At 33.2% G+C, this 61,050-nt stretch overlaps 3 protein-coding genes across 4 annotated transcripts in view; all 3 read right to left on the minus strand.

Annotated features, from left to right (window-relative positions):
- The window catches only part of LOC128989059 (uncharacterized), a 19,219-nt gene extending 4,678 nt beyond the window's left edge, over positions 1 to 14,541 (minus strand). For both annotated transcript variants that reach the window (XM_054410924.1, XM_054410918.1), the window contains exons 1-4: positions 14,407 to 14,541; positions 11,213 to 11,392; positions 1,666 to 1,851; positions 1,146 to 1,292 (exon numbers count right to left, since the gene is read on the minus strand). In XM_054410924.1, coding sequence (XP_054266899.1) covers positions 1,146 to 1,292; positions 1,666 to 1,851; positions 11,213 to 11,392; positions 14,407 to 14,497 — 604 coding nt within the window. In that variant the 5' untranslated portion in view covers positions 14,498 to 14,541. The remainder of the gene's footprint in view (positions 1 to 1,145; positions 1,293 to 1,665; positions 1,852 to 11,212; positions 11,393 to 14,406) is intronic.
- A 13,250-nt stretch (positions 14,542 to 27,791) lies between these two features.
- On the minus strand, positions 27,792 to 42,595 carry LOC128983127 (low-density lipoprotein receptor-related protein 1B-like). The gene is made up of 6 exons (XM_054402298.1): positions 42,480 to 42,595; positions 38,865 to 39,097; positions 34,676 to 34,835; positions 30,974 to 31,153; positions 28,305 to 28,491; positions 27,792 to 27,901 (listed from the first exon to the last, which is right to left on the minus strand). The coding sequence occupies exons 1-5, from the start codon at positions 42,562 to 42,564 to the stop codon at positions 28,307 to 28,309; spliced, it is 843 nt and encodes a 280-aa protein (XP_054258273.1). The 5' UTR covers positions 42,565 to 42,595; the 3' UTR covers positions 27,792 to 27,901; positions 28,305 to 28,306.
- A 14,027-nt stretch (positions 42,596 to 56,622) lies between these two features.
- Positions 56,623 to 58,033, minus strand: LOC128982818 (cuticle protein 5-like). Its single transcript, XM_054401838.1, has 2 exons — positions 58,016 to 58,033; positions 56,623 to 57,352 (listed from the first exon to the last, which is right to left on the minus strand). The coding sequence occupies exons 1-2, from the start codon at positions 58,025 to 58,027 to the stop codon at positions 56,786 to 56,788; spliced, it is 579 nt and encodes a 192-aa protein (XP_054257813.1). The 5' UTR covers positions 58,028 to 58,033; the 3' UTR covers positions 56,623 to 56,785.
- Positions 58,034 to 61,050: the final 3,017 nt, after the last annotated feature.

Consider the following 61,050-nt stretch of genomic DNA (forward strand, 5'->3'; position numbering starts at 1 on the left):
GATGCCTTTCTAGCACGGTAACTTCTTTACGGTTGATTTGATGCTAACCTTTTAAAGGAAGTTTTTTTTTATTAATAACAAGGCAAGGAACAAAAAAGGCTCTTACGAAAATTATGATATCTCTTAGCGGCCATTTGGAGGAAAGACGTCTACACCAGCTCGGCCACACTTTCAGACGAAACACCCAGTAGTACACGATTCTATAGCTTACCTATCCGTCACCACCAGTCATATAATTGCTTCATTAAAAATCCCACGATCTTTCCTATTGGCCTATTTACAAAATGCCCCTACTCTATACAGTAACTGCACTTCATCCTTTTTTACCGTAGGCTCACAAGATTAATCAATCCCTGTTTGTTTTCCTTTACTGATAGAAATCTTCTTTTCTTCCAGGAAACTCTGTTTCGGGAGAACAACTGACAACTGGGTGCAAGTTTCCCCCTCTTCTCAAGTGTGTAAAACCTTTAATGTTCGGCTCATTTCATAAAAAAGTAAAATGAGTTATTTACCCTGTAACATTTTTTTACTCAACAGATGTTTACTGATTTTCCACCCCGTACATCACTGTTCATGTGGATTAATTATCTTAAATAAATCATGAATAATATCTAAATAATACAGTTTCACAGGTTTGTACCGAATTCGGTCTAAATTGGAGGGTCAGAATAAATGTTAAGGGGATAATAGTAAGGTTTAATTTTTTTTCAAATTTCTGGACGCCATATTGGAAAAAAAACATTTTCCGAGACTCCGATTTTATTAGACCGTTAGTATATTATTTAACATAGCCTACTTATTGGAAATGAAAACCAACAAAAACCTTTTAGAGCAATTTTTTAAGGTTAATTGGTTTTATTTCATATATTGACTAGACTATATCGATAATAAATTTAAAAATATAGAAAAGATAAGTTGATTAATTATATTGGCTCTAATAAGAGGATTAACATTCAATGAAAATTATTTGATTAAGTTACTACACCTAACTTGAGTCTCTGCTAGCAGCTGGAAACTAGAGATGCTGGTAAATAACTCATTATTCTAATATGGGGCGCTGCCAGGTGGTACATATTACTTAAACGTGTAGAACGTTTTTATAAGCTATTAACACCGATTGAGAAAACATTGTAAAATTTACCCACCTTTACAAGAACACACCGGGTAATGGTTCTTGACGTGACATTCTGTGTTATTGCCACACACTCCGTCTTCACAAGGATCTACACACTTCTGCAGACGACATGAGCGGTCCTCTGGACAATGAGAGTTAGTCTGACATTCCGGAATCCCTGTGACACAAAAACATTGCAGCTATTGAGACCATCCAACACGTTCTGGTGGACTGAAATACCAGCATCTGTATATGACGGCTTAAGAGATACGCAGTTTTAACGGTTTTGCAGAACGTGGCTAAAGTTCACCATACTCACGCACATCTCGTCATTCTGCTGATTGTGTCTCTGAATAAACAACATAGTCTACTTTTATGCTTTTTGAAAAATGTTGTGAAAGTTTGCATATTAAGTTATTATTTCAACGTCCATTAGCTCACAAAAAATGTCGAAACACACTCTCCTTACAATCTAGTATATCCAGTCTACTATATCTTAGATCCATCACAATTGTTAAAGTTCAATTTTGGCAGTTCAAAAATTGTCTTACTTTCAGGAAGGCAGCCTTTGTCTAGTTTGTAGAAGAATCCATTGAGGCAAGCACACACTGGTTGATGGTTGACCACTCTACACACGGTATTGAGGCCACAATAGTCCAGACAAGGGTCTACACACTTGTGACCAATACAGGCCTTATCTGTTGTACAAATGGAGTCGTCTGTGCATTCTGCATTTACTATAAATATAAACAAATTTCAAACACAGTATGTAGTATAAAGTGTAATGTAAGATTGTTGTATGTAGCAAAAGATGTTGCCAGAGCGATTAAAAGACAACAGCTACGACAGAACAAAAAGTGTTGGTTATTCGTATTATATCTAAAAACTTTTTATCGTCCAAGAAACTTTTTTTAGTAGTATTTTTATGGAGTCGGTCACAATTCTGGGAAAAAATCCAGTTTCCGTCATACAGCCCTTAAAAGTGCTCATGTTATCGTCAATACCTTTTCGTAGTTGTAGTTAACAAAAACAGCTGATACAGGTTATATTATTATATCGTCATCTTATGATTTGACACGTAAACAAAAATAACTGTATTGGTTAGTTTTAACTAATGGTTTTAATGAATAGTGTTATATTTAGTTTGATTTAATTTTAAAGTTAGATAAAATACGAAAGTTAACCAATGAACAGAAAACACTACAAAGGAATGTTGATACAAATTGTAAATTACATGATAATATGGTAATGTAACGAGTAACTGCACTGTGAATAATCACTTTCAAACGTTCACTTAATCACACTGAACTGTAACCAAAACTACATAATAATGCAGTAAAATACGATGTAAGGTAAATAAATTCAACTATTACAAACATTTTTTTTCAGGTATTGCAAGGAAACTCTTTATTTATGAACCAAACTTAGTTAACAGATGTTTAAATAAAATGTTATTCATTGTGACCCTTGGTTGGAATATGTAATTGATAAAATTGAAGAATTACCTTATCCAACCACAGTTGCTGGTATGACAACTAGTTTCGTTCCTTAGAACATCGTCAGGTCATTGTATGCAACCACATCATCAATGTAGTAATACATTGTGGTATGTCAAAAGATTCTTTAAAACACTGTCAGAATCACAATAGTAAAAACTAGTCATGTTGATCAAATTATTAAAATTGAATAAAAAGTGATAAAACTGGTTAAAACTGTAATATAAAGGCTGGCCAGCACTGTTTTATCACTGTCACTGACTAAATAAAACTGACTGAATCATGAGGTGTCTTCATCTTCATCTCTCCAGTTCCACCTGTATTTCAGTTTGTTTTGTTCTTATTTGATACTTCTTTGATTTGTAGCTTGTCAATATATATATAAATATTTGACTGGAAAGAAGTCTGATCATTTAAAATGTTGAATGGGTCGAGTTTTTTAGCTTTGTAGATGGTGAATTCTTCTTTAACATCTAGCTTAAAACTTTTTGGTTATACTTCAACTATTTCCATGTTCTTATCAATAGATGTGTAGTTGTGTGATTCTGATATTAAATGTTCGGCATAACTGGATAGCTGATGTTGTGATCTTTTAGGTATATGTTCTTTAAATCTTTGTTTGAAAGATCTTCCAGTTTGGCCGATGTAGTACTTTGGACAGTCGTCACAGTTAATTCTATAAATGCCTGATTTTTCATAGTTGATTGCCTCGTTTTCTTCTAATTCTAAAGTGAACTTTAGGTTGCTATGGATGCTATTGAGCTGAGATAATATTGACTGAGTCTGTCTTCTATTACCATCTACAATGGCGAAAATGTCATCAACATATCGGTGGTAAGTTGATATTTTAGCAAGTGTTCGATTGTCGGTTGTGAGTATATGTGCATTTTCAATGTGATTGAGGAAAATGTCAGCTATGAGGCCTGATAATGGATTGCCCATTGCTAGTCCTTCTTTCTGAATATAAAATTTGTTCTCAAATTCGAAATAGTTCTGGTGAAGAACCAACTTTAAAAGATCCGTGATTTCATCAATCTCTTTAATGTTTAATTTATTTTGGTGTTTCAAATTATTATGAATGATTGTTATGGTCTCGTCAATTGGTATGTTGGTGTACAAATTTTGTATGTCGAAAGAGACCATTATTTGAGTGTCTCTGATGTTCATGTCCTTGATTTTGTTGATGAGGTCTGATGTGTTCTTCAAACTTCTATTGTTTACCAATTTTATTTCTTTAGAGATCTTATCATGTAAAATCTTAGATAAGTTGTAAGCTGGGGCATTGATGAAGTTGATTAAAGGTCTGATTGGTTCATTTAGTTTGTGGATCTTTGGTAAACCTCTTAGTTTTGGAGCTGTTGGTTTTATTGTATTGGTTTGAATTTTTTGTTCCTTGTTTAGGAAAGAAGACTTGTTAATAGCATTTCGGATGGTTTTGTTATATTTGTCAGTTGGGTCACTGGGGATTTCAATTATGTTGTTTTCATCAAAGAAATGTAAAACTTTATCTTTATATATGTCCGTGTTCATGATTATTGTAGTGTTACCTTTGTCGGCTTTAAGTAACATTACATTGTTGTCATTCAATTTCTTTTTGAGAGTCCGAGCGACATTTATTTCAATATTGGACTGTTTATTTTGTTTTGTGGCTACATGGTTTTGCCATTAATTTGAATCTGCTAATTACTGTCTCAACTATACTTTGAATGTTAAAATTATCATATGATCAGCTGACTTTTTGTAAACTTTATATTTGATTTTATTGTAGTTCTTTCTTAATACAAAAGTGTTTCAATGTATAATCACTTCTTTTAATAAACTTATTTTGTGTTAGTATATTTATATAAGGCACAAGCCTTATTTGGTGACCCCTTACTGTACTTTTTATTATCATTAATTCAATTGGACCATAATGAATAATCAAGAATCTAACTCCTAGTACACCAGAGGCTTCACAAATCTCACCAATTCAAGTGAAAATTCCACCATTTTGGACAAAAAATGTTTCACTCAATGGTTTCATCAAATTGAATGTCAGTTTTCTCTTCATGGAATTTCAAAGGAAAGGACTAAATACAATTATGTAATGAGCTCACTGGACAATGAAGTTGCAAGTCACCTTTCAGATTTTATTACCAAACCTTTGTCTCAAACTCCCTACTCTGACTTAAAAGAAAGGCTCTGCTCAGAATACGAAATTTCAGAAAATGCCAAACTAAAACAACTGACAACAGAAGTTTTTCTCGGAGATAAGAAGCCGACAACTCTTCTTCGTGAAATGAGAACCTTAGCAGGCACACAGGTAACTGACAGTTTTTTGAAAGTTATTTTTCTACAACGTCTACCTAGTCACATTCGTACTGCCCTTGCTGCTTCTCAAACCAATTCTCTTGATGACTTAGCTAAATTAGGTGACCAAATAGCTGAACTATCAGCTGTCGACAACTACGTTTGTGCTCAAGGAGATGTTGCGCAATCTAGTGATCGGATTGCCAACTTAGAAAAACAAGTCAGCGAACTAACTCAGTCTATTGATGGACTTCTTAAGTTAAGTAAACGCAACTTCCCAGTCAAACATAAGAACAATTACTATCCTAAAGAGAGAAATGATCAAGGTGAAATTTGCTGGTATCATAACAAATTTGGTGAAAATGCTAAAAAATGTGTTCAACCTTGTTTGTTCACACCAAAAAAGAATGCACAACAGGAAAACTTCCTGCCCCGTCACTAAATGCGGCTCAGGATGACAGGGGCTTTCAATCTCGCCGCTTATTTGTAACTAACTTACCCTGTGGTCGTAAGTTTCTGGTGGATTCTGGAGCAGACATATCTGTTTTGCCTCTCACAAACAAAGACAAATGTGCTGTAAGTAATAGACAATTATATGCTGCCAATGGTTCTGTTATCAAAACGTACGGTAAACAAGACATAAAACTTGATCTAGGCTTGAAAAGAAAGTTTGTCTGGTCTTTCATAGTTGCAGACGTAACCCAACCCATAATTGGCGCAGACTTTTTATCACATTATGGTTTACTTGTTGATATCAAAAATAAAAGACTAATCGATAACAGGACTCAATTATCTGTTATTGGAATTCAAATACTTTCAAATCAACAATCTGTATTGGTTCTTGATCCAAAAGGTAAATACTCAAAACTTATCAACCAATATCCTAATTTACTGAAAGAAAATCCTAATTTTCAAGTTTCACAGGACACAGTTTTTCACTCAATTCAGACAACAGGTCAGCCTGTGAACTTTAGAGCTAGACGTTTATCTCCAGAAAAACTTGCGGTAGCTAAAAATGAGTTTCACAAGATGGTTGAGTTAGGCATTTGCAGACCTTCAAAAAGCTGTTGGTCCAGTCCACTTCATTTAGTTCCTAAAACTGATGGTACATGGAGACCTTGTGGGGATTACCGTGCCCTAAATGCAAAAACAGTTCCTGATAGATATCCTATACCTTATTTACATGATTTTAACAGCCAGTTAAATGGAAAAACTATATTTTCCAAAATTGATCTTGTTCGGGCTTTTCATCACATTCCAGTAGCTCCTGATGACATTCCAAAAACTGCTGTCATAACGCCTTTTGGATTATTTGAATTTCTAAAAATGCCATTTGGATTAAGGAATGCTGCACAAACTTTCCAGAGATATATTAATTCTCTTTTGCATGATCTAGAGTTTACCTTTTGTTACTTAGATGATATTCTAGTAGCATCCTCCTCAGAAGATGAACATATTAATCACTTGCAATCTGTTTTTGATAGACTTAATAAGCATCACATTAATATTAATACGTCAAAGAGCGTATTTGGCGTGACTGAGATCTCTTTTCTTGGTTACACAGTTTCGAAACAAGGAATTTCTCCTCTTCCTGATAAAGTTGAAGCTATTGTTAGTTGCAAACTTCCTGAAACCATTCTTGAGCTTCGTAGATTCCTTTGACTTATAAACTTTTACAGAAGTTCACTTCCTAACGCAGCTGCTATTCAGCAACAACTATTTGATTTGTGTAAGGGTACACATAAATCTGATAAACGAAAAATAATTTGGACTTCAGAATCTAAGAAAGCTTTTGAGGATGCAAAGGGCCAGCTAGTCAATGCTACACTTCTAGCACACCCATCTCCTGATGCTCCTTTAGCACTCATGGTCGATGCATCAAACTTCGCTATAGGTTCGTCTCTCCACCAGATATGTAATGGAAACTTTGAACCTCTTGGGTTTTTCTCTAAATCCCTTACAACAACTCAAAAAAGATACAGTACCTATGACAGGGAACTCCTGGCTGCATACCTATCTGTGAAGCACTTCCGTTATCTCCTTGAAGGGCGAAGTTTTGTTATATATACAGATCACAAACCTCTATCTTTTGCTTTCAATAAACCCTCTGATACATCTAGTCCAAGGCAATTGCGTCATCTAGACTTCATTGGACAGTTCACTACCGACATAAGGTATCTTCCAGGAAAACAAAACATTCCTGCTGATTTCATGTCAAGAATAAGTGCTATTGACCTACCTTCATCTATATCATTTGAACAAATTTCTGAAACTCAATCTCAAGATGCTGAACTTAAAAACCTTAAGTACTCAAACACAACTTCTTTGATATTCAAAAATATTTTACTTCCTAATGGCTCAGAGCTGTGTTGTGACACAAGTACTGGAAGGCTACGACCATTTATTCCTCAGCAGTTCAGAAAGCAGTTATTTAACTCCATTCACAACCTGGCACATCCTGGAATCAAAGGATCTCTGGACCTTATTAAACAACGTTTTGTTTGGCCTTCCATGAATAAAGATGTCAGACTTTGGGCCAAAGCATGTGTAGCTTGCCAGAAATCAAAGGTTTGGAAACATACTACTTCTGAGATTGGAGCTTACAACAACATTAATGGACGTTTTTCTCACATTAATGTGGACATAGTTGGACCCTTGCCACCTTCTCAAGGATTTACGTACTTGCTAACTATCATAGACCGCTTTACACGATGGGTCGAGGCAACGCCTATCAAGGATATTACTGCTGGAACAGTTGCAGAAGCACTTCTTTCTACCTGGATTGCTAGATTTGGAGTTCCTCAAAACATTACTACAGATAGAGGAAGACAATTCGACTGCAATTTATTTCAGGAATTAACAAAACATCTCGGTATCCATCACATTAAAACTACAGCGTATCACCCTGAAGCTAATGGAAAGATCGAGAGATGGCACCGACATCTGAAATCTGCATTAACAGCTCAACTCACATCTAACTGGACACAGACGTTACCAATGGTTCTACTGGGACTAAGATCTTATATTATTCCAGAACACAATGTTACTGCTGCAGAAATGACACTAGGTCAGTCCATCAGACTGCCATGCGATCTTTTTCAAACCACAGAAGATACCTCAACAAATGTTCCTGATTTAGTGTACAATCTGAAAAAAAAAATGAATGATCTCAAACCAATAGAAGCCAAATACCATTCTTCTAAGAAGGTCTTTGTTCATCCAGAATTAAGAACAGCCAACCATGTTTTTGTTCGTCATGATTCATCCCGAAGACCGTTGCAAGCTGTCTATGATGGCCCTTACCAAGTGGTTTCGCGATCTGACAAGTGGTTTACTATTCTTACTCCACGAGGACCTACGTCGATTTCTATTGACCGACTCAAACCGGCATTCCTCCTTCAAGATTCTATGAACGATACGACCATTAACGTAAGAAAAAATGACATGCAATCTAGAGAAATTCAAGTAGACAAGACCAAAGACAGAAATGAAGATTTTGACCTTAAAAAACACTGATTTTTACAAGATCAGGTCGTAGTGTTCGTCCCCCGCATCGTTACGTTCCTCGTTGACACTGGGAGGGGAGTATGTGGCTACATGGTTTTGCCATTAATTTGAATCTGCTAATTACTGTCTCAACTATACTTTGAATGTTAAAATTATCATATGATCAGCTGACTTTTTGTAAACTTTATATTTGATTTTATTGTAGTTCTTTCTTAATACAAAAGTGTTTCAATGTATAATCACTTCTTTTAATTAACTTATTTTGTGTTAGTATATTTATATAAGGCACAAGCCTTAGTTTATTTAAATCCAGATGTCGTTTGATTTTGTCATGAGCTAAGAATCTTGTTTCATTTTGTTTTGCTTTGGGTAGACATCTTAATGCAACCTCTGTGTCAATAAGTAAAGGTGTGCAGTCCGTGTGGTAGGTTATGTTTCAGGCCTTTATCTAAGAGTTCTATTTCATTTTGTGTAAGTACAATATCAGTTTTCTTTACTGTTCTTGCATGGAATTGGTGACTTTCATTTATGTGATTGAAATTGGGTTGATTCTCAATAAGTTTTTCTAATTTCTTGTCTATAGTTTGTGATTTTTGAATAGCTCTTGGTTGTAGCCACTCTTCAGTGTTCTTGATAAAGGAATCAAATTCTATTGGATGTAATATGCTGGCAAGTTTTAGGTGAAGTTGTAACAACGTGCTGTTGTGCTTCAGTTTTGTTTCATACAGCTCATCTATACTATTTTGCAGCCAAGTTCTTTCTGCTGTCTTTTTTGCTTTGAGAGCTGCATGGCTTTTGCTGCTGACTTTGACATGAATGTATTTGGGAGTAATATTGTGACTGAGACATGTTTTATTGAATTTAATTCCCTCTATGGAGTTGATAAGCTGTAGTTTTGTTTTGCGATACTTGTGTGTCACTGAAGCAATATTTGCTGAAGATATGTTATTCATTGTGACCCTTGGTTGGAATATATAATTGATAAAATTGAAGAATTACCTTATCCAACCACAGTTGCTGGTATGACAACTAGTTTCGTTCCTTAGAACATCGTCAGGTCATTGTATGCAACCACATCATCAATGTAGTAATACATTGTGGTATGTCAAAAGATTCTTCAAAACACTGTCAGAATCACAATAGTAAAAACTAGTCATGTTGATCAAATTATTAAAATTGAATAAAAAGTGATAAAACTGGTTAAAACTATAAAGGCTGGCCAGCACTGTCTTATCACTGTCACTGACTAAATAAAACTGACTGAATCATGAGGTGTCTTCATCATCATCTCTCCAGTGCCACCTATATTTCAGTTTGTTTTGTTCTTCTTATTTGATACTTCTTTGATTTAAATAAAAATATAAAATTCCGGCTTTGCTCTGGATGAATAAGTCCTGCAGTCTGTGGTTAAACTTAAAAACTAATTCAAACTACGTCCATATGTTTAGTTATAAACAAAGGGGCTTGAGTTTGATGGTTCGATCTAATGTCAACAGATAGCGCCGCTGTTCCCAAACTTTAGCCCTTAACTGTACTTAGGTAATGCCATTTCTTAATATTCTGAGACGTATTTGCACATCTGCGTGCAAATACCTTTTATTTGACACCTCAAATATTAAATTACGTCATGCCGTTATCGAGTTATGACTATGAAAAGAAAACTGCTTGCGTATTAATATATAGAATAGATAACATAATATAATTTACCTAACCCGCCATGTTAAACTTCCCTATCCCAAGCGTGATGTATACAACTTCTTTACTTCTCGATTTTTTAAAGTTGAAAAAAACTCACTCGGTGAGGTAATGAAACCCATTTAAATAACATTGAGTGATTAACTTAAAAATATACCTCTATGGAGCCAACGACGTTCAACGCTAGAAATCAGCTGTGCGCTTGAATTTTATTGTTATGTTTTGAAGAATTTTCCTAACCTAGCTTTTGTTTGTAAATGAACATTACTGTTAGAAGATGACTGAAATGGATAATGAAAAATATTGTTCGTAACCTCCTGTATATTGTCGAGTCAGGTAAAATATTGTACGTTACACGTTACGCAAGAGCGTGTTTACATCACTTAGGTAAATTATGCAACTCGCTTCCGCTCGTTGCACAACATTCACCTGCGTGATGTAAAAACGCTCTTACTACACTTGTAAGGTAAATAGCTATTACACTTTGGAAGCAGGTGAAAAAAAACTCGTTCATACCAATAAGTTTCAGCAAAAGCGCACACTCATAAGCATAAGCTTAACCGTGTCACATGCCTATATTTTTATTTGCTAAATGCCTTAAACGATGACCATAAATTTGACTGTATCACTTTGATAATAAAATAGATAGTCCAATTAACTCTGAAAGAAATAAGAAACTTTCAATACTGTATAGATTACGGTTCTTAAGTTATTGAAATGTTTGTGATTTTCCCTATAAACACCCATAAGTTACTCCCACCAATTTCCCTGTAATATAATTTAATAATTTTCCTCGTAAAAGTAGTAGGATGTTCTATAAGGTTTTCTCACTCTGTCAATTTCTTTTGCACGACTAAACTACCCAATTTTCAGGAGTAAGTATTCAGGAGTTTGTTTTTTACTATGTCTACGGTGACACTTTAATAAGGTAACATAAATAAAATAATTTACTGTTAGTAGTTTTGAAAAACGGACAAATAAAATAAGCTTTTGAAATAAATATCTTTTAACTGTTTTTTTTCAAGAATTTAGTACTTTAAATTTCTCCTCCATTCTTATGTTTTCGAAAATATCCTTCAAAGAGAATAACCTTGTAAGTAGGCCTACATACGTGGTTTGCATTCCGTAAACGGGTCTCCTTTGTAGCCAGTTTTACAGGAACACATAGGAGCTCCTTCGTGTACCACACATATTGTGTTCAACCCACACACGGTGTCACAAGGATCTGTGCATTTCTTAGCTCTGCATATCTTCCCTGAAATACACTCATCGTTCGTGAGACACTCCTTCCCTGAAACATAGATGTAGAAGATGATTTATTGCATAAAACATTCAATACATACAGGGTGATTGGTACTCAGTGTGACAAAAAATTTTTGGTGTAAGTACAAAGTAAATGCAGTGTGATTATGCATATAAAATGTTCCAAGTCTAAAAATTAGCTTACCAAAGAATTATTTTATGTTTTTCAAAAATAACTAGGTTTTTAAACTTAATACAGCGGTTTCTCAATTACCTGTAAATGGATTTGAGTGGATAATGTCATTTTGGTGTTCTACATTAAATTTTGAATAAGAATAATGGAAAATGACGGGGATCATTTGTAAAAACTCCATTGTAAATAGATTCAAAGATAAAAATTAAGATGTTTGATAAAAATTTAAAAAACATTGGTCAATTGCATTTGTTCACACCCTGTATACAAGAAAGTGTCGGAATATGTCAAAAACTGCGCCATTTTATAAGCTTTCCAATCATATGCTACACCATTGAGCTTTATGTCTGCTTATGTACGCTTTAGTGATTTGAAGACTACAAAGCATGGTGTCTTTAACATTTAAAACATAGAAAGTCGGCATGTATTAAGCAAAAGTTGTATTTTTGTTTCAGCTTTAACAGTAAAACAGTATAAAGTTCCCTGTTTTCAAACCACTAAAACAATCAAAAAAATATCTAAACCTCAATAGTATAGTAATATTTTACCCTCTTACTAAATAATACACACATTTTCTATATTAAATAAAGCATCACAATCATAATTTTCAAGTAGATACACAAATAATAGTTAATTGCATCGACTAGCTGTGTTATCCCATAATCTAAAACAAGCACGTGTACGAGCAAATGTTTTTTCGTCCGAGAAAGTTTTTTTTTTTTTTTTGGGTATTTGGCCACGAGAAATCGACTGAAGTTGGACACAATTCTGGGAAAAAATCCAGTTTCCGTCCTACAGCCCTTGAAAGTGCGCATGTTATCGTCAATACCTTTTTGTAGCTGCAGTTAACAAACACAGCTGATACAGGTTATTATATCGTCATCTTTTGATTTGACATGTAAACAAAAATAACTGTATTGGTTAGTTTTAACTACAAGTTTTAAGGAATAGTGTTATGTTTAGTTTATTTCATTAAGGAATATACAGTATTAGTGTTAAATGTTTTCAATGTTAATTTTCAAGATTAGGAATGAAATGTGGAAGACCTCCGAAGCGAAAATATATACAGAACCTCCAAGGGAGAGAAGCTACAATCGATCGTCAGGAAAGAAATTTTACCTCTTTGTCAACAACTAAGCCAGTCATAACCAGCTCATACATCTCACCGAATTTCGCAGAACCTCGGCCAAGTTGCACACCGAAGAATAAAAGTAGAGAAATCATTTATAAAAACACAGATGTTTCTTCTCTCAGAGGTCCGATAAACATACAGAAATTTAGTTTTGCTGGACCCAAAACCTGAAAAGTGTTTTTAAATTTGGCTAAAGCACATAAACTGTTAAAATAGTTAAGAGTTAATGTTACGCAGTTCTGAATCATAATATTCATACAAAAATTAGGTCCGTATAACGTTCAACCTTAGAGACTGTGTTTCAATTGTGACATTTAAAGCTGATCATAGTGCTAAACTGAAGAAAATATTAAAATTTTACATAGTTTTATGGGGACAACACACCTGTAATAAAATCTATATTCTGGTTACATAAATAAATACTCTTTCTTAATATATTACTAAATAAAAAAAATATTAACCTTATCCACACACTTATTTTAAGAAATACAGGGTGCGGCAAAAAACCAATCCATTTTCTGCAGCGCACTGTTCAGCGAAAGGTCGTCTGAGGGTGGTGGAAGCGTGTAGTTCCGCCCGAGTTTCATTTCGCCCGTAACCTAATTAGTCTCAATTCGCCCACGGTCCAAGATTAACCCTTATAATCCTCAGCTCTACCTGCGTCAGGAGTATCATTCCATCCACGAAGGCGAAGCCCCACCTCCTAGGACCTCACCCTCCCCCAAATTTGGAAAAGCTTCAATATTAGGCCTAATCTATATTTATAAATGTTTACTACATAACAGATTAATTTTTGTCAAAGCATTAGTGTCATTGACAAAAACAATAAGTAATTTATTATTAGCTAGAAGATAATTGGTAAAAATAAGAGAGAAAAATGGGCCCTAGATGCAACCTTTAGGCACACCTTTGGATATGTTTTCCCAATGTGACTTTGTTTATTGTATTCTAAAATTTAAAACAATTTATTTACTAATTACAATATACAGCAATACATCGTTGAATCTCAGATTGTTGTTTAAAGTTTGACTCCTTGTACTGTGCTGAATTCAAAAACACCTTTCTCACTAATTTATTTCTGTAACACAACGTGAATACTCCTTAGTTATATAGATGTGCCACAAGTTCAACATTTAGAAAAAGGTGACATGTGAAGTGGTGGTCATTTATTTATAACAAGTATATTACCCTAACAAATGGTATGTCAATGCATCCATTAAGAGAATAGCTTTACATACTTTTTAGAATGAGGGTTTTCTCTGTTATATCCCTTTTTCAACCGTTCTACTAAACCGATTTCTGAGGTACCATTTTAAAGCTTACGTTATGGCGGAATAATGAATGGTTATCAAAAAGGCATTGACATTTAGGCCTTGCCACCCCCCCCCCCCTCCAGCCATGCGTAGGTGCAGTTTTGTTGATTATCTTTGTTTATAACAGTTAAAAACGTTATTAAATGTAGAACAGTCGGATGGTAAATAAGGGACTAAACATATTATGAAAATAAATGTTAAATAGGCTACTTTTTATGGATTGTCGAAACATAATTGAGGTAACAAAAACTATATTTCCTCCCTTAGTTTCAGTTACTGAGATAACTGATGTGACACAAAATATACGTTGGCGTATTCAATAGATATAACTAGTTTAAATCAGCATCTTCCGTTGGTGGCTTACATTTGGCTAAACAACACTTTTATGTTATACATTGATTTATGTAAATAACTTAAAAACTTACCTGTAGTTGTGTTGTTTACAGGAGCAGGCTGAGTCCTCGACTTATCTACAAATAAGATCAAGAGACACAACCACACAATTCTCAAATCCATCGTGTTCCGCTATAGCTCATCAACTGAAAAGTGTTTGTCTTTAATTTGATAGTACTTTGTTCCACAGATAGCTTTGTATAACATTTGACCTTTTGATAAAGACTTCGCAGGGCTGCATCTTATTTACGAGTAAGACTTTGTACTGAAGACTTTGTACTGTTTGACTAAAGAGACTTTGTATTGCTTATTTTAAACTAATACCAAACATATTAGTGAGTTTGTAGAAACGAGAAGCTTTCGCCTTAACTGTAAATTGTCACTGTAGTTGGAATTGTTTTCAAGATAAAAAAATATTAAAATTCTAGTTTAAGTTTTATTTTTGAGTAAAAATATAAGTTAAATATTTAACTTTGCAGGCTTGGACACATTTTAGTCCGTTCAGTAGTGGTTTCCAGAGGGGGGACAGTGGCAAACTTACGTTACTGAGATTTTTCTAGGGGGGGGGGCTTATTTAGCTACAAAGTGAAAGTAAGGCCGTGATCACAAATTCGTTGTATTTTTTAACAGTTAATAATAGGCTATGCTGAAGCATCGATATATAACTACAGTTATATATCGATAACTTGTATATATAATATACAATATATTGTATATATATAACTTGTAGTTATATATCGATGTGCTGAAGTTGACTTTAATGTCAAATCCAAGATTTTACAATAAATTTTAGCCTTTTAGCCTACTTAGCTGTTGGACCAACCAGGTATTTGACCGACGGCTGTATACTTTAATTTCTGGTAACTACTGATAGCTTCAATAATTACCATGTATTTTATTACAAAAACAGTCACTGCTCAGTTAATGATAGTCCGATCTTCATAATCTTGCACCATATTTTAGTAAATAAAATTCAGTAACTTTTTTGTAGGCCTACTGTTACAAAAATTGACAAAATGTATAGTTTAAAGATATTCAGCTTTGAAAACAAAAATTAGCCACCATTTTGAAACGGTTTTAAAGTTTTAATTCACATTTTGTACAAAGGTAGAAATCAAAATATGAACATATTCGATGAATTTCAACGCTGTAGCTCAAATTGTCAAGGAGTTATAAATGTGTTTATAATAGCACATATACAGACAGACATACGCTATACGGTTTGAGATAGGACATAATATGTTGGATTGCATTTTTTGCTTGTTTTGAACTAGTTGAAACTGGACACCCTATATACAACTAACTGAATGTAAGAAGAAGCACAAAACTTCTTACACTCAGCGGCCTACATTACCCATACAGATGCTTCCACTGACGCACCTACAAATTCTTGTTTGTATGAAAAAAGATATTGATAAATTTCATTTTTCCCAATACGTCCAACGTTTAAAAAATTTACATCTTTTAATTTGTTCAATTTTTATCCCTCATCTTTATCTGTATTTTTTCAAAACAAAACGAAATTATTATTTTATATTAAATTTTCATATTTGTTGACGTAATTGAAATGTATAGTCCAAATAAATACGATTAATTATTCCTTGTTATTCTCATATTAAGATTTACATCAATAACAAAACAAATTTTAAAATCTACATAGTATTAGTTTATTTATGTTCCTCCCACTGAATACGTATGTAAGTCATACTGGATAGGGTGTGTGGAATCTCTGCTACGGGTAAAAGTCAGTCCCTTATCACCTTACCATCAGTGGCACTTGGCAGCGCAGATGGCACTACTGCCTCGTGTAATCTGATAGCTGCATTTTACAACATGAAACACAGTTCTAGTGTCAGTAAAGATGACAATTTACAATTTAGATCTCAACAGAAGACCTGGTTTATATTTGTAATGCTGCTCTTTTTATACCACTAGTTAGAGTTAATTAGAGGTGTGATAGGTTCTATATGTTTGCAAGACATTTGCATTTAATATGGTTTATAATAAGAAACATTTATTATATAAATAATATAGAAATATTATAGCACGTTATGCACAACAAGTATCGTATTAACAAAGGATTCAAATCAAATCAGTTTTATTTCCACAATATATACAAAATAAAAAAAAAACCAATATATATAGTCTTAAAGCACTATACAGTACATTGTTTACGTAAAATAATACAAGTAAAGTTAAATTTATAAATTTATAATTGTATAAACTTAAATAATAGTTGAAATATGTTTGCTCCGGCTAGAATAATAACTAATGTTGGTAATGGAAATGAGTCTACATAGACCTCAGTGATTTGTGCGTACACTCTAATTGTTAAAAATTAATTTTTTTTTAGCTAATTTGCAATTTAAGAAAAGATGTAAAATTAAATAAAGATTTATTTAAATTTTTACTATGTGCTATGGGAACGTATAAAGATAAAGATAAAGTTTAAAGTTTATATAAAAAATGGGAGTAAATATTAATTTACATTTTTATCAACAGAATTATTTAACAGGGAAGCCAATAAATAAAATGGAAAAGAGTTTTTTTTTGTGTCAAGAGTTTGCAGAGGCCCTGTCCGTTCAGTGCTGTCAGACAGTAGCAGGTCTCCTGTTATCAGTAGTGATAAGAGCCTCGGCCTCTTCATCGCTAATATCTAATAACCATCTATTAACTCGATTTTTGAATGCACCTAATGCAGGAGAATGAAATAACTGAGTTGCTTTATACATAGCACCATGATTCATCCATACACAAAGAATAATTTTATATTTAGGTGAAAATACTTTGAAGAACATTTGTTTATTAACTTTTCCATAAAAGATAATTTAGCCTTAGGATATTGTATTTTGTCTTACTTTACAGAGATTGCACTTAGTGTAACGGATTGGGGGGTTTGTATCAATCCAAATTGATTTTTACGGATCATTTGGTTGCAAATCTTATAATATTTGGTATTATAGTTGGTATAATATGTCACCACTCGACGGTAACTTCTATATTTTCATTCATTATTTTATTTTTTGTTTTTGACAGATTTAAAATTAAGTGACATAGCTTAGCTTGATTTTCGAAAATATTTCAAAGTATATTATTTTTGTACATTTTTAAAATAGATTACTGTAGTGCTACAAAAATATAACACGCGCTGATACAACATGAAAGTAAGTGAACATGGAAGTAAGCCTACCATTGACTTTGGATACTGCAAGTAGATATCTCATTTATGTGAAGCAGGTGTACCATAGATTTAGGATACTAAAATGAGGCAATTCCTTTACGTGAATCAAGTGTTTCATTAAGTTTAGATACTGCATTAATTAGTTCATTTTTTGAACGGTTTTGTTTTATTAATATGCACAACAAGTATCGTATTAACAAAGGATTCAAATCAAATCAGTTTTATTTCCACAATATATACAAAATAAAAAAAAAACCAATATATATAGTCTTAAAGCACTATACAGTACATTGTTTACGTAAAATAATACAAGTAAAGTTAAATTTATAAATTTATAATTGTATAAACTTAAATAATAGTTGAAATATGTTTGCTCCGGCTAGAATAATAACTAATGTTGGTAATGGAAATGAGTCTACATAGACCTCAGTGATTTGTGCGTACACTCTAATTGTTAAAAATTAATTTTTTTTTAGCTAATTTGCAATTTAAGAAAAGATGTAAAATTAAATAAAGATTTATTTAAATTTTTACTATGTGCTATGGGAACGTATAAAGATAAAGATAAAGTTTAAAGTTTATATAAAAAATGGGAGTAAATATTAATTTACATTTTTATCAACAGAATTATTTAACAGGGAAGCCAATAAATAAAATGGAAAAGAGTTTTTTTTTGTGTCAAGAGTTTGCAGAGGCCCTGTCCGTTCAGTGCTGTCAGACAGTAGCAGGTCTCCTGTTATCAGTAGTGATAAGAGCCTCGGCCTCTTCATCGCTAATATCTAATAACCATCTATTAACTCGATTTTTGAATGCACCTAATGCAGGAGAATGAAATAACTGAGTTGCTTTATACATAGCACCATGATTCATCCATACACAAAGAATAATTTTATATTTAGGTGAAAATACTTTGAAGAACATTTGTTTATTAACTTTTCCATAAAAGATAATTTAGCCTTAGGATATTGTATTTTGTCTTACTTTACAGAGATTGCACTTAGTGTAACGGATTGGGGGGTTTGTATCAATCCAAATTGATTTTTACGGATCATTTGGTTGCAAATCTTATAATATTTGGTATTATAGTTGGTATAATATGTCACCACTCGACGGTAACTTCTATATTTTCATTCATTATTTTATTTTTTGTTTTTGACAGATTTAAAATTAAGTGACATAGCTTAGCTTGATTTTCGAAAATATTTCAAAGTATATTATTTTTGTACATTTTTAAAATAGATTACTGTAGTGCTACAAAAATATAACACGCGCTGATACAACATGAAAGTAAGTGAACATGGAAGTAAGCCTACCATTGACTTTGGATACTGCAAGTAGATATCTCATTTATGTGAAGCAGGTGTACCATAGATTTAGGATACTAAAATGAGGCAATTCCTTTACGTGAATCAAGTGTTTCATTAAGTTTAGATACTGCATTAATTAGTTCATTTTTTGAACGGTTTTGTTTTATTAATAACTAGCTGGCCCAACAGACGTCGTCCTGTCCTAATGTGGTTTTATGTCAAATGCTAGTTCATTTTCAAGATGAGGTCGTTCGCATGGCTCAATCACGTACTGGTTGAAGTTCGTTCGCTGCGCTCACTTGCCTTCAGGTTAGCTCGTTCGCTACGCTAACTCGCCTCCAGGTTGAAGTTCGTTTGCTACGCTCACTCACCTTTTGGTTACAAATTAGCTGTTGTCATAAATAAATAAAAATAATAGTGCTGCACCCTGTTGGTAAACCTTTTAACTTTTTAATGCTATTGAACATCACAGAATCAAATTGTTTAGTTGAACCAGCTGTTAAGATAATTTAATTCCATAAGGTTAACATGGGATACTCCGGAACCAGTGGGGTGGAGCCCTTTTGACGGATCTGCACCAAACTTCACACAAACCATAATGCTTAATAATGCCTGAAAGTTTCATTTCAATCTGTCGAGCGGTTTCGGAGTCCATAAAGGACAAACAAACAAACAAACATACATTGGATTATATATATATAGATTAAACAATAAAAGACGGTTATTAAATTAGGTACAATAATTGATACCACTGGGAATATTTAATTTATTTTTTTTCTCCGTAACCGTTAGTTTCAATGCTTTAATTCTTTTTTCAAGACCAACATAATAGCAATGAAAACATTACAAAGTTTTATGTTTTGAGGGTCAAAAATGTGAAAACCCAATTTTTTACCCCATAAAACCCCATTGAAGAACGCCCGTTTCCATAGTCCTATCATGATGGTTTGCAAACTCGTTCGAATAAACGTAGGTTTACAAGTTTGTGCCAAACTTAATAAAAATTGGATAATTTTTGCTCGAGTTATTTTTCTTGGTCAGAAATAAAATTTTCTACAAGACACTGTTAGGCGTTTTTCGAAAATCACACCCCTTCGCCCCTGTTTAGAGTTGTTACAACTTACCTCAGGATGTGAAATTTTCTAAAAAATCTTTAAGAGCGTTTCCAAAAAATTGCACCTCTTCCTGCATTGTAAAAACTAAACTATAATCTATAATGACGACTAACAGCTAGGGGGCCTGGAGGCAGAGCCCCCAGCGAGCCAAAGGCGAGTATATATTATACATTATACAGGGTGACAAAAAAGTCGGGAAACGGCTTAATATCTTTTTAACTAAATCCGTTAGAAAATTCAAACCTTTCAGATCAACTTACATGTATGAAAAATACTTTTTGCAAGCATTACGAATGTTTGGCCTTCACCAGGGGACGACCCATGAGGAGTAGGTACTCTTTAATGTAAGCATAGGTTGATATGCACATCATTTTAAAGGGGCTGGTCAAGTTGAGTTCATTGCCGGAAACTACAAACGGTAGGTACAAACGTGTAAATATAAGTCAATTCGAATGAGCTAGTGAACCAGCGTAATCGAATCATTCCTCATATGTCCAAAACAAAATTTTACAGTTTCTTTCCAAATCATTTTGTAGAACCTAAACAAAACAAATAATTTAGTATATTAAGGCATTGTTGTATGCCTAATGGTTATGGAGAAAACTCCAAAAACACTCTTATTTTCCGAGAATAAATAACTGTTGCTGTAGTTTACTTATGTTTAGGGAAATATTTCTTATTATTTTTCTATGACACATTGTATTACCTTCCCTGTAGCAGAAAGCCTAAGTAATCATTAATGGTAATGTAATTTAGATAGAAAATAAATCTGATAATATAAAGGGAATATTTTTGTGTTTAATCCAACCAGTTAAATGGAAATTAGCTTAGCCTGGAGGTTTACTGTGGTGGGAGTGTTTTTGGGATTAAGGTGATCACAAAACGGATATATCCCATACTCAATTTCAAAAGTGTTGATGAAAACAATACTTTCTTTATATACTCTGGATAGGGGGAGAAAGTAAAACGATGTATAAGATAATTTATTTTACATTTTTCTTTATTTGAATTGGAATTAGATCCAATTTACATTGGCTTTATATGTAAAAAGGTGGACGCAACACTGAGGGAAATACAAATGCAGCTTGAAAAATAACAATACATTTAGTTATCGACCAAATTGTATGCCTATGATCTCTATTTAGGAGTTAGCTTCTCGGCTATAGTTTTTCTTTGCTCACATACATATTTACGAGGAAAGGAACAATCTCGGTTAGTAAATCCATCAGTGCTAGCTAACAAGCAGTGGCAAGAACTGTCACTTGGCTCACCAGCATCCCAGCGGGTATATGAAAGTCCTTGTCCAGTGGATATCCATATAAAATTCGGATTGTTACCCAAATCATGACCACCAATCCATACATATTCTTCAAAATCTGTCAACATAAACGGCATTCGGTTAGAGAATATATTTGGGCATCACTCAACTTGTTGAAATAGGGAGAACACCAAACTTCCATTTCACCCACAAACACACATTAAAAATACAAAAATAAATACAGAAATAAAATAACAGACTAGAGTTTTCTGTTTCCGACGTTTCGCCGCATCAATGCCAACGCACGGCATTTTCAAGGTTACCTTTTAACGTTGTGAGAGCCTAACGAAGACTAACGACCCCGGTAGTGGAGGAGAGGGAAGGAAGGCTTTGTTAGCCTGTTTAGATGATAGCGCTTTCTTCCTTTGTTTTGACTTCTGCATGCATCACTTAATCTCTGTATTCCTACATGCAAACTTCAAATTTTTTTTTATCAGACTTACTTCCACACATTTAACATTAAATTACACATTAAAAGACTTTGCCAAATATAAAGATTACCAAGCTGGCTTTAGATGATCAAATCAGTCATAAAACTCAAAAATACGAGCCTTAGCCTTATGGTTGTAATTAGGTTGTAATAAATTATAACAAACTAGCTGTAAGCTAGTTACGCACGGGAATCAAGTATTCGGTTGACTTTTTTTATTCAGAAAAGCGGGCTTACAATTTTCTTTATTTTTATACACTACTAGCTGGCGCAACAAACATCGTCCTGTCCTAATGTGGTTTTTTGTCAAATGCTCGTTTATTTTCAAGATGAGCTTTTTCACATCGCTCAATCACGTCCTGGTTGAAGTTCGTTCCATACTCTCACTTACCTCCAGGTTGAAGTTCGTTAGCTAAACTCACTCACCTTTAGGTGGAAAATTATTTTTTAACACGTGTTATTGTATCCCGCAGTTTAATGAAAACATTTCCCTCCAAAGGTATTCTTTTTTGTTGTGTTCCTTAGTGCCAGAGCAAAGTTTTATGTATGGAAATTTATAATCCATCCAACCGTTATTTAGAATTTGATTTTAAAAATTTTTTAAAATTCCTAAAATTGGCACTAAGGAACACAACAAAAAATAATCATCCAATTCGGTGCACTCGTTCTTGAGTTATAGAATACCATCAAAAATGGATTAATTTTAAGACGTTTAAATTAGCTCGCTTTCTTGTCCGGTACAAATTTTGCAATCAATTTTATACTAACTTCCCGATGAGCTAGAGACTTGAAACGTGAAACATAGCTCACAAATGGAAGACAATGCAATATTATATCATTTAATTTTCATATTTCCCTTGGGTTACGCCCCATGGGCTTGTTTTTATTAACTCGCTTTCTTGCAAATTTTGATACTTCTCGGTGAGCTAGAGACTAAAAACTTGAAACATAGCTCACAAATTGATGACAATGCAATATTATATCATTAAATTTTCATATTTCCCTTGGGCTACACCCCATGGGCTTGTTTTTATTAGTTCGCTTTTCTTCTAATTTTGATATCAATTCTAGACGAAGTTCCTGATGAGCTAGAGGCTTGAAATTTGAAACATAGCTCACAAATGGATGACAATGCAATATTATATCATTTAATTTTAATATTACCCTTTAGCTACGCCCCAGGGGCTTCCAAATTTTCCATGTTTACATTTTGAAAGAATGTAAATAGGCTATATCAATTAATTTAAGTCAGCTGTAAATACTTAAATTTGACAGTTCGAAGAGCAGAGGTTAAAAGGTACAGGTTATGCTCCTAAGAGATTCCTTATACAAACAAAAATTTAAAAAATAAAGATAAACAATCTGATTCCATATACAAAGGTGTTTTTTAATAATGTCAATTGTTATTTATTCAGTATTCTATAAAGTAAACAACAAATTACATAAATTGATATATTTATAGTTAGTAGGTAGGCCATAAATTCAATCCAATACATAGTGATATGAAAAGAAACTCAAATAAACCTTAGATTTCCCACATGCATCCGTCTTAATATGATATTGATGCTTGAAATAGATTTAACATCCACAACATTAAAAACTCAAAAGTAGAAAATAATTTATAAATAAAAAAACTTTTTAAAACAAAACGTTTTTAAACACACTAAAAAGTAGAAATTAATTTATTAATATGTGGAGAGTATAAATACTTTTAAGATTTAAAACAAAAAACGTGGGGTACATGCAATTGATAATAATACATTAGTTCAATATGTGAAGGTAATTGTAAGTTATCTATTGCATACACCCCACGTTTTATGTTCAATAATACATTAGTTCAATAGGTGAAGGTAATTGTAAGCTATCGATTGCATTCACCCCAAGTTTTTTGTTTTAAATCTTAAAAGTATTTATACTCTCCACATATTTATAAATTATGTTCTACTTTTTAGCGAATTTCCCTTATAGGGAATAAGCTATTACCGTAGTACTCATGGTAAGACCTGGACCTGGTATCGATTTATTTTTTCGTTTTAAGGTCCCTAGAGGCCAAAAACACCATCCGTTCAAATTCATATATATAATATATATACAGGGTGACAAAAAAGTCTGGAAACGGCCTAATATCTTTTTAACTAAATCCGTTAGAAAAGTCAAACCTTTCACATCAACTTACATGTATAAAAACTACTTTTTCCAAGCATTTTCATGTTTTTACCTCTACCAGGGGACGACCCATGAGGAGATGGTACATCATCTTTAATGTAAGCATAGGTTGATATACACATTATTTTATAGGTCTGGTCAAGTGGAGTTCATTGCCGGAAACCGCGTCTCAAAAGGTTCATCCGTTACAAAATGGCGGCTGTTCAAAGTTCTTGTGGAATATACCTTTACAGGCCTTAGTATTGGTAAATATTCGTATTAAACATTATCTTGAGAGCTGAAATTGTATTTTATAGTCAACTAGCTCATAGACTAAGTTTATTCAATCTTCAAAACAAATTTAACCGGGTTTCAGATTTCCCGGCTAATTTTGACTATGAGTATTTACCATTACTAAGGCCTGTGCAGGTGTATTCCGCAAAAACTTTGAAATGCCACCATTTTGTAACGGATGAACTTTTTTTGACGCGGTTTCCGGCAATGAACTCCACTTGACCAGACCTTTAAAATGATGTGCATATCAACCTACGCTTACATTAAAGATTATGTACCTACCCCGTCATTATGTCATGGGCCGTCCCCTGGTGAAGGTACAAAAATGGTAATGCTTGCAAAAAGTAGTTTTCATACATATAAGTTGATGTGAAAGGTTTGAATTTTCTAACGAATTTAGTTAAAAAGATATCAAGCCGTTTCCAGACTTTTTTGTCACCCTGTATAATATATATATATATATATATATATACATATGTCCGTTAGCACGATAACTCGAGCAAAAATGATCCGATTTTGATGAAATTTTGTAAAATTGTGTAAACCTACATTTATTCGAACGAGTTCGAGAACCAGCATGATCGGACTTCGGGAACAGGGGTTTATGGGGGGTTTTTGGGGTAATAATAGATTTTTCCCATTTTAGACCCTAAAAACACAAAATTTTACAATTTCTTTTCACACCATTTTGTAGAGCATAAAAAACAAATAATTTAGTATATTGAAGCGTTATTGTGCGCCTAATGGTTACGGAGAAAATTGAAAAAAAAACTGTAAATTTAAAATCCCCATGTTATTCTTTTTGAGAATAAATCAACTGTTGTAGTTTGCTTGTTTATGAACATATTTTGACCGAATTTGGAAAATACATTAATTTCTTACTAAACTATTAACATAAAAAACCACCTTTTTACCCTCCCTGTTGCAGCAAACCTAAGTACTCGTTAAAAACTAATTCTATTTAAATAGGGAATAAATATGATATTTTTAAAGAGGCATTTTAGTGCAAATCCTATCAGGCTAATGGAAATTCGCTTAGTCTGCAGGTTTGCTGCGGCGGGGGTATTAGTGCGTTTAGAACCGTTTTGTTTTAAAAAAGTTTTTTATTTATAAATTATTTATTTATATAGATAGATTGAAATTTTTTAATGTATTGTGTAGAAGAACGGTCCAAACACTGGGCTTTTTTCCAAACGTGTAGTCCAGTCTCTGAACAGAGGAATTACAAGAATGTAAAATGTATTTTAACCTTTGTACAATTTATGTAAACGAGGTTTGGAAAAACAACAGTTAATAAAAATAAAAATACTTTTATCAAATATTTGGATTATTTTAACTGGTATATTAGTTTGTGCAACAATTGAGCGTAATGTGTTAAAAAACTACTTACGCCTGGTGGTTCTAAGAAAAGCGTTCCACTCATCATGATTTTCGATTGACGCCAGATTCATTCCACGACCCATGCAGTCAACAAGGGCGTCCGTCCAGTTTTTCTGTAACTCATAAATGGACAATCGTCTTATTACAGGTCGATGGCTTTAAAATATTGTACTTTCAACAATCATTCTTATATTTCTATAAATACTTACAATATTAATTAAATAATGTTATTTTACCTACGACCGTTTTTTTAAGTAGCCGTTTCAGTTCAGTTCTTAAAATTGAAATGTTTCACATAGGCATTGTTTACTTAAATAACAGGGGTAACGGACCAATGTGGTTCAAGGATTGAGAGAGAAGTAAAACTGTACTATTCGAACTTCAACTAATCAGCTATTCAGGCCAATTTGATTGTTGAGTGGAGCAATAAGTTTTTAGTACAATGTTTCGTTGCATCACTGTCAGTGGCAATGAGAGGTTATAATCGAAAACATACCCTCTCTTAGAAGTTACGATTAGTGATTTTTAGTAATTAAAACACTGTCATAGGTAAAGTAGTGTACGCAACTCGGGTAAATAGTGTTAACGACGCTCGTAGAAGTTATTAAGGCTCGTACCTTACATTTTCTACTCGTGTCATTAACAATATCTTTACGCAATCGTTGCGTAAACTGCTATTTAAATTTAACTTTGTCCGTCTACAAAGAAAAGGGGTAAATATTTACGTAAAGCAAGTTTAATGATTCTAAATCTAAGACTTAAGTTAAAACTACAGTTTCGTCAATAATCCACAACATATTACATTCCATATTTCTAATTGTAGCTTGAAGCCTAATATATAAAAAAATAAAAATATTTAGCTAAATCCACATATTTGAAAAATTGTGTGTCAAACATAAGGTTTTTGAAGAAATTAAACTAAGAAATACCCGATTTAAAATGTACTTACAGTTATAAGTTAAAGAAAATTAGGATGGTGCCTTTTTAATTTTTTATCCAATGGTAAACATAGCATACTGACCGGTTCTTGAACAAGTAAGAAGGTTTTTTCCCTTTGAATTGGCTTTTGTATGTTTTCCTCATTTTCACTTGCACCTGCAACAACTTTAAACATTGTAAATTTAAGTTATTTTGATCTAAAACTACTACCGTAAATTAACTGCTTCTATTGCTTTGATTGGATCCTCGAAAACTGAACTGGCTCAAGGGTCATTGAAACTGCTATAACTGATCTTCTTCAAAATCGTGATGAAAATTCATCTATTTTAGCTCTCAAAATAATATAAAAATTTTGCAAATAAACATTTCTGTACATCTTTAATAATATTACACCTGAAAGTTTGACAGCTAAACTGACAGTGAATTTTGATTTTCCCAGGTTCACCACAGTCTGATATATAGTTTAAGCTGAGATTTACGCATAGGCAAAATTTTGTGGGTGTTGCCTTTGTGAGCATTTTACTACATCCAATTTAAAAGAAGCAGTTGATTATAAAGAATAAGTAACAACTCGTTAACTCTTTGTTCAAAGTGCACACAGCCAATGACAGATTATATGATCACAATATGGTTCTTATCATAGTTTTCCTATGTTTACATGTTTGTGAGGAACACAAGCTATTGCGAAAATCCTAAGGCCATAAACACACTCACCTCACGATTACAGATAATTTTCACTGGCATTATACGTGGATTTCAGGGAAACATTATGAGTCCACGGGCAGTCCACAATAGAGAAAAGTACCCACTTCCCCATCGGTTATGTTCTAATACATAGTTCTTACATAGTTATATAATGGTAAAATAGTACTTGCATAGTACCAGTAACATACTTATGCAGTACTTTTTATAGTTTTAAGTGCCTTATTAGCATTTTTATAAAAATACCAGATTGTTGGGTGGTGTGATTGCTATCAACATAGGCTAGGCTGGTATATAAAGCTGTTCAGAGAGTGTGGAGGGTAAGTCAGTTTGACTATGGACACAGGCGATATTTATTGCTAGTGACTTGCTCCACAATACTCCATAAACTGGTCCAAAAAAACTCATGTCGTAAGATGATGGTGGCATGGTAAAACTGTTTTATGTGCTTTCCCATGAAATACATGAAACTCTACATAGCTTTAATGGAGAATCGTGTCGGGTCATGGCAATTCTATTATACTCACTGTAAGTGACATATTCATTGTTGGCATCTCCTAGTTACCCACCTTTACAAGAACACACAGGGTAATGGTTCTTGACGTGACATTCTGTGTTATTGCCACACACTCCGTCTTCACAAGGATCTACACACATCTGCAGACGACATGAGCGGTCCTCTGAACAATGAAAGTTAGTCTGACATTCCGGAATCCCTGCAACACAAGAACATTACAACTACATAACCATTGAGACCATCCAACACCGTTGGACATATGTTGGACAACATTTTGGACCGATATACCAGCATCTGTATTTGACATCATAAGGTATATGTAATGGTAAAGGTTTTGCAGAACTTGCCAAAGCTCACCATACTCCTGCTTATCTCGTCACTACCGCTGATAATATCTCTCAACTAACAACATAATCTACTTAAAACAAAAGTTTTATGCAGGTTTCTACATTAAGCTATTATTTTAACACTCATCAAGCCTACTCACAAAACATTCCTAAGCACTTCCCCTTTGAAATCTAGTATAATTATCCAATATCTTACATCTTAGATCCATCACAGTATTTGTTAAACCAATTTTAGCAGTTCAAATAATTTCTTACTTTCAGGAAGGCAGCCTAATGTCTAGTTTGTAGAAGAATCCATTTAGGCAGGCACACACTGGTCGATGGTTGACCACTCTACACATTGTATTGAGGCCACAATAGTCCAGACAGGGGTCTAAACACTTGCGACCAATGCATATCTTGTCTGATGGACACATGGAGTCGTCTGTGCATCCTGCATTTTCTATAAATATAAACAATTCCAAACACGGTATGTATAATAAATTGTAATGTAAAATTGTATGTAGCAAAATATTTAGCCAGAGGCATTAAAAGACAACAGCTACGGCAGAAAAGAAATTTGGTTAAACCTCTCACCTTCCTTCGATTTGACCTGCTATAGGAAGAAGTATTGCTTTGAAAAAAATACGAGTTTAAGGTTTCAATGGAAATTTACGTTTGTTTGTTTCTTTGTTTTTTTTATGTCTGTATGTTTGTGCGTGTGGACTTCTATTGAGTAGAACAACAGACTACACTTATGTATTTGAGTAGGATAAGATACTTATTCATATTACCTCCAGTTTTTTTTTCACAAAACGTTTTTTAATGGTGGCTTTCACGTACAATCCTTAACCATTTAAAAAATATAAATTTTATGAAGACAGCACGAACTAATTTTATTGAAATTTAATATGTTATTCAAAATTCAAAATTCAAAATTCAAAATTCAAAATTCAAAATTCAAAATTCAAAATTCTTTATTCGTTATGTGCTGCAATAAACGTGTTTCGCAAAGGAAAGAGAACGCGATAGAAAATAATACTGTTCTTTGGATCTGCTGTAAATAATGGATACATATCTATTTTTCATTTTACAAAAAAACATTTTATCACCTAGTAAAGTTAAATTATTTTCTTTATATTTTTAGATGACGGGTTTAAATTTCCTAGGCAGACATTACAGTGTATAAGTGGTACAGTCTTGTGTTTAAAAATACAGCATTTCTATGATTTAGTTTTTAAAATAAGCTTATTTTAAGTGTAGACCTACTCTTAGGACCTACTTTCCAACCCCTACTTTATTTATTGATGTAAATAGATCCAAAAGAAACTAACAACATACCTTAGTTTGGCAATGCCATCAATTACTTGGTATTGATGCTTCAAGAAAAAAAATGTTTTACTATGATTCTTCAATTTTAGTCAAGCCTTTTTACCATAGCTTACTTTATAAATTACAAAGAAAATGATGAGCAATATTTTACAAAACTTTTACTACCTTTCTTGACCCAAACATAACCCTCTACCCTGTTACTAAAAAATACACACATTTCGTCAATGCAGACAAAGCATCACAAACAATTTTTCAAGTAAATAAACAAACACCAGTAAATTGCATCGACTAGCTGTGTCATTTAATCCATTAAATCAAATCATTTAATTCATTTAGAAGCAGGTTAAGACGAACTGAGCCCACAAAGAATCGCTCATACCAACACGTTTAGGCAAACCACACATTCTAAGCTTCTGTTTTATGTGCAATATGCCAAACATTTTTTTGTGAATGGTCTTAAACGTTTCCAATAAATTTTATTGTATCACTTTAATAATATATTAGATAGTCCATTTAACTCTGAACAAAATTACAATCTCCAATGCTGTATAAATAACGGTTCAACAGTTTTATAATGTTTGTGATTTTTCTCACAAAACCCCCAAAAAATTAGGCTTACCAATTCTTAAGTAATATTATTTATTTTAAATTCTCTCTTAAATTAAGGTGGATGTTCTATAAAACTTATCTTACCCGGGCAAATTCCTTTGCGCGAATAACTATTCAATGAGTTAAACTCAAGTATCCAGGAGTTTTTTTATTTGTCTGTATGGTGACGCTTTAGTAAAGTAATTAGTATATTTCACTACAACAACTCGCATGTAAAACACTATTGAGCCCCAAAATGTGACTTTCGTGACGAATATTGAACGATACTTTTTATCACAATGAAAAAGAAACTTCATTTAACTAAAAAAAGTATCTGATATGTTGTAATTTATTCATGTTTCTAATATAAACACAATATGGCTGTCTAGTCTAAATTTGATATGAATGCAAGTTGTAAACTCTGTTAATAAATATTGTTTTTCAATAAATCAATTTTCTGTTATGTATTTTTAATAAAAACAAAATCGTGCTCGCTCCTTTTGAGCTAACCAGGAACTTTAGTTGTAACATTGTTGATGTCAGGCAACCCTTTCCATATACAGTAGCTGGGATCTTCTAAAGGAATCAATTTCCATACATCAAAAACAAATAGTGATCAGCTGACTTTTCCTGACACCAACATTAATTTCACTACAGAAACATTTATTGCCTGACATCAACAAAGTTACAACTGAAGTTCCCGGTTAGGTCAAAAGGACAAACAAACATATTAAAAGCGTGGCTTATTTCCAATCAGCTGAATTTTACACTAAAATCAATTAATTGTACGGTCGTATTTTGTTTTTATTATAAAAATGAATAGATTACGAAATATCAGAAAATTTTCTTTTTAGTTTGATGAAGTAGTGTTTTTTTATCGTGTTAAAAAGTATCGTTCAATACTCGTCACGAAAGTCCCATTTCAAATGGGTTTTTCAGAATGAAAACTTTTTACTTCACCTGATTTCTGTCGAATTAAAAAAAACTGACCCAAAGAGAATAACCTTGTAAATAGTCCTACATACGTGGTTTACATTCGGTAAACGGGTCTCCTTTGTATCCAGTTTTACAGGAACACACAGGGGCTCCTTCGTGTACCACACATATTGTGTTCAGCCCACACACGCTGTCACAAGGATCTGTGCATTTCTTAGCTATGCATATCTTCCCTGAAATACACTCATCGTTCGTGAGACACTCCTTCCCTGAAACATAAATAAGATTATTTATTGCATAAAACATTTAATACATATTATAACATTTATAATAAGTGTATACTTAAACTTATGTATTGGTATGGTAGGCTACATAACAAATTTGACATTAAAACTATGAAACTAAACATAAAAATAAAAAATTGCAAATCAACATGGGGGATATTCAATTCAAATTGTCAAAATATTTAACTTAATAAAATGCTTTGTCTAAGTAGTTTTTCCTCAGATTTTCACTAAATAACTTGAAGCATGAGGGAATCACAATGCACATTTTCAGCGAAACATAAAATAGTGTACGGCATCTGTAATTGAAATGCATTTTGTCTGGTAGTTCATTTCTAACCAAACTATTGCAGTTTCGTTATTCTAGAATATATTCTTTTACTGTCCAAATTTTGTATTTTAAAATTTGTCTTAAAAAGAACTGTGTGGACAAGGTTTAGTTATAGCATGAATATCCATTATTTTAACCTGAATATAAATTTTATACAGGTATTTTAACAGCATAACACTATGTAATATCTTAATATTACCTCGAGATTAGCATGATGAACAGGTTAAAATGTAGCAATAGAAACACAGTCTCGTAAGTTGAACTAGGTATACAGAATTAATTTTGGTATGTATTTTACAATTAAAATCTGTATCCCATTTAAATGCTTAAACTACATTAACTCTTAAAAACTTTAACAGTTAATGAGCTTTTTAGATAACGACTTTTAGGTATTGGGTCTAGCAAAAAAGATAAAAATATGTGCTTCTAAACTAAAGCTCTATATGTTTATCAGGCCTATTAGAGAAGATCACATGTCAGTTGTACTATTATTGTTTTGTCAAAGCATTAGTGTAATTGAAGAAAACAATAAGTTCTTTATTATTAGCTAGAATATCTTTAATAATAATATCCCCACCGCAGCAAACCTGCATACTAAGCGAATTTAAATTTTTCTGATAGGATATTTACTAAATTATATTTTTCGTAAACTAAACATATTTTATTTCCCATTTAAAAGTGTTATTTTGACCAAATAGTAATAGTACAGGATATCTCTTCTTTTAGAGGTCGTTTCAAATACCTCATTGAGGTATTTTTATGTTTATTTTAATATTTAAAAATTAATTACTTTGTTTTGAAGTGTAATGTTATTGTTATTTTTCTTATTTAAAAAATGATGCCAGTCATAAACAAACATAAAGAAGGATTGTCTTGATTTTGAAAACCAAGTATTTGCAGACTATTTCGGTAGTTTGATTATTGCACAACACAAAATTTTTAGTATGAGAAGCAGCTTTGATATATTTGCCTTAAGTTTAGAAAGCCTAGACCACAGACAAGGGAAACTTTTGTTTCCTTAGTCAATGCCTAGACACAGCCCCTGATATATCCTACACTCATCTCCATTCATACTTGGCTTAAAATACCTACATAGTATGGTCGCCATTTCATAAGAAAGTATAAAGTATAAAGTATAAAGTATAAAGTATAATTATCTTTTCCTTTAGTCACGACAAAGTTGGCTTCCTTGCACTGATTATAGCACAGAAAGCTGCTAATTGCTGCATTTACTTACTTTGTCGCACCGTTTATACTTTGTCGCACGGTTTATACTTGGCGCACACCACTATTCCAACCAAACAACACAAAACAGCGTGGTTTTATTATGCACGTAATCCGAGTAAAATTGGAAATAAGTTGGCAACACTTAAAAATACTATTATAATGATCAGCTGATTGACTATTGATACTACGATTTAACCTGCCATTTCGTGTTTATATTAAATTTTCGTTCAAGGCTTGGTTTGAACACAACCTAAAGTTTTCGAAAGAATAATTATAATTGGGCCTAACTTGTTTGAGAATAATGAACTCAGTGGTTGTGAATATGTGTACACCAGAATAAATTGTAGCAGAAACTGCTAAGTTAAAGTTTCATTGAACCTGTTTCCTGAAAAATCAAGAATGAAGTATGAACTGTTTTCTTCTTGGTGCGTAATTAAGAAAGTTGGAATATTATTTTTTTTATGTTTATACTAATTATTACTGTTCATAAGTGTACTCTTGAAAATAAGTAACACCTAAAGATACTACGACTACAATCAGCTGGTGCAGTGTTTCTCATTCCGTTCAACGCTTGGGTTTAACCTAACCTAAAAACGAGTTGTATAGGGTTTGTTTAGACTAATTATTTATATGCTTTATAGTAACTGTAGGAAAAATATAATGTGTAACACGAGCGCAAATGGCCTTTGCTGCATTTGAAAAACATTCCGCACTCGCCTGCGGTTTGTGCGTAAACATTTATCTCGTGTGCAGCAAAGTGCCACTTTGCTCACTAGTTACACAAATAACTATATCTGAGATATAGATAATGGGTAATGTACAAAATCAATACGGTTTAAGCTTTATGTATGAGACATGGCACTAAGGTAAGGCCTATAATTGAAAAGTACTTTCCACACTGGTTAAAAGTAGTTAAAATACTACCTCAATCTCAACATTGCACGCTTTAATACGGTTTAAATTTTCATTAACAAAGGAGCTCTTGTCTTTCCCGCGAAACACTGAGAAATAAGGACATTAATGCGTTACCAACAGACATACACACACAAATACTGGATTCAATTATGACATTAGCTACGCTTTAACCAAAGCAAAGTACATATACAATTAGTATTAAAATCTTTGTTAGTGTCATACAATGTTATCATATCGTATTTACTTATCGTGCAGTGATAATGCCCCCTGTAATAACTTGATTAATCCGAACATGACCCGAAATGGTGTTAAAATGACGGCATACGATATGAAATGAAGTACTAAAGACGATTTAAATGGTTAATTTACACAAATTAGAACAGAACCCGGTATGGATCATAAACATAAACAAATGACGTAACTGGCCAGAATTCTATACTAATAACATTAACATACAATAGGCTACTGTATAATATGGTCGAGAGAGTTCCATTTAAGCAATCAATGTTAAATAATGTTTTCTTTTGGGCCAGTAACAGTCAGGGGCCTGTTTCATAAAGGTACTAATATTATTAGTAAAAAATATAAGTAAGAAGTTACAAACTGCCAATTAATAATATTAGTGTAATCAGTGTAGTCATTAACTCTACGATTATTAGGCTATTTACTCAAACTTAGTTTTAAAATACCAAATTAATAAATATCACTATAAGACCAGACCATTCGATTTCGTTGCCTGTTAACCACGCAAAACAACATGGCGAGCCAGCTTTCCAAGGTTGAACCCACTGTTGCTTCAGAACGAGTTGGCTTGGGGAAAACGTAACTTTTTGGATGTCGTGATATTCGGTTTATATTATAATATCATGAGTAACAAGGAACTCTATGACAAATCAGCCGTCATACTAGAAAATTTGATCTCGTATAAAAGACAATACATTTTGTATTAAGACAATAGTTTGTCCTTAATTTATTTTTTCAAAGTTTGCACGGATAAGTGGTTTACCAAGTACATACTACAACAATCAACCTACTACAGTCCATCTCATCACTGCCGTCAGTACACTCTAGCACTCCGTTGCAACGTTGATGTACAGGGATGCACATCTTGTTATGATGACACTGGAACTCGCGAGATAGACACGCTTGTCTGCCTGTCACAGCTGTTGTCTTTTGTGGATTGTCTGTACAGTTCTGGAAAAAAATTCGCATGTTTACAAACAGTTTATACTCTTCTTACTAATGTAAATAGCTTAAAATATATTGTCAATAAAATTTACATGGGTTATGTACAATACACGACATAACCTTTTTCCGCGTGGTGCGACAACACATTGAATCAAATGAGAGTGGCCACACGGGGCGATCCTAAGCCGCCTGGGCGGATTGTCCGCGCCATGTCGCGGATTGTCCGCGCGATCATAAGCCGCGTTGGAGGGGATGACACATGTAGTCTTATGAGAGTGGCCACACGATACGGATTGTCCGCGCGGTTGGAGCTCATTTTCAAGCATTTGTAGTGGGGTTTTTTAGTTTGTGCTTGTGCATTTCGTTTATAGGTGTAAAATGTTCGATACAGACAAATCAATAGAACTTGTTAAAGATAATGTGGGATTTCTCATGTTGTACATTTCTCATGAGTATATCTTCCTTAGTTATATGCGCTCAAAGCAATTGAAGTAGCTCGTCAAACGATGCTATCTACATGCGATAGTAACAAAAAAGACTCCGAACAATGGTTTCGCATGTGCTTTTAAAAGGTTTGGAACACAAATGGTTTATCGGTTATGAAATGATGGACCCAATGATTTTGGTTTGCCTTAGGCTCTAGCTCACCACATGCTTCTAATGCACAAACTAACATACGTGTTTCTTCCATGACTATAGTAATACCAGAAACAAAAGAACCCTGGGCCGTTTCGAGCCACGCAGGATTGAATGGTATGCCACACCTACCTGCGCGAACCACGTGATCTTTTCGTTTCTGCGCAGGTTGTTTTGTTCTTGGTATATCTATACAACGAGAACGAGTGAATTAAACCATGTTAGAATCTCAGTACGTAGGCTGGGAAACCTCAACCGGAAGCGGTTCATCCGCTCCGTGTGGCCGGGACATCGTCGCGCGGCTTATGATCGTACGATCATAAGCCGCGCGGACGATCCGCCACGTGTGGCCCCGGCCTTAGGAGGTAACGCGACAAACTAATTTTAAGGTCTATAAATATAGTTTTAACGACATTCAAAAAACCCGTTCAAAAAGGGCCGCTGGTGATCCTAGGTTTTTAAAATACGAGCTAAATACCAATTATTTCCCCGCAACAGCAAACCTGCAGACTAAGCGAATTTCCATTTACCTGGCTGGATTTCAACTAAACTATTTCCTTAAAATTGTCACATTTATTTCCTATCTAAATAACATTAATTTTAGTGAGTACTTAGGTTTGTTTCTACAGGGAAGGTATTGAGATGTGTTTTTATTGCAATGTTGATAGCTTAGAATAAAATAATCAAAATTTCCAAATTTGGAAAACAATACCCATAATCAAGTAAACTACAACAGTTTATTTATTTTCCATAAAAATAACATGGTAATTTTAAATTTAGAACTTTTTTAACTATCTCCGTAACAGTTAGGCATACAACAACGCTTTGATATACAAAACTATTTCTTTTTAACCTTCTACAAAATGGTTTGGAGAGAAATTATGAAATTTTGTGTTTTTAAGGGGGAAAATGGGGAAAAATCAATTCCAACCCAAAAAAACCCCCGTTCCCATAGTCCGATTATGCTGTATCATGAACTCGTTCGAATAAACATAGTTTTACACGTTTGTACCAAATTTAATCAAAATCTGATCATTTTTGCTCGAGTTATCACGTTGACGGACACACACATACTGTATATACCGGGTGGCTGATAAGTAACTTGCAACCCCCTTAACTTTTCAACCATTTGAGATATTTGAAATCTGTTAGCGGCAATCTTCTTATATATAACGGGCTACAATAATTATGGTCAATTTTGAAAAAAAGTTTTGCCCTTAAGGGTAGCGGTTGTAGGTTGTAACTCAAAATTTTCAAATGGCAAGTATAGTCGTGTTTGGTATCATTTTACAGAACTTGACTAAACAAAACAATTAACATACAAATCTAAAATCGGCTTACTAATAACAAAATGGTGCCCTAAAACGTTTCAAATCCAAATAACCATGAGGGTGGCTGAAAATTAACTCGCACCCCCTTAAGCTTGTTAACTATTTGAGATATTTAAAATCGGTTTGTCGCAATTAGTTCAGATATGAGGGGCTACAATAATGATGGTTAATTTAAAAAATTCCCATAGGGGTAGTGGGGGTTGGGTGTAGCAAATAGGAAGTATGGTCGAGTTTGGTCTCATTTTACAGGTTGCCGCAAACCGTTTATAAACATCTCATGAGGTTCAAAATTTAAGGGGGGGGGGTGCAAGTTACTTTTCAGCCACCCTGTATATATATATATATATATATATGGATTTTGACGGATGGTCTTTTTGGCCTCTGGGGACCTCAAAACGAAAAAGTAAATCAGTCCCTATAAGGGGAATTCGCTAAAAATGATGTAGGCTTTTGAAAAACCAAAAAAGTGTTATTTTACAGTGAATGATCTTGGCAATAATAGTCGATGTGGTCCGATACTTTACCTAGAAATATAGTTTATGACACTTCATGACATAAATGTCAATATATCTTTTAGTTTGATATATTTTAAAATACCATTCACTGTATTTTCGGATATAGTTTTTTTATCCTAGATTTAGTTTAGTGACCGTTTCCACAAAATATTCAATTTTTCGTTGTATTTTTACTTCTTTTCAGAGTGTCTTAAGTTATTTTCAGGCGTTACACTTTTTTGTCCCTTCTTCTTTCCTATAGTGTCTCTAGATTTTCATTTTGCGCAAGGATCTTGACCATTTGATATTCCTCAATAATGTTTTATGATTCTTTATACTCACGCATATGCGAACAGTGTAAAAGTTCATACCCTTTTTCACCGGGAATTCCGTCAAATAAAGCAATCTGCAGTAATTGTCATATTATGATGCAGCTGATGCATATCAATATTATATGGACTCATGCTATTTTGGAGGAGAGTTACTTTTCTGTTTCAGAAAACTACTTATTTACTTATTCTTTTAAATATGTTATCATATAAACACAAGAAGTAAAGAACAGAGGATACATTCCAAAGTACTCTAGGACCAAGTCCGTTAACCAAGGACCGATCGTTATCATGCCCTGTGCTATAGGATTTTCATTACATTTTTTGGCATTCGGGCTCTTCCTTGCTCGTCACAAGTATGTAATTTTCCAATGTTTTTCCACCTCAACATATTAGAGTTAAACTCACATGGTTGTGCCATAAGCTTGTTTCCTCTGTACTTTATATTTCTGGGATATAAAGTGACAACCTTTTAGTTAACTCTTTCTTTTCGCCTGTCCTTTTTAGGGAATAAGCTATTACCGTAGTACTCATGGTAAGACGTGGAACCGGAACCGATTTACTTTTCTCGTTTTGAGGTCCCTAGAGGCCAAAAACACCAATCGTTCAAATTAGTATATACAGTATGTATATACATATGTGTGTGCCCGTTATCGAGCAAAAATGATCCGATTTCGATGAAATTTGGTACAAACGTGTAAACCTACATTTATTCGAACGAGTTCGCGAACCAGCATGATCGGACCATGGGAACGGGGGTTTATGGGGTGAAAATTTGGTTTTCTTTTTTTGACCCTAAAAACATCAAATTTAACAATTTTTTTTGAAACTATTTTGTAGATCTTAAAAAATATAGTATACTGAAGCGTTATTATGCACCTAATGGTTACGGGGAAAATTCCAAAAAATTTTTAATTTAAAATGCCTATGTTATTCTTATGGAGAATAAGTTGTTTGCTTGTTTATGAGCATATTTTGACCACATTTGGAAAATGTATTTACTGTATTTCATACTAAACTATTAGTTAGAAAAAAAAAACACTTTTTTACCCTCCCTGTTGCAGCAAACGTAGAATACTCTTTAAACTAATGTTATTTAGGGAATAAACGTGCTATTTTTAATGAGACATTTTAGTGTAAATTCGCTTAGTCTGCAGGTTTGCTGCGGCTGGGTATTTCTCTCTCCGTTTTCCTATTTTTTTTACAAACTGCATTTTCTCTTTACCTTAAATTCAGATTCCTTACCTTTTCATCCGACCCGTCTGGGCAGTCGTTATCCCCGTCGCAGCGCCACCTCGCGTTGATGCAATAGGTTTTGTTGCCGCCGAGAACACAGGCGAAATCCGTGTCTGGCGAGCAAGTCTTGCAGTTCAGCTCGTCCGAGTCATCACCACAATCATCCTCGTGATCGCACAACCATCTCTGCGGCACACAGTTGCCATTGCTACACGTGAACTCGTCCATGCGACATGTCTCGTCTGCGTTAAAGACAATTGAACGATCATTTTACCAATGGTTTCATGCTACTAGGATAGAAATTCAATCCATACATAAACTACATACTACCACCATAAGCATTGGTAAATATTTTCTTTATTTAAACTAATTAGCTTATGCTCTGACATAGAAATGTATGACGGCTTGTGCATTTTTTTATCAAAGGCAAAAAAGGTAATTCAACAAGATTAGGCAAAGTTTTATCTTTAACAGTAAGATCCGCATTAGATGTATTTATTTACGATTTGTATTGAATATGTTACATTTATTGGATGTATCCTTAACATAATAATATCGTATAAATATGTATTTACGCATGCATATGATAAATCAACATTTATTAACATACTGGTTGAGTTGGCCGTCTTACATTAACCTAAGTTCATATAGAAACATTTAAGAATTATGAAAAACATTTGTAATGGTTTGAGTATAGAAAACAAAAAAAAATCTATATATTTAATTCCGTAAGCCCAAAATTTAACAACGAAATTGTGAGCGAACGGGAGGCCGTAGAAAGCTGGGAGAGGTCTGGGCATGAAATGTTGAGGAAAATTATTCATTTTTCTTAATTATGTACCAAAAGGTCGCTACGGAATAAAATAATTCACATTTAAATAGCTTGGGAATATAATTTTATGTCTGTTTATTTACTGTAAACAGCTGTGATTATATAAATTGAAAATTTTTTCCCACACCTGAATGTGCATTATTTTGTTATTGTAAAATTGTTAGTGAAGTAGTAAACAACACACAAAGTGAAAATTTGATAAAATCTTTTGAACAAACAATTTGATACTTTTAAACGTAATACTTTACAATGGATTGTTCTTATTTGCACAGTAATAACGTAAAATGTCGGAAGACTACCACTCAGAGGTATTGTTCCTCGAAATGAGAACAACAGGCGCCAAATTTGGCACGTTATTAAGGGAAGAAGAATAAATGAGCATCGGATGAACATGAATTTATTCCTATGTATAGATTACCACTTTTAAATGAGATTGCATTACACAGCGTAGGACCAATGAACGATGGGGTGTATTCATTGTGGTGCATTGCACAATTTGATTTGGTGAAATTGTGGCGCAAGGCCGAACCTTCACAAAAATTGGCATTTATTTGAAAACCCCAGTCAATATTCTCTATAAGAATAACATCGGAATTTTAAATGAACATTTTTGGAATTTTCTCCGTAACCAATAACCGTACAAAAACACTTTGATATACTAAATTATTTGTTTTTTAAGCTCTTTCAAATGGTCTAGAGAAAAATGTATAAAGGTAGGGAAATTCACTAAAAACGGAAAGGAATGTTCAGAGAAATAAACCGACTAAGCTTAGAGAAGGAATTGTGATCTGATAGGAGGAAATGAGAAGGAAAAAAAACTTGTTTGTGAACAAATCAACAATGTCATTCACAAATCACAGTATTTGCTTAGAGTTACCAATATTTCTTCTTTTAAGGTACCTTTTCCTGTTATGGACTTGTATAAGCATCGCCATCTTTGCAAACGACAAAACCGAAGAATGCCCATGAGCATACTAAGTAACTACTATGCGGGCCGGTTTTTATTCACCGAAAAAGCCTAGTAGATACTACGTTCCCTAAATAACGAAGTATGTACTAGGCGTAGTGCGAATTAGCATTTCATTCACCTGCAAGATGTAGTTTGTACTAGGGGCTAGTATCAACTTGCATGTTTATTTACCAAAAACCGAGTAAATACTTCAAAATTAGATGGCATCCTTGTAAACGTCACCCCTCTAGATAAGAAAATTTATCTGCCTGATAGAATGCGGCAGAATATGGTCACGAAAGCTTAAGAGTATCTTCAACATAATCCTTCCAAGAAGTTTAAGCAAAGTTAAAACCTGTTTTCACTGTTTCCTTTTCATTCTTTCCAGCAATTACTCTTGATAGTATGAACATTTTAATTGCAATAGATTTCTTTACATTTTAACAATTTAATTTTTTAATAAAACCTCGCTTCGAAATATATTTGCTCATATTCTTATCATGGTTCTTGTATAAAATTTGACTAAATTGAAAAGCTTGAAACTGGGAATACTAGAATTGATAGAAGAATTTTCTCAAACTTTTATGAGCCATATCTCTCAAACTGTTTGGTCTATATTCACCATTTTGGGCTTAAATTGTAGGTAAATTGATGCAGCTTTAAAATAAGTGTGGTTGTTGTAATGAGAAATAATAAGAAAGTAATGCTTCAAGGTTAAGGTTAGGCATACTTAAGAGACATAAAAATTTGGCAATTTTAACAATTTTTTGCTGAGCCATATCTTGAAAACTATTAGGCCTGGAATAACCATTATGGTCTTAAATTAGAGGTAATTTAATTTAACTTTAAAATTATAGATGTTGTTTTCCATTTAAAAGTGATGCTTCAGGGTTAATACCAGACAAACATTAAAAAGTGCAAAATTCCACCAGTTTTTTTACTTTTTGGCAGTAATTTGGATGGTTGCCGAAGTCGAAAATTTGGACTTTGCATCCCGGTACTATCACATAGAACACTAAAAAAGAAACCTTCCAACCCAATTCATGCAGGTTAAAATGCATGAGGTTACTGAATTATATGTCAAATTGGAGAAAAGTTAATTTCAGAGGGAAAAGATTCAAATCCAATGATTTAATATCATCCAAATACACAATAATTAACTAGAGTTCAGGAACAATTAGCTAGAGTTGGATCTTGCTGTCAGTCACAACAGCTTTTACAGAGCGAATAATATTAAATGGTTAATCCAGTTGTCGTTATCGTCAACAGTTTTAAATAACTAAAATACTGGGTTATGTTTTAAACATAATTTTTAACACAATCTATTTGCTTAAAAAAACCCATAACCTTCAATTATCTGTATGCCTCTAATTTTAATCACTAAGCCTACTACTAGTAAAAATCTTTATAATTATATTAATAATATTTTTCCCTTAAATAATAATATTACTAAAGATTATGAAACAAAAGACTTGTAAACATATGAAAATTTACTAATATTTTGTAATTTAAAACTTGAAACCTGTAAATTAGTAATTTTTTTTACAAATTACAAGACTAATATTATTTGTTTATATTAGCTACTTTTATGGATAGTTGAAACATAGAGGTAACAAAACCATATTTCCTCCCTTGGTTTCAGTTACTGAGATAGCTGATGTGACACAAAATATACCCTAGTTAAGAAACATTGTCCGTACAGTTGGGCTTGGCTAAAACGTGTATGTATTCGACAGATATAATAACTTAAACCAGCATCCACTGTCGGTGGCTCATGTTTGACTAAGGTAGCACTGTATGTATTACGTTGACTTTCGTAAAATAACTTAAATACAGTACTTACCTGTAGTGGTGTCTTTTACAGGCTGAGTCCTCGACTTTTCTACAAATGAGATCAAGAGACACAACCACACAATTCTCAAATCCATCGTGTTCCTCTATACCTCATCAACTGAGAAGTGTTTGCGTTTGACTTTGATACTACTTTGTTCCCCTGATAGCATTGTATCACATTTGACCTTTTGATAAAGACTTAGTAAGTTTGCATCTCATTTACGAGTATGACTAATCTTAAGTTTTCTGAAACATTTAAAGATTATTGTTCGTCTTGGACTAATACCAAACGCCATACTGAGTTTGTAGAATAAAAAGCATTCACCACAACTGTAGATTTACTCCAGTCAAATAAAACATCCGTGTGTGCAAAAGGTCATGTAGATCTAGGTTTTTAGTTTGTTGTTAGGACCTATACTACAAGTAAGACCATAAATATTTATTAAGCTTGATGTTAAAGAAGAATTCACCCTCTACAAAGCTAAAAAAACTCGACCCATTTAACATTTTAAATTATCAGACCTCTTTCCAGTCAAATATCATATTTGATACATATATTGAAAAGCTACAAATCAAATAAGTATAAAATAATAAGAAGACCAAAACAAACTGAAATGCAGGTGGCACTGGAGAGAAGAAAACACCCCATGATTCAGTCAGTTTTATTTAGTCAATGACAGTGATAAGACAGTGCTTTCCAGCATTTACAGTTTTAACCAGTTTTATAAATTTTTATTCTATTTTAATCATTTGATCAACATGACAAGTTTTGACTACCTATTGTGATTTTGACAGTATTTTAAAGAATCTTCTGACATACCACGATGTATTAATACATTGATAATGTGGTTGCATACAATGACCAGACGAAGTTCTAAAGAACGAAACTAGTTGTCATACCAGCAACTGTGGTTGGATAAGGTAATCCTTTTTATTTTATCAATAATATATTCCAACCAAGGGTAACAATGAATAACAAAGTACTGTGTTGTTTGAAGGCTCGTGAGCTATGTAATTCCAGGCTTTGCGCTCCACATTTTTTGTTTTAAATCTTACAAGTATTTATACTCTTAAAATATTTATAAATTATTGTCTACTTTTTAGTGCGTTTAAAAACGTGGTATTCTTAAAAAGTATTTTTATTTATAAATTTTTTACATTTTTTCCGTTTTACAGCACTAATTTTTTACACCACTTTGAAGGTAATATTTTGTGTGGTTGGTGCAGGTTGACCTATTGACCAAAAAAGAGACCCATGTTTCAGTCTCATGAGATGAGCATTAAATTTAATATTTACCAGCTGTTACCCACGGGCTTCACCCCGTTTGACATCATATTAAGTATTAATTAAAACTATTGATTGGTTAAGTTAACCTGAAATAAACAAAATACAGTAAAATAAACAAATAATCACCCCTGATTTTAATAAGGTAATAAACTGAAAGAATAACAAACAAATAAGTACAGCTGAGGTATTTTTAACATTAGGTGTATGAAAACTTCCCTTTAGAAAGGAATTACGACCTTAAAGGGCAATTTATGACATAATGGAAAGTTTTGCGCAAGGTTTCTCGTCATGACGAACATTTTAAGTATATGGTTTATGGGGGTGTGACTTGTAGTTTTCTCAAAAGTTCATGGGTACTTTTGGCTTTATTATATAGACTAGCTGTAACCCACGGGCTTTGCCCCGTTTAACTTCTTAATTTTCAAAATGATCTCGTTCGCGTGGCTCAATGTCGTCCTGACGTTCGTTCGCTACGCTCACCCACTTTTAGGTTAGAGCTCGTTCGCTGCGCTCACTTGCCTTCAGGTTGGCCATAGCCGTCTCTAGTAATATATTACTAGTAATATATTACTAGTAATATATTACTATATAATATTACTAGAGACGGCTATGGGTTAGCTCGTTCGCTACGCTCACTCACCTTTTGGTTGCAAATTAGCTGTTGTCATAAATGTAAAAGAAATAATAGTGCTGTACCCTGTTGGTAATCCTTGTAACTTTAATGCTATTGAACTTCATAAAACAGAACCAACTTGTTTAATTGAAACAGCTGTTAAGATTCATTAATTCCATTTAAATATGAGTACTCATAAGGTTAACATGGGAAACTCCAGAGCCACTGGGGTGGAGCCCAGAGGTCGGAGGGTAAAATCCTTTCTTGGTGAGCGTCTACTTCCCAAAAAGAAGATGCCTGCCAAGTTTCAGGTTGCTAGGTCTTATGGTTTCTGAGATTTCGTGATGAGTGAGTGAATAAATGGATGAGTCAGTAGTATTTGAGGTTTATATATATATAGATAGAGCCCGAAAGGATTTTTGAGATAAGAATATGCTTTAATGTTAATCGGGAATGTGAGCTATCATCATGCCAATTTGTATCCCAATCCGTCCAGTAGTTTATGCGTGATTGAGCAACACACACACACACAAACACACACACAAACACACACACAAACATACACACAAACTCACAAACTTTCAGATTTATAATATTAGTAAGATCATTCGACAGTAATAATTTAACACTAATTTTTCTGGTAATTGAAGATATTTTTTTTCTCAATGTTGTGGGTGGGGAAAAACGTGAAGCTGGCCACGTCCACAAATCAGTACAGTTTATTCATTGTTCAGCACTGTTGAACACTATTTTTTCTTATCTTTACTATCATACACTAGCCCTAATTAAACACTATTTTTTTATATAAAGGCTACTTACAGTCTTCGCAGTCCTGTTAATTTAGCACTAGGCCGTTTTGGAGATAACTCCATCGTCGGGTGCGTAGGCATCATGCACTATAAACAGAGCTATGCTGCGCGCGCCCTACGGCAGCACGGCACGGACGGGCGGGCGGCACGGCAATTTTTAAAAGTTAATAACATTGAATGTCATATGAGTCTAGTGAGTCATATGAGGGTAGTGTGTTTAGCCGTGCACGTTCCTTAATGTTTTCGTGTCGTGTCAGTGCCTTGAGTTGCATGTATTATTTATTAAGCTTTGACGCAATGAAAATGAAGAAACCACGTACAAAATGTAAATATGTTTAGCTAGCTTTTTGTTAGATATTTTATAGTATAATTTGAAAATTAGCATAATACATTACTTTAGTGCTACAAAAATATAACTTGTCTAATATAGACCTAATATCGGATTTGTTGGGGTAGATTAATGTGAAATTACAACACGTTTTAAATATACTCTGTTATTAAAAATTTTTCATTAACACAAACATAGTTTTCGTAGATACACGAGTCATGAAATCTAACGATTTTTTGTTAACGTTATAAAACAGAAAATCGTCATCGTTTGAATGCATTTGCAGTTTGTGTCAGCGCGGAATGAGTTTTTGAGATGCTACTCCCAAATGTGCTGTAACAAAATGTATAAGGTAGCACTGCGGGGACGAAGATTGTATAGCCTCCCAAGACTTTGTAATATTTAAATCATTTCTTATTTATTAATTCATGTTTGACACATTTCTATGAAAGATGTTTTGAGTGGTACATTATGCTAAGTTAAATGTTACGTTGCATTTTTTAAACCCAATACTCCTGAAATCCCGCACATTTTTCAGTCTACGCCAAAAATGATTGCATTTGTATTTTTCCCAATCTATGTAATTAATATAGTTCCATTTTTAGTTCTTAGATGTTATTTTTTAATACAACTATATATGCACTACTATTTTTGGATTTTTTATAAATATAACAAATGTGATTGTACACAAATACCTCATTAGTTTTTGCAAATATCCCTATAGTTAAGTAGCTAATTACCATAGGTGCACGGTAAGACCAAGACCCGGGACCATACACGATTACTTTACCATTTAGATGTCCCCAGAGGCCAAAAACACTATTCGTTCAAACTTGTATATGTGTGTGTCCGTAAACACGATAACTTGATTAATTTTGGTCCGATTTTGATGACATCATCTTGCAAACCAGCATGATCGGACTATGGGAACGGGGTTTATGGAATAAAAATGAGGTTTTCTCATTTTTAACCCTGAAAAAATACAAATCTATACTATTATAAAAAATCTAATGGTGTCTGTCTGTATGTGTATTACTAATAGGCGCAAAAACTACTGAAACAACAAGGCTTAAACTTTACAAAAATATAGCTACCATACCAAGGACCATTATAGAACTATTCACACTTTAATACTGACCGTGGGCTTTGCCCCTTTGGCTTTAAAAGTTATGAGGTGAGGATTTTAAAAGTAAATATTGATTGGTCTCCATGGCTGCAATGGGAGTAGGTACTCACAATGTTTACATTTGCTTTGACATTTCAATGTTAACAAGAAGAACTGCCAAATTGCATATTTCCAATTTAAGACAGCTGATCCAGTGAAATTAAATATAATATTTCACACAATTATGTGGTTGGTTTATTTAATCTAAAAATTTACCAAAGATCATTTATTCAAAAACTATGTCAATGATTATAGAAATAAAAAAAATATTCTAAAAGCGTTGCTGTATCAGCTCAGGCTCTGCTTTCGATTTTTATAGTGTCTTAAGTGATATGCAAATAATGTTATTGATATATTTTCATGGAAACATTAAGAAAATTACAATATATAGATGTTTTGTATGTATTAGGAGGCTACTTTAAATAAATTCGAACTGCTTAACATGTGTTAGATTAACTTAACATAACTTCCACATTACATTGTTTTTTTGTATATTAGGTAAATTTAGTTATTGTGTTTTCCTAGCATGCTTAAATTAAACTAAAGAATGCCATCAATAACTAAATTGTACATAGATTTTTGTGTTCTAAAATCTGTTTTATATGTGTAAGTGTAACTATATTTAATTATGAAATGGTAATACAAAAAACTCTAATTTTATCTTAACATAGCTTTCAGTTCACATTTACTTTATTAATTTGATATATTTATTATTTGTGTTTTGTCACACCACTAATTAAATAAAACCAAGGAAAATAGCATAAAACTAAGCAGTACACACATCACATTCTTTTGTTTCTAAAATCAATGAAATATCTGTTACTATGTTTGTGTGAAAATGTAAAGGTAATGGACATGAAACTAGATTAAAAGAACTGGTTTGTATATTAAGTTGTTTGTGTATATTTTTGTAGAGTAGAATCAGAAATGCAATGAAACATATACTGTATTTGCTATTACATTTTTTTAGTCCTTGATGCATTGATAATCTTATTAGTTTTGTCTGCTGTCCTTAATGCTAAATTATTTGTTTAACATTTTTCGTATTATAAATATAATTTCTTTAATATTTCAAAAGACTGTATTGATAAGGCACAGCAATATTACTAAGGTCTATAACAGCTGACTTAGTTTTGCTAATGATTTATTGGGAGTGAAGAAACTGAAGATGGAAGGATTTGTGATTTAATATGAAGAGGAGTGAAATTAAAAAAAGTATTCAAGTAGTAAAGTATTAAAAAAAAAAAAGTATTTCAACTTCAAAATTGAAATTTTTTAATGTCAAAAATAAAGAGAAAAGATATGTAATTAAGGGAAATGAAGGTAAATCATGTATGTGAAAGTTTTATTCGGAGATTTGGTCAGTTTTTCTCATATCAGCATACACAAGATTTAAAATTAATCAAAACCAAAATGGTGGTATCCACTACTTACCAGATTTAAAAGTCATAACTTAAACGTTTTTATTAAGGCCATAAAAGTTGAATTTTGTTTCTAAAAGCGTTATGTGTAACTATTATATGCAACAGATGTAAAGATTAAAATGTTTCTATTTTGTGTCCTCTTCCCGTTGCAAAGCACGGGTACAACAGCTAGTGTTCAATATATCTTTAACCATTTTAATGAACTTAAAAGAACAAATAAATTCGTATATGGTTACTGTACGGTTATTGGTTACGGATGAAATTTAAAACATTGTAAATTCGAAATTCCCTTGTTATTGTTATTGTTGTTGTAGTGAATCGGTGGCTCGGTCGGTACGGTCGCGGACTTCGGGCCCAAGGCAACGATGTCGTGCGGATCCTGGTCACTGCTGAAAACATTTTATCAGTACAGATCACCTTTGTACAATACCGGCTTACTCCTTGCTTTGCTGTAAACGATCCACGCACGGGCGGTTAGTCTATGTGGACGGGCAAATGTAAGTTTGAAGCCGCCAAGCTCTTTATTCTTCAGGAGAATAAGTAAACTTGTTGTAGTTTGCCTGTTTATGGATATATTTTGATCAAACTTAGCCAATTTATTTATTTTGTACTAGACTTTTTTTACCAAAACACTCAGTTTATTACCCTCCCTGTAGCAGAAAGCCTAGGAACTCGTTAAAACTAATGGTATTTAAATATATCTATGTGGAATTACAATCTGGCAATTTAAAATTTACTTAGTCTGTAGGTTTGCTGCGGTGGGGGTATGCTTTAAATCCTGTTAAATTAATAAAAACACATAAATTTTATAACGCACATTTTAAAAGCCATATCAAACCATGAACCATGAATCATTACCATTCATTTTAAATGAGCTCTATATTTTTATTAATTGTGTAGAACATATATCTGTTACACTCAATCTCCGAATTCGGACAATGTCCGAAATTTCTACCCACTCCGCGATGTGGATGGTGTGAAATACCCACGTCGCGAAGTGAGCATTTTGTTCGGACATTGGCCGAAGTGAAATGCCCAGACCGCGTTGTGGGTAAATTGATTCACTCAAATGCCGAAGTCATAACGTTCTTCGGCGATTGAGCAAATCTAAAATACCTACAACGCGATGTGAGCAAGAGGGATTGCCCACGTCGGGTTGTGGGTATTTCTAGTTTGTGCAAACGCCGAATTTATGTTTAGACATGTTACTCCCACCATTTGCACTATCTGCTTAGGATGGACGGACCTGCACGTGCTTTGTGTTTCCTTTAATGTTGCTGTTTTAAGGCTACCAAAACGCCTATTTTTGCAAAGCGGAATAAACATAATTTCAATGTATGTGTAATGGACCTTTTTATATTTTGGTTCCTATTCAGTAATTTGCTGTTTTCTTGTATTTTCTAAAATGCTATTTATGCATGAAATAGTTAAAATCATATACATAAATTTTATTTATTTTACCTAGTGATTGTGGATTTCATGTAGATTTATGGGTAGGCCTATACGGTAGTTTATATACTACTAGTCGGCGTTTGTGCAAACTAGAAATACCCACTACCCGACTTGGGCAATCATTTTGCTCACATCGCGTTGTGGGTATTTTGAATTTACTGAATCGCCGAAGAAGGTGTTGACATCGGTGTTTGAGTAAATCATTTTACCCACAACGCGGTCTGGGCATTTCGTTTCGGCCAATGTCCGAAATAAAATGCTCACTCCGCGACGTGGGTATTTCACACTATCCACATCGCGGAGTGGGTAGAAATTTCGGACATTGGCCGAATTCGGAGATTTAGTGTAACATATCTAAATACTGTCGGTTATTTCCCCCATGTTACTGTGTATGAGGATTTGTGATGCTAGATGCAGTGCGGTATTTGTTGTAGGGGAGGATCTGATGTTGATTTTGTTTGTTACTTCTGTTGTACCTGGATGTCTCGAATCTGTCGTCCTCTAAAGAGGTTCCCTGTTACAATCAGTAGATGCTTCTTTCGGCTGGTTGGCTCCCTCAGGCTTGACTTGACTGTAAAGTCGTTGTTTTAGAGGTCAATCTTTGAGTATAAAAATCATATGAATTGACAATAACAGCCTTGTAAAAAATATGCAGAATTCATTTCAATGTCGTGTTCTTTTTTTGTTTGTTAGAGAAATAATCTCTGTGACATGGCACTAGCAAATCGCTAGGATTAAGTTATTTAACAGCCAAAATGGAGTGTGTATCTATTACTATAGTTGGTTTTCAAAAATTGGGCGGCTTGAGAGGAGGTTTTCCCTCCACTTTTTTTTGTTGCTTAAAACATAATTTCGCAGCTGATTGACGTTCTGGCAAACCTCAGCTGTGGAGCTGTTGTTTCAAAGGTAGCGTCAAGTGGAGGGGTGGATTTATTCAGCTAGGAAGCCTAAGTTTTGTGAACTGAGTATAATGTGCCAAGGTGTAGATTGTATTATACATTTTCTTTTACAAAGAAATTGTGATTGTTGAATTAGAAATTATTAATTGAAATCTATATAAATAATGCGAGCGGAATTCAAACATTGAAAAGCTAATATTTGTTTTTATTATTGTGATTAAAAATTTTTTGCAACTATGTTAAGGACTTTTCATCATAAGTAGATAGGTTTTTAACCACGTAAAATGAAAAACAAATTATAAATACTGTTTGGCTAAGAGTTATTATTGGGAAAATACGAAAAACTTCATTTGAACAGGATTGAGAGAAGTCAATAGGTCAGTTCTCTAGGGAAATAAAAACTAATGGAGAGGTTCGCCAACAGATTCCAATCATGATTAATGACAAAACCTTAAACACCACGGCTCCGACACCCGTTCAACCAGAATTAATGATGCGGCTTTTGCAAAATCACAAGGTGAATTGGAATAGCTATAAATTTTACTCCTAAAAAGTTCGAAATCATTCTTTTATTTTGATCTAAGTCTTAAATCTCAATAAGGGACAGCAGTGGAAAGGTTCTCTGTAAATTACATCGGGGCCACTGAAAGAACTAATAAATGTTTTATACTGATTTCCAATGTTCAACATACTAAAAAGTATTGCTGTGTGCTCAAACGCACTTATTGAAGCGAGTTGTTGGTGTGTTGTTCCGATTAGTTCAACCATTCGTACAATAATCAGGATCTGCATTTTTTATACGAGTTTTGTATATTGTGTACTTATACTTGTAACTTTTGTACATATACTTGATGTAAATGTAATGCTAAAATACTCTACCTTAAGATTCAATAGGTTGGTCATTAATTTTTGTACACATTTTAAGAAAAAATATATAAATAACCAAGCAGCATAGAAACATGGGAATTGTTTCATTAAATTGCAAATTTAAAACAGTTTTGTACAGTAACTGAAAAAATTAAAATGTCAGCAATTATGAAAAGTAGTTATAAAAAGACTGTAAAAATCACTCAAACTGTTATTGTAAGTTATGTTCTTCTGAGGTGAGGAACCTTTAGACTATATGTTAGACACTTCCCAGTCGTTCGAAATGTCTGTACCACCATTTTATAGAATTGTTACAAGGAAAATTAAGACCATACTCTAAACGAAGCCTTCTTCTAACAGTCTTTACTGATTTGCGTTCATGAAACCAAAGACTTTGCTTTTTATTTCACCCTAGTATGTTTTTACTTAAGGTTTGATTCACCAAATGTCATACACAGCTGGTGTAGAAAGGTCCATTGTTGGTTTTTCCATGCTATCCAAGCTGATTGCTGACTATGTTACAACACAAGTCATTGAGAAAAAAAAACATAGCTTAAACCTACTTTTAAAGTGATTTTTACAAATTGTTTTACAAATTTTTACAATCACTGACATTTATATAATTATTGTTTTACAGTTACTGTATAAAACTGTTTAAAATGTTCTATATAAAGAACAATTCCCATGATTATAAGTTTCTTGGTTGTTTGTTTATATAATCTTAAAATGTGTCCAAAAATTTATGACCATCCTGTACATCAATGGCATATACAAGATCTCATATTTTGTAGGTTAAACACATATTGTGGCTAATGTGATTAATGGTTTAAACAGTATTGGTATAAAATGAATCTGTATATATTATGCTGCACATACATATATTTAACCCTGCATCAAATTGTAACTACATCATACCTGGTTGGAAAAATATGTCATTCAATATTCAATGGAGAGGGAGAAAATATGTATTTTCGTGAAGGTGTTCAGCTCCCTTCAAACCTGTCATTAACATATGAATGTCGAAGATTGAAGTGTAAAGACCGAGGTTGAAGATATAAGCCGCTACGTGTTGTCAGCACGAACTGACGTCACCTAGATGCATCACGCATAAACTCAAATCTTTATCGGAACATGTTTTATATTTCACACTCCTCTGTGAAAATCTGAACTATAAGTACAGTATTTCATATTGTTAACGGTGTGTTGTATATGGTTTTTAGTTTATTTAAATGGTTTTGATGTAGTTCAAATTACAACATTTTAATATTATTTGACAAATAATTGAACATTGTTAAGATTTTATTTTAATTAGAAGCGCATAAGAGTATATTGGCATTAAATGTACTAATAATTATCAAACAATAACTCTTAAATAAATGTAAGTTGAAATAAGAAATTTATGATATTCAGGAATCTTGGGTGGTAAAAAAACTGCATGAAAAAGGCTACATCAAGTAAGCTATATATTTCTAGCTTCGTTTCATTATAAGCATATCATACACATTCAAATATTAGGTATAGCTTTAAAAAATTCAAATAACAATTCATTTTTAACACCAGGTAAATAAAAGTGGTGTTTTAGAGACAACACAACAGCTCTAAATAACCTGTAACTAAATAAACAGAGACTTATAGTAAATAAAAAATAGTTTGTCTTTTTTAACACATCAAACATGAACAACCTTAACAGTTTATTATCCTAATCGATCATCAATTCGAAAAATTATGTTTGATTAGATTTTTTTCAAGTTTTTGCTACGTTGTCGATTTAAACTATTGAAATACTACCCTAAAATATGAGTTAAACAAATGGTATTTCAAACCTCTCTAAACACGGGTAATAAGCCGACTATAATGTCAAAACTTTAGATTTAAAACTAAATAAGAAGTTCACTTGCAGTATCCAAGGTCTATTTGTATTAAAATTCATTTTCATAGCCCCAGGATTGTGTTAATATGACAAATAATGGTTAAACATACCTCGTCAGATAATCCTTAACATGTAGTGTCGAAATTGCTACATATGTTTCGGTGGTTATTTAAACATCTCCGCCATCGTCAGGCATACATTTTTTATATTATTTTAAAGATATAGATAAATATTCCTATATCATATTTAGATTAAGGAATATGAGGTATGACGGTCGTCTATTTGATTTAATCAGTTTTGAAGGTTTAAGCATGAACTAATTAACCCAAACATGCAACTAAGCAGCAATGACAGATCGTCTTATAGATCATGCTCATGTCCAAACCTAATGTTATGTTCATGTTACATGGTTGACCTATCGTACTCGCCATCTTCGATCACTGTGCACTGTGCAGTCAGTTAAATGTTGCCATTTGTGCATAAAATAACAACACAGAGAAAACTAACGCAGATAACAACCTAATGGACTTTGATGCGTTATCATGTCACCATTGACTGTACATTTAAAAAATTTTATTATTGGTTTTACCATGCAAGTTGTAAATAAAGCTCGAAGCACAATTATCATAACGATACAGTTGTAACATTATGTTAAAATTAAAAGTAAGAAACAAGTTTCTGTACTTCTTTTACTTGAGTTTTTATCAATTTTAATTCTTACTCTTTTTAATTAAAATCTATCTAAATATTATATAGCCTAAGAATGTAAACTTTTAAAATATGAAAGTAAATTGGCAGACATAACCGAAAATTGTATTTCTATCAACTTTAAATAAATATAATATTTGAAAAAATCTCAACAGTCAATGCATATAATGAAAGTAATCCAATAGATGGAGATTTTAGTGATAGGATTCACTTTTCGTGTCTTGTGCTATATAAAATATGAAATAATAAACGTTAGCTGCTAACAATTAAGCAAAGAGGTCAACGATATGTATCGCTCAATTATCGTTCCCATAAATATGACAACACAGCTGTACTTAGCTGTAAGACCCCAACCATAAATTTATTATGGTAATTAAATAGTTATAGTGTAGTGAACATTGTCCGCTACACCACAAACTATTCGCGACAGATGACGCTACTACACAACACCTGGCCCTCGTTGTATCCTACAGAAGTGCAAGATCTGACGGCTATGTTTAAACCAACACCAACAGTGTAAAACTATTATGGTAATTCAATAGCTTAGTCAAATGGTAATGACTTGAGTTATACCGTATTTACCATTATGGTGCTATGCTAACTGGTCATTATCCGTCGTGGGAGTTTTATCATTTTAGTCATATCTATAACATATCTATATACATATCTATATATTTTTAGGTAGATAATATTATACAGTTACCTGAAAACTATTAAAAAGAGTGGTTCACTTAATGAGTCTCAAATAGATTTCATGCGTAGCGTTGGTCCTACAATGATTAAATAACATTATTTTCCGCTAAATCGACTACAAGGAATACCGTAAAAAATATTTTTAATGTTTTTAGAATACAGGGTGATAAAAAACTAGAGGGCTACAGTCCGAATCTCGGAATTATCAAACGCAAACATGTATTGTATTTTACATAATTTTAAATCCCTATTAAAAAGAAAAGTTTTGGTGAAAACATAACTAAATTATCTGAAGCCGTTTCAAAATAACGGCCACTTTTTCGAAAAGTTTGATTTTACGGAATAACCTGAATTTTTCTTGAAGTTGCATATATCTTTACGATGATTCAAATATCGCATTCCTTATGAGCTAATATTTATTATGGTATCCGATATTGTAATATTATCTTTAGAACAAAGAAATTAAAACAATCTTTTTTATATTTACACAGCCGTTACCCAAAACTAAAAAACTTCAACAAGATTGATATGTCAGACAGCACATAGTTCTATTTCCACCAAAATGTTTCTTTATAATAGGGCTTTAAAATTATGTAATGTAATTATATGTTTAATGTTTTGATTGATTTAACACCCGGTATTCAAAAACTATTAAAAATAAATTATTTACCTTATTCCTTGGGGAATATTTAGTAGGAAATTGTTTTAGTTAATCATTGTAGGACCAACGGTTCGTCTGAAATAAATTTGAGACACCTTAAGTTAACCACCCTGTATAATATTCATTTACCATGAGGAAATTAAAATTTATTTATTTATTTATTTTATTTTCAATGCTACAAAACAGCACATGCCAATTACTTTGTAGCATTAATCAAATAACAGGAATGTTAACATGATATTACAATTAATAATAACACAACTAGGGAAAAAATGTCCGTCTTCAATGGTGACAGTTTCACTCAAAATATAAATAAAGAATATAAAATATAAATAAGAATATAAATAAGAATGACAATATAAAATTTAAATATACAGTAACAAGAGAATTTATACTAACTAAAATAATACTGATGGTCATGAATCAAATATAATAAATATAATATAAATATATAACAAATAAATATGTACTATTTAGAAAAATTATAAATTAACGTTGATAAGAAAGTTTGAATTCATTTAACAAACAGACATTTAACTTTTTTAGTGATAAATGAAATATATCAAATTGATAGGAATTACAAGTGCGAGACATAATATTTAGTGGAGAATTGAATCCAAGATTGGTACGAGAGTAACGAGGGGTAAATACAAGAGTGCTGCGTGAATTGTGTCGTGGAACGTGAAAATTGATTTGTCCCAGCAAGTCACTATCGTCCAGAACACCGCTCACCAGTTTATGTAGATAAGATAAGGCGGCCAACTTCCTTCTGTCACTGAGACTAGTCATATCAAACATGGTCAAGAGCTGGTGGTATGAGATGTTGAATGTATAGTGACCAAATGTTTTAAAATACATAAATCTTAAAAATCTTTTTTGAATCGCCTCAATCATGTCTACAAGGTAAAGCTGATGAGGATACCATACAACTGATGCATATTCTAATCGTGAGCGCACCAATGAACAAAATAATAATTTTACTGAAAATTACTGCTAACAAGACAAAAAAATTACCAGGCAGCAATAAATGCTACTAACCTTACGTGCATTGCAGATACAGACACAGACTGCCTTATTAATTTTTAATTGGTTTAGTTTTATCTATCTATATATTAATAGGCAAGCATGTTTTTTTTTTTAACCTTTTTTCTCAGCTCGTGTGCATCGCAGGGGAAATCTACGCATACTGTTAGAAAGATATTTGCCTGTAGATGTGCAGAATCCCTTTATAAATTAAAATAGGCTAAAAAATAAGCACAAAAAACGAATTTGAAAACTTCAACAAATTAACATGGACCAGCTGGGTTGCCATGATGGTGACGAAATAACAACAAAATGTAAACAGAAAATCAAAACAAATGGAAGAAATCCCAATCACATGTTTTATTTACAGTGTGGGGAGAAAATAGAGAAGTCTGTACATTAATTATTTTTGGTCGAGTTTCGACCACAGGACGACCACTAGTTTATATAAAATGGTAGACTTAGATATTACTAAAAAGGTATTTGGTAGACGTAATTTTATTGTAAACATTTAACTTAGTAATAGTTATCATTTTTGTGCAAAGCCTGCAGATGATGTTCCCTGGCGGCAGCGACCTCGTGAGTGTCTGCCAGGTATCCGGACTTGAGCACCACGGGCTTGGCGAGGGGTCTGTGGTAAGGCACCAAATGATGGGAGTGTCCATGGTCGGTGCCGTAGTCTGAGGCGTATCTGCCACTGTAGTGGTCGCCGTAGCATCCGTGAGCCTTGGCCTTGGCTACAGCGGCGAAATGCTCAGCCTTAGCAGCGGCCACCTCGTGAGTGTCTGCGATATGTCCGTCATGCAGGACATGTGGGATGGCGGTGGGTCCGTGGTACCTGATGTCTCCATGATGGTCGTCATAAGAGCCACTGTATTCCTGGCCGTGACTGTATCCGTAGTCTCCTCCGTAGTGAGAGTGAGATTCTTTGGCTAGAGCGGCGAGATGAGCGTTCTTGGCTGCTGCTACCTCATGGGTGTCTGCCAGGTAGCCGTTGTGGAGGACGACAGGCTTGGCGGTGGGTCCGTGATAGTAGCTGCAGTACACACTCTGGGTGTATAGGGCAACAAAAAGTACAAAGTACTGCAAAATAAGGATTGTGTTAATTCAAGATTTGAGAATTTACATAAGAAATAAAATGAGAGCAATTCAGAAAAAAATAGAAAGTCAACATCAATTTAATCTGTATATTATTAAATGGCATGTCCCATTATTGTATAATATGAATTCAACTTGAAAATGGGAGATATTGATCCACCTCCAGAAACGTTGTGTAGTTTTAAACACAAGAAACGTTGTAAAGGGCCAATTTATAATCGGAACACGTTTCTTGATTTTCTTTGAAAATCAAAAGTTATTTAAAAGTCATTTATCTGTTATAGGTGCATGCATACTACTAGTAAATTTAATATGTTCCAATAGCTTTAAAAATTAGATATTATTTGCTGGTAACCTATATGTCTATAGATTCTTGAATGCATACGGTTTATAATATAATATAATTAGTTTGTAATATAATAATGCCTTTGCACACGCAACAAATTTATAATTTAACTAACTTATTTTATAATTAACATGTTCATGTTTTATTAATTTAGATTGTATAAGTACATATAACAATACTCGTTGCTACAGTAGGTACGGTACTAATTTATACTGTAATATTAACAAATAAAACTTAAACAAAGCAGTAGCACAAAATATGACATTGTCTTCAATGAAGTAGTAATGAGTGAACATACTCACCAAAGTGTCCATGTTGGAGTGTAAGAATGTTCTGTGTTGGTGAGAGCACTGTGCTGTATTTATACTTAACCATTGGTCAATGACTGTACTCTCTGTGTGTGAGGCAATATCCTGAGATTCAGCAACATCCTTGGAATGCTTCGCTGTAACTATACTTTTAATTAAATATACTGTCATGTTGTATACTATACGACTAAAACCTTTATGAATAGTAAATTATCTCATCAGTTGTGTTTCTATTTTATTAGTTTTACTAACCATTTAGACCTAATGAACTGTAGGAGTAAAAAACTGTGTTCTTTGGATTGAGAAAACTGTCGACAAGAAGTTACTAGGTTCTAGAAAGTTTTAACTGGTCTTTAAGAATAGGCAACCTCTGTTCTTTGCTATGTTAGTGGTTAAATCATGTGAAAAGTATTGGTTTCATACTAAGCACCGCTGTCCATGATTTCATCTACCAAACATTTTTATACAATAGATACTATATCCATTTGCTTTTTACATACTGGCTAGTTTCTGTTCTTCCCCCCTTAGACCACAAGCTACCAATATGAAACCCTCCCCCCCGTGGGAATTTATGACTTATACTTTTTTTGTTGGTATTACCTACCAGATTAAGACTTCAGTTGTTTGCTTCTTTTAAATTACAGCATATTCCAAAAAATAAAGAAAATCTGTTAAATTTAAAAACTGTTTTATTTAAATTACAAAATGGGTAACCTACATTAATTACTGTACCTGAAGTTAACGATAGTGTTTTTACAATGACACATGTTCTACTAATATTAAAACATTTGGTGAGTTGCGTCGGGATTACGTAAGTAATTTAGTGTTATATATTTTTAATTAGTCGATACACAATGATTTTCACATAACATAGTGTACAGTTAAAGGAAAGTGAATGAAAATCGATCACTCATAAAATAGATGACGTTAAAAATTCAAATCGTTTATGATAGTATTATTTATAGTGTATATACAAGAAAAAAGTGTGCCTTCATACTTATATTAGATTCATACAGCAGACACATACATCATGGAGAGTCCAGTCAAATATGAATTAACAGAAAGTTTAAGATCAATGAGCAAAAGCATCTTCAAGTCAGCATCATTAGAATAATATAATTCACAATATTACCTGTTCAGACTAAACCTAAAATTCTATGTAACTAATTAGGATGAACTGTAAGCAGCATTGTAAGGAATTTAAACGTATCGGAGGTGAACCTCGCAAAGTCAAAGCTCTGTTTAATCCGACTGCGGAATCTCAAGGTACTTATCAGGGCTCTGGAGTTGCCCAAGTTAAGACCGAATAATGTGGAGGATTAAGAGGATTTAAAAATAATACTGTTGGCTTCTTTGGTAAAAAGGGAAATACCGTATATAATTGGATTTCTAAATGCTTAATATGCGATATTAACTTAATTACATAACAATTGTCAGAACTGTATTATATTCTTAATTATTTTTACATGAGTTGGAATTTAAAAGTATGACTAAGTATACCTCATATTTGCGTCTAGTCATGGACAAAAAGAATTAAATATAGACCGTCAGCAGTGCTGTGGTTAGCATAAGTTCTGGCGTCCACCGCTGGGAGCGCCGTGCTTTTGCTGCGCACGAAATTTGCAACTCGCAGCGGTGGGCGGCAGGACTTATGCTAATCGCATCACTGCTGATTGTATATATTTAATTATATTTGTCTATGGTGTAGTTAAATCACTGATAGGACACTACGTAGGTAAATCAAATATTTAGACTATTATCAAATACCACAAATACTAATATTACACTTTTTAAGAAACATGAATTGTAATATAAGAGTTCTTCGTGCATTTTGTTGGTTTTCGTAAGAACGTGTAACGACTTAATTGTGAGGATTCAGTAATCTCATATTTGTCTTAAGGCTAAGTTTTAATCTGAGACTAACAGATTATGTTATAGCTTATTATGTATTAAAAAGTATTTAATAAGAATGCTTTTGAAATAATCTACATAAAGAGATGTAACACCATTCTTACAACTGAAACTGGAAACCACATCGTCACATTAAAAGAGCACTATGCTTTTTTATTATAACACCCGAGTAGGTTTTACAGTTTAATCGTATATTACGTCTCTAAAAGATAAAGTAACTCTTTTTGACGCGAGATAAAGTTTTATGACCGAGCAAGGACTATTGTTATGGACTAGATTTCTTAGTTTTTTCCTACTAACTATTTCGAAAAATGAAAACTGTGTATTCTGCTTACATTTTTGATTAGCTCAAAGGTGTATTTCGTTCAGAATTGCTATTAAAAATAAAGAGTTGTTGCCAAGAGCCCTTAACTATTTCTCCATTATGATCTTTTTGCTTTCATTATACTGACTATAACTAAACAAACAACAGTGCACAGATTAACTAAAATCGACAACAGCAATCGAGGAGCACTCTTGATACATTCGATTATTTACAATCAAAATTTGAAAGTGAAAAACGTTTCAGTTGATGAGGTAATTCTTAGGTTGATCAAATTAATCAAATCTATATAATTAATACGCTACACGAAAGTTTGTCGGTTGAACTTCTCCGCCATTTCCTAACCGATTTTATCCATTGACGTCTCATTGGAAAGAGCGTGTCGCGTAGATTTGCAAACTGACCTTACATTTTTGAAAAAGTCCCTTGGGCTCTGCCCCAGTGGCTTTGAAACTTCCCATGTTATCCTTATGAAGAACATAATTGTTTACATTTTGATCAGCTGTATAATTTTATTGCTGTTATTTACTTTTCAATTCAATGAAACACATTGAGTACATTTATTTACTATTTGAGTTTGTGTAAACATAACCCCCAAGACGGGTCGTGTTAGTATGGTTGTATCTTAAATTTGTGTATTTATCGCTGTTTTGTGTCGGCATGACAGATCGTGTTAGTATAATTGTAACTTAAATTTGTGAATTTATCGTTGTTTTGTGTAGCTATAATTTGTTTATTTGTTGTTTTTTTTCTTTTAAATGCCTCCGACGCTACGGCAACGAAACATAGACAGGAG

Source organism: Macrosteles quadrilineatus, unplaced genomic scaffold, assembly GCF_028750875.1.
Source record: "Macrosteles quadrilineatus isolate MER2022 unplaced genomic scaffold, UCM_ALF_1.0 Scaffold_1__1_contigs__length_201487025, whole genome shotgun sequence".
In the NCBI taxonomy this organism is placed as follows: domain Eukaryota; kingdom Metazoa; phylum Arthropoda; class Insecta; order Hemiptera; family Cicadellidae; genus Macrosteles; species Macrosteles quadrilineatus.

Excerpts from the sequence above, each read along its gene's own strand:
- LOC128983127 (XM_054402298.1), bottom strand. The coding sequence starts at position 42,564 with ATGGATTTGAGAATTGTGTGGTTGTGTCTCTTGATCTCATTTGTAGAA. Across the intron at positions 34,836-38,864 it reads CAGACGGGTCGGATGAAAAG|AACTGTACAGACAATCCACA; the intron begins GTAAGGAATCTG and ends ATTTTTTTCCAG. Across the intron at positions 31,154-34,675 it reads CAGTGATGAGATGGACTGTA|GGAAGGAGTGTCTCACGAAC; the intron begins GTAGGTTGATTG and ends TTTATGTTTCAG.